The sequence below is a fragment of the Bufo gargarizans genome, chromosome 6 (assembly GCF_014858855.1).
Source record: "Bufo gargarizans isolate SCDJY-AF-19 chromosome 6, ASM1485885v1, whole genome shotgun sequence".
NCBI classification, from domain to species: domain Eukaryota; kingdom Metazoa; phylum Chordata; class Amphibia; order Anura; family Bufonidae; genus Bufo; species Bufo gargarizans.
Genome location: NC_058085.1, coordinates 134,249,097 through 134,321,185, shown reverse-complemented (window position 1 = coordinate 134,321,185; position 72,089 = coordinate 134,249,097). Strand labels below are relative to the sequence as shown.

At 44.3% G+C, this 72,089-nt stretch overlaps 1 protein-coding gene across 4 annotated transcripts; it reads right to left on the bottom strand.

The window, feature by feature from the left end:
* Nucleotides 1-20,125: 20,125 nt before the first annotated feature.
* On the bottom strand, nt 20,126-57,235 carry LOC122940230 (speckle type BTB/POZ protein). 4 transcript variants are annotated; one of them, XM_044296743.1, is made up of 11 exons: nt 57,064-57,235; nt 55,880-55,972; nt 53,624-53,754; nt 53,418-53,539; nt 51,564-51,715; nt 51,350-51,477; nt 49,859-50,036; nt 30,261-30,316; nt 27,321-27,443; nt 21,756-21,898; nt 20,126-21,172 (listed from the first exon to the last, which is right to left on the bottom strand). In XM_044296743.1, the coding sequence occupies exons 3-11, from the start codon at nt 53,699-53,701 to the stop codon at nt 21,028-21,030; spliced, it is 1,125 nt and encodes a 374-aa protein (XP_044152678.1). In that variant the 5' UTR covers nt 53,702-53,754; nt 55,880-55,972; nt 57,064-57,235; the 3' UTR covers nt 20,126-21,027. The 4 variants fall into 4 exon arrangements, with proteins under 4 accessions (XP_044152678.1, XP_044152681.1, XP_044152680.1 ...); XM_044296746.1 differs by having other exon boundaries at nt 53,418-53,492; nt 57,064-57,234; XM_044296745.1 differs by lacking the exons at nt 55,880-55,972; nt 57,064-57,235 and adding exons at nt 56,038-56,125; nt 56,523-56,830.
* Nucleotides 57,236-72,089: the final 14,854 nt, after the last annotated feature.

The window sequence follows — 72,089 nt, the reverse complement described above, 5'->3', positions numbered from 1 at the left end:
TGAGCTCCGTTTGAAGGAGCTCACGAGCGGACCCGAACGCAGCCGTCCAGCCCTGATGCAGTCTGAATGGAGGCGGATCCGCTCAGACTGCATCAGTCTGGCGGCGTTCAGCCTCCGCTCCGCTCGCCTCCGCACGGACAGGCGGACAGCTGAACGCTGCTTGCAGCGTTCGGGTGTCCGCCTGGCCGTTCGGAGGCGTGCGGATCCGTCCAGACTTTCAATGTAAGTCAATGGGGACGGATCCGTTTGAAGATGCCACAATGTGGCTCAATCTTCAAGCGGATCCGTCCCCCATTGACTTTACATTGAAAGTCTGGACGGATCCGTACTAGGCTATTTTCACACTTAGCTTTTTTTTGCTAAAATAATGCAGACGGATCCGTACTGAACGGAGCCTCCGTCTGCATTATTATGATCGGATCCGTTCAGAACGGATCCGATCGAACGCTAGCCGAACGCTAGTGTGAAAGTAGCCTAAGCCACTATGTTCGTGGTTTGTCTTCCATTCTTTTCCCAGCAGTGTGGAGGTTGTAAATCTTTCTTTTTTGGCACTATCAAGTCTAGAGATGTCCTCACTGGACAATAAAAATACATGTTCTTCTGCAAAAGACAATGTTGGACATTGCTCTTTTTTACTGCTGTCTCGAAGAGTCATCCTCTGCTTGTTGTGTTAAGTGGCAAAAAGCTATTAGCATAAGTGAACAGGTCTCCAGACAAATGGTAACTTAGCGAGAAACAAATGTACAATTAATCCTACACTGCCTCCCATCCAGTCATGAGGACATACAGGAAATCAAATTGCAAATGGAAACATAAGGCCCCTTTCACACGAACGAGTTTTCCTCGCGGGTGCAATGCGTGACGTGAACACATAGCTCCCGCACTGAATCCTGACCCATTCATTTCAATGGATCTGTGTACATGAGCGTTTATATTTCACGCATCAGTTCTGCGTTGCGTGAAAAATGCAGCATGTTCTATATTCTGCAATTTTCACAGAGCCCAGGCCCCATAGAAGTGAATGGGGCTTCAGTGAAAAACGCATTGCATCCGGAAGCAAGTGCGGATGCAATGCGTTTTTCACTGATGGTTGCTAAGGCCTCTTTCATGCGGGCGTTGCGGGAAAAGGTGCGGGTGCGAGTGCGTTGCGGGAACATGCGCAATTTTTCTGAGTGAGTGCAAAACATTGTAATGCGTTTTGCACGCGCGTGAGAAAAATCGGCATGTTTGGTTGTGTAGATTGTATTATTTTCCCTTATAACATGGTTATAAGGGAAAATAATAGCATTTTGAATACAGAATACTAAGTAAAATAGGGCTGGAGGGGTTAAAAAAAAAAAAAAAAAAAAAAAAAAAAAAAAATGTAACTCACCTTAATCCACTTGATCGCGCAGCCCGGCATCTCTTCTGTCATCACATGGTCCATCACATGATCTTTTACCATGGTGATGTATCATGTGATGACCGGAGTGACGTCACCACAGGTCCTTTTTGCTGCACACAGCACAGAAGACAGACAGAAGAGATGTCGGCTGCGCGATCAAGTGGATAAAGGCAAGTTAAATTATTTTTATTTTTTTTTAACCCCTCCAGCGCTATTGTACTATGCATTCTGTATTCAGAATTCTATTATTTTACCTTATAACCATGTTATAAGGGAAAATAATAATGATCGGGTCTCCATCCCGATCATCTCCTAGCAACCATGCGTGAAAATCGCACCGCATCCGCACTTGCTTGCGATTTTCACGCAGCCCCATTCACTTCTTTGGGGCCTGCGTTGCGTGGAAAACACACAATATAGAGCATGCTGCGATTTTCACGCAACGCACAAGTGATGCGTGAAAATCACCGCTCATGTGCACAGCCCCATAGAAATGAATGGGTCCTGATTCAGTGCGGGTGCAATGCGTTCAACTCACGCATCGTATCCGCGCGGAAATATCGCCCGTGTGAAAGGGGCCTTAGAGATGTTGTTTGTAAACCTTCAGTTTTTTATCACGAGCATGAAAAACACATCAAAACTCATTGCACCCGCGCAGAAAAAACTGAACAGAACAAAACTAACTGAACTTGCTTGCAAAATGGTGCGAGTTTCACTGAATGCACCCTGAACGCATCCAGAGCCAATCTGTCACGCTTGTGTGAAAGAGGCCTAAGGCCCCTTTCACACAGGCCAGTATTCCGCGCGGATGCGATGCGTGAGTTGAACGCATTACACCCGCACTGAATCTTGACCTATTCATTTCTATGGGGCTGTGCACACGAGCTGTGATTTTCACGCATCACTTGTGCATTGCGTGAAAATCGCAGCATGCTCCTCTTTGTGCGTTTTTCACGTAATGCAGGCCCCTAAATGGGGTTGCGTGAAAATCGCAAGCATCCGCAAGCATGGTTATGATTATAAGGGAAAATAATAGCATTCTGAATAGAGAATGCATAGTACCATAGCGCTGGATGGGTTAAATTTTTTTTTTAAATAATTAAACTCACCTTAATCCACTTGCTCGCGCAGCCGGCTTCTCTTCTGTCTTCTTTTTTGCTGTGTGCAGGAAAAGGACCTGTGGTGATGTCACTCCGGTCATCACATGGTGCGTCACATGATCTTTTACCATGGTGATGGATCATGTGATGGCCCATGTGATGACCGGAGTGACGTCACCACAGGTCCTTTTCCTGCACACAGCAAAAAAGAAGACAGAAGAGATGCCGGCTGCGCGAGCAAGTGGATTAAGGTGAGTTTAATAAAAAAAAAAAAATGTTAACCCCTCTAGCGCTATGATACTATGCATTCTGTATTCAGAATGCTATTATTTTCCCTTATAACCATGTTATAAAGGAAAATAATACAATCTACAGAACACTGATCCCAAGCCTGAACTTCTGTGAAGAAGTTCGGGTTTGGGTACCAAACATGCCTATTTTTTCTCACGCGCGTGCAAAACGCATTACAATGTTTTGCACTTGCGCGGAAAAATCGTGCATGTTCCCGTATTGCACCCGCACCTTTTCCCACAATGCCCGTGTGAAAGAGGCCTAAGAGTTAGTGAGCCTGGCAATACTGTTCCTCATGTGTAGACAATGGACTATGCGGTAACAAGGGACTCTACCATTGCTATGGGCAACTAAGCTAGTTTTACTTTGCACTAGTTTCATAAATCTCCCCAACTGTCTCTTAAAGCGGAGTATACTAGTCATAATGCGCCTGAACCAGAATGGAGCTAAGTAATACACCATCCACCCATCCAGACTAGGCTTCAATTCAATCTGTTCCACAAGTCCATTGGATGTGCTCATTTTTGTGTTTTTGTTTCTAGAAAATTGTCAATGTTCTGTCGAAATTAGGTTACTTTCACACCAGCGTTTTTGCTGGATCCGGCAGGGTTCAGCAAAAATGCTTCCCTTACTGATAATACAACCATCTGCATCGGACCTGGTTGTATTATCTTTAACATACTCAAGACGGATCCGTCATGAACTCCATTGAAAGTCAATGGGGGACGGATGAATTTTCTATTGTGTCAGAGTTAAACGGATCCCTCCCCATTGACTTGCATCCCATGACGGAAAGGAAACTGCTGCAGTTTGCTCTCTGGTATGAGAACGCAACCAAACGGAACGGAATGTATTTTGGAGCATTCCGTTCTGTTCAGTTACATTTTGTCCCCATTGACAATGAATGGGGACAAAACGGAAGCCTTTTTTCCGGCATTGAGACCCTATGACGAAGCTCAATACCGGAAAATAGAAACTCTAGTGTGATAGTAGCCTCAGCAAAGTTGGAACTTGCTTCCAGTTTAGCCCAACATTGTCTTTGGACAACACCTTACCTTGATGAGTCTCATTTGAGTTCCAACAAACAGAGGAGTCCACAAGGAATCACTAAAAATAACTTTATGTTAGAATGCACATATGTTGGCTTCTCCGGTACATCATGTGAAAACAATCTGAGCAAATCTGTATCTCTCTTTATAGGTTTTGAACTAAGATAATGCCCAATGAGCCAAGTAACTGAAAATAGATATATGATTATCCATCATATGGAAGATATAAAATCTTAAATAGATGTTACATAACTAAGAAATATGGTCGTGCATAAAACATGAGCTCATCTGTAATCAATGTGTAGGCAGATCCTACTAGCAGCATGTCAAGATTTAAGTGTATGAGACAACCTCTTTAAAAGCGTTTTCCCACCAGAGACATTGATGGCAGATTAGTGAAGACTCACTCAACCGGTGGCACCCCCACTGACTTTAAGAATAGACAGGGGAACATAGCCAAATTGGCGTGAGGCCCTCCATGGTGACACTGAGTCACTAGCTATGGTGTTGTGTGGTTTTCTCCCAGGTCCGTTGCTCTTTATTTCTTTCTAGATTCTTTTGACAGCCAATATTCCTTGGGTCAAGCATGTAATTGGAGAACATCATTGCTGTCCAGCAGCTGGGGAGAAGACTATTTTTCAAAAGTTTCAAGGATTGGATGAGCTCCTAGTTTCGGTAAGGTTCGTCAGCGCTGAGGATCCCAAAAAGCCCAGACACGGTCAGAGAAGCTACTGCAAAGTTAATACATTTGTATGGAGTATATTTATGAATAGTTATGAAAATGTATTGGTTTAGCGTTTTGGTAAACCCCTTAATAAAGACCTGCGGCCTAGTTTTATCCAAGTCAGTGGTCTATGTCTTTATTTAGTATTTGAGGACGGGTTGGAAATTGACGAATGTAACACCATGAAGGTACATTGGTCCCTGCATTTCTTCTTACAAAAATAGGCTAATTGACTAGTAAACAGGACCGCCGCAGTTAAGTCCCTGATACATTGCTGGCTGCGATGTATCAGCCGGGAGGGAGAATGGTCAGGAGGCGGCAACTCGCGGCGGGGCCTGTTGTGGTTCCTTTACAGGAGTGGTGTAGTTTTGAGAAAAAAAAATCAAAGGAATCTTTATGTTTTTCAGAAGTCATTTAACAGGGTGCAGAACTAAACTCTTTCCATGATATCAAAAACTTTTTTTTTTAAATGGCAGGTGGAAACTTTATGACAACTATCATTACTATAAAACTATATGATGTGTGGAATTTTCCCACATTTTGCAATTGCTTTTAGTTAAAGGGTCCCCTGCAAAAACGCGGATCACACTTTGGTCTCCTTCTGAGACCCGAGTGATCATCTTTTGGCCTGATGCACATGACAGTGATGTAAAAACAGCCTTTGAAAACAGCAAAAATGGTCCATTTTTCACAGATGCCTTTCTGAAAAGCAGCCTTTCAAAACAGCCCACTGAACGGTATGGGGCTGTTAAAAGTGACAAAATAGGACGCTAGGTCCTATTTTTTTTCATCGCTGGTAAAGTATGCTAAATAAAAAAAACAGACCTGTTCATACACCCATGGGCTGCCATTCTTCTCAAAACTGTCGTCACACGTCGTGAGCAGAAACTAGTGGTCGGTGAACAATTCTCCTGCAGCGCTACCACAGGGGAACTGAAGCATTACAGGATTCCTGGACATGCTGGGTCCTCCCTGAAATGTCTTTTCAGCCGCTCTCCTGAACGAGGGACTCCCTTCAATTTCAGAATGTTAGGGTACAACCACACAGCACTGTCGCCTGGCAATAGCAACGTGGCCACACTGCGTTCGAGTACCGCGTGGCTGCACCTTCAGTAACGCGCAGCCATTAACAATACATTTAGGTCTTATCAGTTTGATTAGAGCTCGCTACAGCCCAGACGGCTGCGTTGCAAGCCCACACGACCACGCCATGGGGTTTGCAGCCAGGTTCCGCCACAGCTTATGCTTTCAGGAACCTTTTAACAAAAAGGAACTGTGTAAGGTCAATGACCCCTTTAAAGATACTAATAAGGAACTGAAAGAAACTAAAGCCTATGCACTTCCTTCAAAGTAATAGCATTCCTTATATGTTGTCTCCATGCAGCTCTGCCAGAGATACTGGTGGTTACAGTCAAACCCTTGTTACCATGGTGCCAGGGGGTAGGTACACACGCCACAGATTATGTTCGGCTCTATTGACTTGCTAAGGTAACAATGAGAAAAGAAACTATTTTCACCAAGCAGGAATGCTGCTAAACCAATTAAAGTATTATGGGACAAAGCCACCGCTGCGGGCTGCCGACGAGCCTCACGTGTATAAAGTAGGATATTTAGGCTGCGTCCAATGAAGTCTGGGCACTTTTGCTTCCCAACTGCTATATTCTGATGGTTAGCTTCCTTCACTTGAATGATGATAAGCTGCAATGTCTGACAAGAGCCCATGCACAGGCGTGCCACCGATTCTGGGGGGGAAAGCAGATCCTTTTTTTTTTTTTTTTTTTTTTTTTATTAGGCCTCATGCACACAACACATGATCAAATTCCATAGGTCTATGCACACATCCGTATTTTTTGTGGATCCATGTAGCCGTTCTGAAAATTACAGAACATCTACTATTCTGGTCCGCATCGCAAACGAGAATAGCCATTTCTATTGATAGGAACGAGAAAAATACAACAGAAGGAGTCCGTATTATGCAAATCTGTGGTTTGTGGACTTAAATATGGACATGGTCACATGCATGATGCTTGAAAAGGGTTTTCTTCTCAGACCCCCCCAGCATGGCTGGACCTGCAGTGGTGAGCATATTTACCTGATCCTCAATGCCCTGTGGCGCCCAAAGGGGACTGATGGAACCGGAACCCAGCAACGGGGATCAGGTAACTATGATCACCACGGCAGGACCGGCCATGCTAAGGGGGTTTGAAGAAAAACATACCAAAAGGAGAACAGCCGCTTTAATCTTGGATAACTCCTTAAAATCAGACTTCCAGTGACTAAAACGAAATCACAGCATGACCATACAATGGCTCAACTTAGGACAGGAAGAAGATAAATGTTGTGCAAAAAAAAAAAAAAAAAAACAACTGCGGTCCAAACTACCTTTGGAAGAAACCTAAGCACAATAAACAGTAGCTTTACGCATTGAGTTTTCATGGAAAGACAGCCATACACAGGTCTAAGATCACCGTGAATATTTCCAGGCATTTAGACTGGAGTAAATATACCGTAATCTGACTTCAGAGCACTGGAAACCATCTGGCAGTCTTGTGGGTCAATGTGGGTTTCAGTGGTCCTAAGAGAACGGTTCTTGTCTCAATGCAGTAAAGCTTCTGTTCTGAGTGACCTGCATCCTCACAATACTAAAGCTTTGAGGACAAGAACTAATGGGCTGAGCCCCTTAATGCTATTGTGAAAGTAGCCTAATATTTTCCGGTATTGAGATCCATCATAGGGTCTCAATACCAGGAAAAAACGCTTCCATTTTGTTCCCATTCATTGTCAATGGGGAAAAACGTAACTGAGCAGAACGGAATGCTCCAAAATGCATTCCATTCCATTCTCATGCCGGAGAGCAAACCACAGCATGCTGCGGTTTGCTTTCCGTCCTGGGATGCGGAGCAAGACGGATCCATCATGACCCACAATGCAAGTCAATGGGAACGGATACGTTTTCTCTGACACAATCTGACAGAATAGAAAACGCATCCGTCCCCCATTGACCTTCAATGGAGTTCATGACGGATCAGTTTTGGCTATGTTAAAGATAATACAACCGGGTCCGTTCATAACGGATGTAGATGATTTGTATTATCAGTAACGGAAGCGTTTTTGCTGAACCCTGCTAAAAACACTAGTGTGAAAGTAGCCCTATTAGGGTATTTTGACTGAATAATGGGAGGAAGCCCTAAAATTTGGACATCAATGAAGTGGATAGAGGCTACAAAGAACATCTTTTTCTCTCTGGAGGTCCTGTGTGTTGTGGACATGACATGGAAAACCCACATATTTAAATCGGTAACCATGAAATATTTCATTTAACCTGTGGTGGCGCTGCAAGGGAATTGATCACAGTATTCACATTTGTAATCTGTGAGGGAACCTAGCAGCACATCCGTTTTGAAATACACTGTTATGACACTGTGAGCCTCTTTTGGAGGACTTCCATCAATTAGATGGAGAGCAGGTAAAAAGGACATCTCTGAAGGACCTGGCCGTACAAGCAAAGGCTATTGATTTTTATGGTCACCATGTAATACTTAATTTACCCTGTGGTGGCACTGCAGAGGACTTGATCACAAGCTGCCTGGTTCATTGGGGGTCCCAGCAGTAGAATACACTGTCAGCAGCTTTTCTTAGGAGGAACTTTCTAATCAAAATGAACTGTCCAAAATGGCACAAGGACTTTCAAGACTTTTTGAGTGCTTCCAGCTATAGTTGGGGGTGGGGGGCTGATTTCATAAATAAAGAGAATGTTTTATCAGGAAATGTCCTATTGATTAAATCAAGTTTTTATGAATCCACCATTCACAATAGGTGATGGTCAAGAGGTATATAGTCCTTTCTTGTACAATGACCTCTGGCCAGGTCACAGAGCATGCCTAGAAAACTCTCACATAGAAGTCATTGAGGTCTCCTCCTGACCACTGTGTCTATGGCCCATGGGGGCTGCTGTAAAGCATATTTCTAAATGCTGTTAACAACAGCTCACGCAAGATGGATGCCCCTATAATCATGTGCATGAAATGGAACAAAAAAAATGTAAAAAAAATCTGCAATCAGAAAATAAAAACAGATTGGGAAATGGATACAGGTCACTGTCTAACTAGCAGAAATGAGTGGCACATTAGTATGAAAGACCTTGACTGGACAGAGTCCTTACCTTTGACCACCTTTAGGATGACCTGGGATGGGATGAATGCAGGCCAGGCCTTATTTCCCAACCTAATGTTCTTGCGTCCTCTTACTTATGGCCATGCATAGTATCTGCAATGGACCAGCACGGAAGATGCCGTTAAAGTAAAGGAGATTCAGTCCCTAACACATGCCCCTATCTGTGCAAACATTAAATAAAAGAAGAGATCTGACATATTTCATCTCTAATCACTGCAGAAAAGCCGAGAGATAAAGAGAACGTTATAAATGAGCCAAAAAAATTTCCTGAAACAGCAAAAAATAATCCATCGACTTCACATAGCACACGAGAGCTGAGCTGGCATCTCATATGTTTGATGCAGGGAAGGATGCAGGCAGTTCATTCCAAACTGCTGTTATCCAGAGCAGATGGTGCGAACACGCGTATAGCAGCAGTGTGCGAAGAGTGGGGTGTACTGTTATGACAGACTGCAGCAGTCCTGGCCTCTGTTTCCTATCTACTTCCTGCAAGAACCTCACATTGCCAGGATACAAGCCAATAAGAGCTGCCTACTATTAAACTTTTAAGATTTTACCCAGGAGTCTTTACAGTTTAACACCAAACACAAGGATATTTGTGGATACTGAAAGCAAAATCTTTATTTATATATTAATATATATATTATATAATAATATATAGCCAGGAGTTACTCAGTTTAGGCTACTTTTATACTTGCGGCAGCAGGGTCCGGCAGGCTGTTCCGCCGGGGGAACAGCCTGCCGATCCATGCTAACGCTAACCCTCCGTGCCGTTGGAAGTCCGCTCTGGCCCTTTCCCCCATTATAGTGAACAGGACCGGTGCGGACTTCAAGCAGCACAGAGGGTTAGCATGGATCGGCAGGCTGTTCCCCCGGCGGAACAGCCTGCCGCAAGTGTGAATATAGCCTTAGAAAACCCATTATTACACACCTTAGTAGATACTTCTGAATTAAAGGGTTGTGCTACGAAAACAACTTGGGGCCCTCCCCAAGCACGAGACTGGGGATCCATTCTCCCCTGTCTCTGGCAGACCCATAGAGAAGAATGAAATGCATGCGTGACCACCACTCCAATTAAAAAACGGAGTGGTGGTCTTGCATGCATTTCATTCTTCTCTATGGGACTGCCAGACAGGGCCAGCTCCAGGTTCATGTGGGCCCTTGGGCGATAAATCTTAGTGAGCCCCCTTGTGGCACTTGTCAAATGTCACCACGGCATCTGAGAGTGTTAAAAAAAAAAAAAATGGAAGAGTGGGCTTCCTGCGCAGACGCGCCTTCCTCCAGTGGAGATCGGGGGAAAGACCCTGTTCTAAAAATGAGCCGCAGCCTGTACAAGGCTTTCAGACTCATTAGTATATCCCAGTACAGGCCACTAGGTGGCAGCACTAAACTGTGATATAGTGATTTCTATACAGAATAATGGAGCAATTTCCATTATTCTGTATAGGTTGCAATCTGATGAAAGTAATAAAAAAAAAAAGTTAAGAAATAATGTTTTGAAAATACCAAAAAAAAAAACTTAAAAAGTTAAAATCACCCCACTTTCCGCAAAATAAAAAAAAATGAACAACATTATGGGCATCGTTGCATGCGAAAACACCAATACTATTAAAATATATATATTTTTTAACGTTAGCCCATATGGTAAAGGATGTAACAGAAAAAAAAAAGGCTGAATTGCCATTTTTTCATCACTTTATCCTTCAAGAAAATTAATAAAAAGTGATAAAGTCATACACACCCCAAAATGGTATTGTCAAAAAAGACAGATTTCCCTCAAATGAACCCCCACACATCGCAGTAGACATAACTATAAAAAAAAGTTATGGAGGTGAGGAGGTCACCAGGGAGCAGGCGTTCTGTGAGGGTTGCCACCTTTCCCAACAAAAAATATTAGTTACACAAATTAAAAAGGTTGTTGTGTCTATGTAAGTTTTATTCAGCCTCTATTTTTTTAAAGGATTATGCTGGGATTTGAACTCACAGCCATCTACATTAAAGTCAAGAACCTTAACCACTGAGCCATAGAGCTTCATGTCAATGTGCTGCAACTATATTATGGCTAAAAACCTTAGTAATTGTTTCCCACATATTATGCATTCATTTATATCAGATGTATGAGATACAAATATATATATATATATATATATATATATATATATATATTTGTAATTACGCATTTATTTTGTGCCATACATTTTTTTACATTTACAAAAAAGAAAATACTTCTGCTGTATAGGAATATCTAATACATGAGAAACTACTATGAGGTTTTTCTGTCACAGCTTAGCATTGAGCTCAATAGTTTACTGGTGAAGGTTCTTGCCTTTAATGTAGAAGGTTGTGAGCTCAAATCCCAGCAGGAACATTTTACAAAGAGAGGGTAATTAGACTTAAATACACAGGGTGTCTTCTACTGACAATACTTGGGGATACCCCCTTCATGGTCATAGCACTGATTCCATATATGGAGTCAGAGCTGGGACTTCTAAGCCTGACTCTTGGGGATTCCCCACTGTTCAGCAATCTGCCACTAGACCTGAGTGGGCCCCGGCACTAGCCCTGCTTTGCCAGTGAGGTGAGCACTTGTACTTGGTGATCTGTGGCAGTCTCTGCGATCAGGTTCCCTGTTTTTATGATCAGCGGGGCCCTCATTGGATAGGGTATAAAGAAGTTGTCCCTTTAGGACAACTTCTTTAACAATATTAAGGTCCTTATCTCTTGGAAATTGCATATTTACTGCTGACTGGTGGGGGTCCAAGCAGGATTCTCTGCGAATGGCTTATTGGCAAGTGACACTTCTAACAAGTGGAAACCCCCTTTAAGAGACTTGCAACTTTGGCCCCCCTGCTTACAGAGCGTCCATGGTTTGTATATCTTGACTTTGTTAGGTAGCCCCTCAGATATAAGCTTATCACAAGAGTGTCAGCTACAGCTGTAATATGATTGGGAACCTGGCAGCAAGCACTTCTGCAACACCAAAAAATGGTGCTCATTGAAATCAGTGGGCTGTCCCTATAATGCAGAGAGAGAGAGAGATACATACATACTTTATGACTACTCTGCGATTGGGAATTGATGGAGCAGATGTGCTTGAAGAACTCCCTAGTTACAGTCATCAGCCAGGCTTTAGGAGAGGTCATCAATGTTTTAGTCACCTTTAACATTTGTTACCCCATTTGGTGGTTTAGGTACACAGTGATAGTGCATTAAAAAGGGCTTTCTCCACAATTGGGGTCTGCTGACATAGAACACATTTAATGTTCTAACAGCTGGGAGATTGGACCAGGGTTTTTCTAGTTCACATAGAAATGAATGGGAAAACTTAGTGCTTTCTTGTAAACGGCTTTCCACCGTTAACCAAAAAGAATACATTTTTGTAATTTGAAGATTCTGGCAGCCATTGACAACAACACTATGAGGGTGAAAAGGTTCTCCAGGCTTTTTAGGAAATCGGTCCTTTCTTCTGTCCTCTGGAAGAAAGACAGTTTAGATAGCACTGAACGCACGCAGGCTGCGGGCTGTTCTGCTTGGGTAGGGACTAGACTAGCCCTTTTCTTCCTGTTCAGATGCACAGATCCAGTCGGAACCCGAGTGAAAGAACCGGCAGCCTGTGTGAGGGCAGCAGAGACGGTGAAGTGACAGGGGGTAAGTACTAACTAAATTCTCTTCCACAAAACAGAAAAAAGGACTGATTTCCTAAAAAGCTCAGAGAACCCCTTTAAGACCTCGAAGAGGCCCATAATTGGAGAAGATGTCTCTGTTATTTAGTCACAAATTACTCCATTAGCCATAAAATGCAAAAACACAGACCAGTGATCAGCAATTTTAAGCAGGGAAGCAGTAACCAGCAGTCTCTGAAGCAATATTCATGAGATGGCAGCCTCTGTATTCACCAGCGACCATTAATATCAGTGCGACATTTTATGACTAATAATGATGAGATACTGGCTCCTCATAAATTGATAGGATGCAAGCTCGTGAAAATTGATTCAGATGAACGTTTGCCTCCACTCCTGGTAGATAAAACGCAAATCCTGGCATTATCTCGTGTAGAGGTAAACGTTCCAGCCACATCTGACTGATTATAGCAGAATCACTTGAGTCTTAAAGTCTGTTCTGGAATCTGTACAACCCACATTATGGGCACTGAAGGACTGATCAAGAATCCTATGGGCCAAGCACAAAGTTCTTTATGTGATGCTTGTAAAACACACATCACGAAAGTATCGTAAAGTGACACCAACACCAAGATATTTTTGTTGGTAGTGTTGAAGAGGTTGTCTGGGCTTTTTCTACTAATGACCTATCCTCAAGATAGGTCATCAATATCAGATTGGCAGGGGTCTGACACATAGCACACCCACCGATCAGCTGTTTGAGGAGACGGAACGCGCGCACAGTGCCGCCTCCCTTATCTTTTCTGCTGCTGCTGTCTCATAGACATACAGCAGAAGCAGGAAGAGAAAAGAGAGCTGGAACAAGCACACTGCATGCGCCGTCTCCTCATACAGCTGATCGGCGGGGCTGCCGGGTGTCAGACCCCCGCCGATCTGATATTGATGACCTATCCTGAGGATAGGTCATCAGTAGAAAAAGCCCGGACAACCTCTAACTAATGGACCTGACAGAAAAACAGATGTGCAGGTTGAAAGACACCTGGGAAATAGTGACCATAATATAATAAACTTTCAGTTGTCAAAACAGGCATTTTTACAGGGAGACATTTAACTTTCAAAAAAGCTAAATTTGATCAACTTAGAGAGTCCGTCAGCCTCACTAACTAGGACAATGTCCACAAAAATTGAAATACAGTGGAAAAAAATGAGATACTATACACTAACACTATACGGAAAAAAGAATATATGTAAAAGACAGATAAAAGGCAGGCAAGCTAGAGACAGAGAGGCTAATTGCCAAAGAGAGAAAAACTAACCATAAAATGTTCAGTTATATAAATGGTAAAAAAGATTAAACCTGAAAGGGTTGGCTCTTTTAAGAGTGATGAGGGAAAAGTTGTAGAGGGAAATAAGGATAAAGAGAATTTATTAAATATATTTTTTTCCAGTGTATGCACTGAGGTATATGAAATGTTAGAGAGTGCGACAAAGTAAACTCATTAACTGGCTTGCTTGACCCAGAAAGAAGTACAGCGGCGTCTTATAAATATTAAAATAGATGAATCACCGGGTCCAGATGTCATGCAGCCCTCTATTCTAAGAGAATTAAAAGTGTTTTCTGAGACTTCTATATTGATGACCTATCCCCTTAAGGCACCGGCACAGAGTTCTCCCTGCTCACCAAACACAGTGCTATACACTGTATAGCAGCTCATCCCCATTCATTTCAATGGGGCTGAGCTGCACCTAGGTCATGTGAACGGGATGTCACTTTGCCTAGGGAAAGCTGAGAGAAGGCCGCTGCAGTACTGCGAGTGCCAGTGCCTTTTCAAAAAGCTGATTGGCAGTGGTCCTGGGTGCCGCACCAGCACCAATCAGATATTGATGACCTATCCAGAGGACAGGTCATCAGTATATAAGTGTTGGAAAAACCCCTTTAAGTAATGTAATAGACAGACCCTGATTTCTAATATTTATGGACTCTATAATGACAGGGTCTATGCCGCAGGTTTGGCACTTTGGGCTACTCTCACACTAGCGTTAATATTTTCTGGTATTGAGATCTGTCATAGGATCTCAATACTGGAAAACTGTCCCAATTCATTGTCAATGGAGACAAACGTAACTGAACAGAACGGAATGCTCCAAAATGTATTCTGTTCCGTTCTCATACAAGAGAACAAACCTTGGCTTTCCGTACTGGGATGCGGAGCAAAACGGATCCTCTGACACAATAGAAAACTGATCCATCCCCCATTGACTTTCAATAGAGTTCATGACGGATCCGTCTTGGCAATGTTAAAGATAATACAACCGGATCCGTTCATGACGGATGCAGATGGTTGTATTATCAGTAACAGAAGCGTTTTTGCTGAACTCTGTCAGATCCAGCAAAAACGCTAGTGTGAAAGTAGCCTTAGCAAATGTGGTGCCAATATTCAAAAAGGGGTCAAACATCTGTTGTGAGTAAAATGAAAGTTTGCTACACTGGAGTAGCTCAATGAAAATAAGTGAATAACGCCTTTTCAGCACAGGTTGACAAGGGATCGTTACAGCTAAACTAATCTAATCAGTTTCTATGAGAAGGCAAGTTCTAGTCAGGTCTGGGTTAAGTCAACGAATGTCGTATAGCTGGACTTCTCCATAGCATTTGATACAGTACCACATGATAGGTTAGTATATATGTGCACCCAGGATAAAAGCTTATTGACTATTAGGGCAAACCCTTTCTTGGATTATTGCTTTAGATTTAAGGACACACAACTTACACTCTCTCAAATATATCGCAGACTTCGGGACTGTTTAGGGGAAATAATAACATTTAAAAGTGAGGGGGGCTGGGAAGCCGAATTGGGCAATGGGAATACCTTGGAATGGGGTATAGTATATCAAAATATAAAAAAGGTATCGATCTCTCAGAAATATAGATTGATTCAGTTCAAGATTGTGCATCGCCTATTCTACTCCCCCGCCTTCCTCGCCAAAATATATAAGGAAAAGAAGGACCTGTGTTGGAAATGCTCGTCAGATAAGGCGCTTGCTGTGGAGTTGTCCAGAAGTGAATGGCTTCTGGACTAGTATTTATGAAGAATTATATAAAAGATACAAGATTAGATTGAATCGTTGCTTCACGCAGGCAATATTGGGTATTTTTTTCCCCATCTGAGTTGACGCCCTACCAGTTATGAGTCTGTATGGAAGGCTTTATAGTCGCAAAGGCCTTAATCATCAAATACTGGGGTACAAAGAACAGCCCCAGCTTCCATGAATGGAGGGCCCGGGTAGATATTATCGATGCCTATAGAAGAATGGCAAGGAAACCGGAATGACGTTAGTTAGCAAGGGCGGGCTCTTCCTTTTGTTCCCAGAATCCCTTAGTGGAAATTCTGGGAACAGAATAGAAATTAAAACATGGTCGGATCATGCAGCAGTGAAGTGAATTATAAGGGGGGGGGGGGGGGTTAAAAGAATCATATATGTGAATTGGTGCAAAATTATTAGTCTTAAACTGTTTGTTATGTGTGTCCAGAAAACAATAAAGGATGTTTAATTAAAAAAAAAAAAAAAAAAAGAATGCTTGGACTGGGGGAAAATGTCTGTATGTGGGTAAGTAACTGGCTCAATGATTGTAAAAAGAGGGTGGTTATTAACGGTACACACTCAGATTGGGACACACTCACAAGTGGGGTAACACAGGGGTCAGTATTGGTGGGGTCACCGAAACCAGTGGGGTACCACAGGAGTCATAATTGACCCATATTTTCTTCACTATATTATAGATCTTGTAGAAGATATACATTTTAATGTTCTGGATAGATTGGAGGCTTAGGCAGAAAAGTGGCAGTTGAGGCTTAACACTGACAAATGTAAGGTTATGCACAAGGGAAAGAATAATAGATGCCCGTGATGACAACACAGTCCTGCCAATTTACAAATCATTAGTCAGACCACACATGGAGTATTGTGAACAATTCTAGCCTCCTGTGAACAAGACAGACATAGCAGAGCTGGAGAGGGTTCACAGAAGGGCATCTTAAGTAATAACTGGAATAAGTGGTCTATAGTATTATCAGATCCACCACGCAAAAAAAAAAACTGTCCTATACGAAATCAAGTGTGCGGATTACAAATCCGGTCAGAATTGTTGTAACGCGTCACAAAATTTTGCTATGCATAAAGTATGCCTAAATTAATTAAAAGGAACCTGTCACCGGGATTTTGTGATGACAGACGCATGATGACGCATCGATAATCGTTCGCACATGTGGACGTTACTCAAACTATTTAAATTGTTAGTTGTTCTTATATGTAAAGATGGTGGACAGATGCTTGGTCAAGAGGCTGGTCTTCAGGTGGAATGGTAGGTGTGACAAAGGAAAAGACCATGTAAATTTCAAAGACAGACCTACTGCCACGCCCAAAGCCATGTGTTAAATTGTTAGCGACTAGGCGACTCCATATTATACGAACGGATCTATTAACAAGGAACGCTAATTTAATAGCATGCTGAAAGATCGCAATGGGCGAGAAACTATAGATTTATCGCTCATTTTTTAATCGTTCATACTTATTACATCACACGATTGTCGCCCATTTTCCTTCACATGCATGAGAATCTGTACGATATTCACTCCGTGCAATAGGGCCTCAAAAGGGTTGTCCAGGTTCAGAGCTGAACCCAAACATACCCATAATTTCACCCAGGCAGCCCCCCCTGATGTTAGCATCGGAGCAGTTTATGCTCCGATGCTTTCCCTTACCCTGCACTGGATCGAGCAGGGCGAGGGCTCTTTTATTTACAACAACATACTGGCGGGCGGAGGCTTCCGTTCAGCAGTGTGTTTGGTCAAGTCACCGACTCTGATGGGCGGGCTTTAGCGCTGCCCTAGCCATTTTACAGGCTAGGGCAGTGCTAAAGCTCGCCCATCAGTGCAGGTGACGTCACTGGGCGCACTGCTGGGCAGAAGCCTCTGCCTAGCAGCCCTATGGAGAGCCCGATTCGTCACCAGAACTCCCAAAAATGCCTTTGCCCTGCGCGATTTAGAGCAGGGCACAGGATAGCATCGGAGCATGAACTGCTCCAATGCTCAAGTCAGGGGGGCTGCCTGGGTGACATTATGGGGTATGTCTGGGTTCAGCTCTGAACCCGAAAAACCCCTTTAACTAAAATATTGGAGGCTTTGAAAAAAGTGGACTGTAAACCACATAGAGCTCTGGATCACCTAGGAGAGCAGAAGGTCTTTCTATACAAAACCGAATGAGCTACACAGTTCAGAGACAAAGGTGGATATGGAAACAATTACTTTTCTAGTGTTCTCCTTGCTGCTGGATACAATTGCTCTCAGACTCAAAAGCAACAACACGTTACAGAATCGGAAGAGCCAGAAACCCTTCACAAATACAGTACATAGGTCCTTGGGTTTGTAGGCTAAAGATGCATTCTCGATGTAAAACACTGTGGAAGGGTCACCAACATTTCCTTAAAAATTTAATCTGAAGTAAATGTCCACTTTTAAATTCCATTTGTACATAGGTCTAAATGTATATGCTAATGAATACAACTGTAGAACAGTCAATGCTGCGTTTTTTTTTCTCCAAATGCTTTACACGGCCATAGAGTCAAATGATAAAATTCTGTCTTCCAGCACTAACCACTAGAGGGAGCTTGAGCGCTTACAGCATACAAATTTTATTATCGGGCTGTATAAGGCCCAATGGACACAAGCCTTTCTCATTTTTCGATCTGGGTAAAAAAGCAGATCAATGGATAGCTTCCATGTGCATTGTTTTTATTTTACTCTCATCAATAGAGATGGCCATTTTCAGCTACAAATACAGACAAGAATGAGACCAGATGCAAGATTTGCAGACTGGGCACACAGCTCCCAAAAAATGTACAGATGTATGCATTGCCTCAGACATGAATGGGTCAGTGCGCTTGCCGGGAAGAAAACCTGATAGCACTGTGAAAAAAAGCTCTGACCTGCCCCTAGTGGTGGCTACTGGCAGACAGAATTTTTGCCATTTAACTCTATGCATTTGAAATTATGTTTGGTGTAATTTGCACCTCTCTCATAAATTTGGTGCATCTTTACAAAGAACGCTTGTCTAGAAATGTCACTTTTCACCTGTTACGACATCCCCTACTGGAGAGAGAGAGTGTGGACTACTTACAACTTTTTTACAGTAGAAAACTGATGCAAATCAAATAAATTCTTTCGATGCCTGAAGGAAAGCAAAGAATTTCAGCTTGAAAAACACGAGTTCCGATCGATATGAAGATTTGCTATGAAATTGATTCACATATAATTTTCAATCTTTATGGATTAAAAAAAAAATAGTGATCCAGTGAAGACATTGACTGTAAGGTTAAATGAGTAGTATAAGAGTCAAAAAACATGACAGCTCTCTTCCAGAAGCACCTTCATGCCTGTCCACAGGTTGGATCTGATTCTGCAAGCTCACATCCTTTTAAAGGGGTTGTTCCATGAAAAATATTCTACAGTCTTCAAACCGTCACCTGGATCTGAATACCTTTGTATTTGCATCCAATTAAATCCATCTGTATAGCGCCACCTGCTGTTAGATTCTTCTAATGGCTCTGTCCTGCTCACTGAGATGGAAGCAAATGCTCAGTTCCATCCTTCAACTGCCACCAGATGCACCAGAAAGGACACATCCCCTGAGAAAGGACATGCCCCTAAGCTGACAGCTTGAAATAAATCCATACAGAACAACTAAAGCAATGAATGAGGAGATCTCTGGATCCATGTGAGGTACAGGACTGGTTCTAGCTTTGTTAGATAGATTGTCATGTACTAGATCATGTATGACTTTTTTTTTACATTATTTATGGCATAAACCTGTTAAAGGAGTTGTCTCACGTCAGCAAATGCTATTTTCATGTAGATAAATGTAATACAAGGCACTTACTAATTTATTGTGATTGTCCATATTGCCTCCTTTGCTGGCTTGATTCATTTTTTTCATCACATTATACATTGCTTGTTACGACCACCCTTCAATCCAGCAGTAGTGGCCATGCTTGCACATTATAGGAAAAAGCGCCAGCCTATCCAGTGGTCCAGGCCACCAGAGAGGCCTACTTTATCGAGAGTGTGCAATCACGGCCAATACTACTGGATCATCGGGTGGTCGTAACCATGGAAATGAGAAGTGTATAATGTGATGGAAAAATCAAGTTGGCAAAGGAGGCAATATGGACAATCACAATACACTAGTAAGTGCCTTGTATTAACTTTCATTTGCTGAAGTAAGACAACCCCTTTAAGTAAATGGGGCTAAACTGCAATACCACACATAACCTGTGAATAGGTGTGGCACTGTTTTTTGGAATTGGACAGCCATGTAGAACCTCTGTAACTTAAAATCCCTTTAAAATGTTGTGTGTGTGTGTTAAATATATGTAAAGCAAGCATGTAGACATTTCTACGCTTCAGCGGTTCAGCCATCACCTGCCTTCAACGAAAAGCCCAATCCTTAACCTCAATCCTCCCTTCAAGGTAGAAAGGTTTTGCTGCTGTAAGCAATCTAAGGGAAAACGCTCAACTCCCAAGATGCCAGCATGGTATTCATAACTGCAAATTCACAAGGAAGGCATTTTTTTTTGTTTTGCACATGAGAAGAAAAAGAATGAACAGACCATTTTTGAAGACATTGCCACAAGTTTTGCTGTCCCCATCCATCCTGTAGTGGGACTAGCCTAACAAAGGGCATATTTAGTTCACCGATGCTCTCATAAATGCGTTTAAAGGACCGTGATGAACAATAGAAAAGAGGAATTATTTTATGGTCTCCAAAAACAATAGAAATCTACTGGCTTTGAAGCATCAGTGGCTGAGCCTCACGACATAACACAGTAGCTCCTGCAGGTACAAGAGGACAAGGTCAAAGCAAAGATGGGAACAATACAGTCATATCAAAGGGTCCGTGGTTCTCACTGCTGGATTCGGCATCTCAATGCCAGACGCACTCTCAGAAAGGGCGGTAGAGCCCAAAAGTTTTTTTTTTGCTTCAGTCTTAATTAATCTTACCAATTATTGGCCAAAAAACTGCATATATATTCACCTAAGTTACGACCCAGCCAAACTAATATTCCTGTTTTGTAACATGGCATAAGCTGTGAGCGTACAAGAGGCGATGGGGGTAGTAGGAGTTCATGAAATGAGGACTCGAAGAGGAGGCACAACATCCCCACAGACTGAATACGGGAGATGCTCTAATGTTATGGAAAGATTTTAAAAGCTAAATTAAAAGGCTATTAAAAAAAAAAAAAAAGCAGCCCTCACAAAAAAACCTGGGGTCGGAGGGCAGCTGTGGAAAGCTCGCAGTCCCAGCCCTTGAACGTCTGAACTCCAACAGTCCTCCATGGAGATCGGGAACTTCTCTCCAGCCCTATAAATTAAGGTAAAATTCCAATAGGGAAACACATCCGCAGGGAGGGCAAGTCTGTTTATGCTCCCCGCTCCTCACAGGATACGGGAGACAGAAAGCTCAGTCTGGCCACGTGGCAAAGGAGAGTAGGGTGGCAACACACACAATGTCGGGGAGGTAAAGATAGAAACCTCCTCTCTCAGCCCCTCCCCCACCAGAGTCTCTCATGCGATGAGGAAGAGGCGAGAGCGGCTCCAGATCAAAAGTGGATTATCTGTACAAGAGCTGTGTTTTAGGATTGCTTCAGGCGCTTGCGAGGAGGGCCCAGGAACGGGCACTGAGCTGATGCCAAGGAACGGTATGCTTCTGCCACCAGGTGTGGATGGGAGACCACCATAGACTTCCATCCCGACGTCTCCATGACATCAGATGCATGGCTGCAGGAAAAGAAAAGGAGAAACACATGAGGCAGGTGGTATGGGAGAGTCACAAGACCTTGTAAAGTCCATAGGACGTGGCCAGGGCACCAACTTTCATGTCCACCTTTGAATACCATTTTGTCTGTAGGTCCATCATTTCATGCAGAGTAGTTTATTAATATATATTATTTAAAACTTCAAGTTCGCTGCATAGCAATAGAGGTAAATAATACAATTCTGGCTTCCTGCAGCCACCACTAGAGGGAGTACAATTCTATTACCGAGTTCAAAGTATAAATGGTATGCAATGAGCTCTGATCTTCCCCTAGTGGTGGGTGCAGGAACACAGAATTTTATCAAGAAAGGGAGAAACACATGAGATCGAGGTGGCCTATACATGGGATCTGCATGTGCATTAATGCTAATTCCCTGACCGCGCTAGTAATTGCCCTCTGAAACAATACCAACCAGGCGATGACCGCATGTGGATACTATGGCAGGGTCAACTTTTGGTGACAGAGGTCTCTAAATAGATATATATATACACACACACACACATATTTGTGAACTATGTACAGGGAGAAAAATAAAAATTGCTCACTAGTTGATAAAGTCCACGGCCTGAGTCTTGAGCTGGTCGGCGCTGTGCAAGTCGGCCAAAATCAGAATCTCGGCAGCGTTCTCCACAGACAGATTGCTGCACAGAGCTTCCTCGCACATCACCTTCAGACGTTCCAGAGCATACTAGGAGCAGAAGTCACAATTAGTTTAGAACCTTCTAACACCGCAAGGTTTAAAGTGAATGTTCACCTTTTATTACCATGTTGTTCCTAGGTCCAACATCTCTTTCAATTTGAGCTCCTTTACTCTGATACAGACCTCCCAAACTCCTGAATAAACCTTTAAAGTTTAAAGACTTTGGCTACCTGCAGTCACCACTGGAGGGAGCTTAGTGCATACAGAATGTTTTATAGGGTTCAATGTATAAAGAGTATGCAGCAAGCTCCCCCTAGTGGTGGCTGCAGAAGAAACTATAATGCCTGTAAAGGGGGAGTTCGAGCTGTGTATTAGTAAAATGAATCATGACGGCCATAAAGATTAAAAAACATTCAGCACAAAATTTTGGATCTCTTCAAGAGTGGACATTTCCTTTAAATGAGACAACACAGTTATCAAAGCAACATCTTACACCACATGTGGTTCAGCGTACATGTTATATTGCCACATATATCATCAGAACTGCTCCATTTCAAGCAGTGTCATTGTAATAAGGCAAGATCAGTAAATGGAAACATTCTGGTTCATAGCCAAAGATTTAAAAACCTCTGCACAGACCTAATACTTTGCACAGCTGAATGTTTGCTACAGTGTATTCAGTCTACACAATCCTTTCTTCTGGTCCGACAACCTGCTACAATGGACCAGTGCAGGTAAGACGTCTCAGCCTTGAGGCCAGGTTCTAGACTGGACACAACTGTAGAAAACCCTCAACTGTGAAAAGTATTAGGTCTGTACAGATTTTCATCCTCAAACAGTAAACAAGAAAGTTCCTGTTCACTGACAGCAAGCAGACATCCTGTAGAACAGAGATGCCCAACTTGTGTCCTCCAGCTGTTGCACAACTACAGCTCCCAGCATGCCCTGATAGCTGTAGGCTGTCTAGGCATGATGGAACTTGGAAAACCCCTTTAATTCTGTTGCTAGAGCAGTAAGCAGAAGCTGCTGTGTCTGCAGATGGGCCCACAAGGAAATGAGCACTTCCCCGATTCATTATGAGACTTGCAGGCTGATCCTAGAAGTATCTGAGGGAATTGCTATTTATGCAAAGTTAAGAAGCCATGGGCTTGGTGTCCCACCATTTACTCTTGTACACCACAGACCACTTTAGAGCTCTGGCTACGAGAAGGAAGGACTGTGGACTGTGCTGTCTGGAATCTGGATCTGATAATCCGGTCGGTCAATAAAGAGAAGGTATTGTTATACCAAGAAGAGAGCGAATAATGTTTTTCACTCATTCTTATTCATTATGTGGTGTGATACCAGCATCTCCTAGCACAGTTTGATCAAAGTGGACTGTGTCATGTTCCTTTCATCTTGTATATAGCTGGTTAAAGGGGCTATCCAAACCTGAAAAACCCACCCACAATGCCCAGGCTCCTTCCAGATCCCACCACGGCCATTGTTGCATCTCTCCGGCGTGCAGATGACGACATCTGTTGACGGGAAAGGGGGGGGGGGGGGGGTGCAGCCCTTAAGTCATGTGTGATGGATACTTTGATCTGCACGCTGGGGAGATGCAATGAAGGCAGTGGAGGGATCCGGCAGGACACAGGTGTGAAGGACCAGGTAAGTATTCTCTGTATGAGGGGCCCGGGCATTGTGGGTGGGTTTTTCAGATTTGAATAATCCCTTTAATGTGCTCCCTTTACTAGATTAGGGTTTGTTATATTAGATATAAGGAATTGTATTGGGTTACAATACAGAGGATCACTGTAGGGGGTGTACAGGGCACTGAGTGTATGAGGACACTACAGTAGATAAATGGGGGTGCACTGGATTTTTGTGGTGAGGGCTGCAATACAGTGGGTGCCCAGGGATGTACGGATAACAAAAAGTAGAGTGCAGTGGAAGTACTTTATGCTTGGTGCCATCATTGTTGGGGGATTGTTTTGTGGCACCAAGTAATGCATAAGGCACTATCTGTACACAACTATTTTACACACAATCCCCCGATGGACCGGTCACAACTCAGTACCGAGTAGATCAACACTGGACCTCTCTGAGGTAGTCTACACCTGGTTAGAGCGCTCTTCGTGCATTCACAGCTCATGTAAAAAGGTTTGTCTCAGACAGGCTGTCTCTTTATATATATAAAATATCGGTTTTACAGCGAGTGCGCGGCGTCCCTGTGGCTTTCTAAAGACGGCTGCAAGTCTTCTCCTCAAAGAGCTGTAATTACTACAACTTTGTTGCATTATTGACAAGGGCGCTGAAACCGTCTGTAGCTAAAATACATTCTCCTTTACGATCCCTCCTCTTATTTATAACCCTGTGGCATCAAAGACATAACGCCTCTCATTTTATTACTCTGTGCGCCAGGATCAATCACCTACGCACTAAGCGAGATACAAACACCGGGATCTTGTGGCGTGTTAATTCCGCCTGACAACTGTGAAGTATCAGCGTGCTGACAAGGTGAGACAGTCGGAGGTTTTCAACCCAGTTCCCGTGGATGGATTTGACTGTACGTCGAAACTTCTGTGTTCTCACTAAAGGACATACAGTTGTGTCCAGGAGATGACGCAGGAGCTGTGTTAGTGCTACCTGCAGTGGGTGTCAGCTGGAAGACGTAACCCGGATCTCGACCATTTGACCCTTAGATCAGGGATGGCAAACTTGTGGCCCACCAGCTATTGCAAAACTTCAACTTCCATCATGCCTGAACATCCTATAGCTATCAGGGCATGCTGAGAGTTGTAGTTTTGCAAAAGCTAGAGGCACCTCATCACACTCCGCCAATAGCAACCAATTAACGTGTTGCTGTGGCCGCCGGGAGCCTATAAATGTCTTAACAGATTGTCAGTTTTCCATCGACAGGCAGGTCACATTGTGAAGTCTCCTAGTGACTAAAATAATAATAAAAAGGGGTTTGTCCCCTTAAGACATTATATCTCCTGTCCAAAGGATAGGGCATAAGCATCAGATTGGCAGGGGCCTGACCGCTTGGACATGAGAACAGGGGTCCATGATCCCATGTTTGAATGGAGCAGCAGACACACATGCAGTTTTACTGCTCTATACAACTCTACGAGACTGCTGGACCTAGCCAAGCGGTTGTACTCGACCATTCACCACAGAGCTAAATAGAGCGGCAGATAAGCATGAACGTCTGCCGCTCCATTCATATGGGGAAACATAGTCCCCCGTTCACATGATCGTCAGGGCCCCAGCAGTCAAACCCGCACCAAACAGAAGCTTATCCCTTATATTGTGGATAGGGTATGAGTTGACATAATGGGACAACCATTTTAAAGCTCGTTTAAAAAAGTATTAAAAAAAAAAAAAAAAAAAGTCCCTCTAAATTGTTTTTTTTTATTCCCTCTAATAAAATAAAATTTAAATTAATAAGTTGTATTGTAACTTGTACCCCAATCTGGTGCCATTGAAAAAAATGCTAATTATCTCCGGCAAGACGCAAGCCCAGGCAGCTGTTTAGACAAAAAATAAATAAATAAAACTCCTGTGGTCCTGAATACCAAGCTAGGCCCAGTCCTCACTTATTTCCCAAAATGCACTGAAAATCCATCCAACAGAAGCCTCCATTGAACAGCACTGCGCACAGCAAGGAAAACCAGCGCATGCTCAGTGTTCACTGGAGGCCGCTGAGAGATCACGTCACATGACCCTCCTTCAGCGTCCATGTTGGGACCAGAATGCTGCACAGCCATGGACTAAGCAGTTGGGCGGCAGTTTTTGAAAACAGCGCAGATGTTCTCCATAGGTTATATTAGAAAGTTACTTTCACATTCTGGAATATAACGAAAGAGTGGCCAACCACTTGAGGGTTAATTGCCATGCATTTAAAAGGGCGGTTCTATCCCAAATTATTTAAACTGGGGTTGTCCCGATGAAACAACCCCTTTTAATGTAATTGTGAAAAAAGAACACACAACGCCAGAGGATTACTAAAACCTAGGGCTTATTCACGGAACAAATCCATTTTTGCACAAAACACAGATACCAGACACGTGACTTCCGCATTTTGCGGAACGGAACATCCTCCTCTATGATAGAAATGCCTATTCTTGTCTGCAAACACGCATGTTCTATCTTTTACGCGGCGCTCCAGAACGGACCTACAACATGATGTGCTGTCCGCATCTTTTGCAGCTCCATCGAAATGAATGGGTTTGCATCTGATCCGCAAAATTGCAGAACGAATGCGCAAAGAAATATACGGTCATGTGAATGGGCAACGGAAAAGTGTAGCATTTTTTTTCCGTACCAACCAATCAAATCCCAGAGCTCGTTTTTCAGAAGCCATTTTGAAAATGAAAGATGCAATACGATTGGCTGCTCTGGGCACTGCTTTTCCTTGGCACAAGTGATAATAAATCTCCCCAATGTCTTACGGTTAGGAAGTAGAGAGCCTGCTCTAATCAGCCCAGCTCTGCCGCCTTAGCTTTCAGAGGCTGGATAAATGAGAGGTCCATGTAGCAAATCAAACAATAACGCAGTGTCAGATATCACCGGTTATACCCCGGGGGCTGGTGGAGGAGCGGGCCCGGCTGTCTGTTATTCCCGACTGGTGAGATTGTGGAGGATTACGAGGACGGACAGGAAGAACATTTCTTCTGCTGTGCTTATAAAATGCTTACAAGGAGATGATTCACAAAATGGAAAAAAAAATAATAAAAATTGTACTTCTACTTGCGGTTGAAGCAGTGAAGATTTGTGCTTATAGGCTGGATTGTCACAGAGCGGGAGGATTCACGTTTATTCTGGCCAGGAGTTAACCATTTAATCATCCACAACCAGTGAAAACCAGTAAAGCTTGGACAATCTGTCCCTGACCTGGCATGTCACTATACAGACGCGGCTTACAAGGAACCACATGTGGAATGGGAGACATCTAATAGTATCCTTCTCCTGCAGGGAAATGTGCAGACCTATGTGACTGGTAGGGGGTTTCTGCTGCGACATTAGCTCACCAGCAGGGCCATTTAAATGGCACAATCCGCTAGGACCCCCCATATGCATGGTACCATCCATCAAGGCTGTCCACTCCTTTATACGCATTGTGCCACCGAGGATGTCCGCCTCCCCCCGATAAGCACTACGCCCATCCATGGTGTCCACCTCCTGCCTATATTCACTGAATGGAACATAAACCACACACAGCGCTATACTGGGTGTCACCTCCCCTTCCCACATTCCAGGGTACGTCAGACCGCCACCTCCTTCTGAAGCTCAGCGCCAAGGTACCCCACACACCCCAAGCACATAGTCATCCATAGTGCCTCCGCCCAGGCACTGTGCCCTCCAGAATGTCCCCCTTCCAACTAGAGTTCTTGTAACCTGGTGGGATACTAACACACTAATTTCTTTGGTTCCCTGTATAATTATACTTCATTAATAAATCTGCCAGAGTTGGTGATAATCATACCTTGTCTGCAGCAGCCAGGAGATCATCAGCCATCTTGTCAAGGTTGGATGCTTTCCCAGTGTATATAAAGCACATCATTTCCTTGAAGACATCTGGCTCCACATCTTTAATCTCCACACGATTCTAGGTTTGAAAAACACATGGTAAATATTCCAAATCTTATTCATGTAGGATCGTCCGTCATCCCACTCGTCATAGTCATCGCCAAGCGGATGAAAAAGAAAAAAAAACCTTATATCAACATGAATGACGGAAACCAGAAAGTCCACAGAGCTTGGCCAGTATTAATTACGCTTGGCAGGCAGCGCAGAGCTGTCGGGCTGGCCATATACTGTACCTAGGATAACGGCCGGCATAAATTAAACACTGCTAATCCCCTATTACAAGGAGCACTAAACCTCATACAACTGCTAATATCCACGGGTATTTATGTAGATTATTCGGAACTCTCCCTAGCAGGAGCCGGTAACAGGGAAGGATCGCTTACTTTACACGGCAATGAAAGCCAAGAAGCAATTCCAAGAAATCAAGACTTAGCGCAGGGGAGAAGCAGACATCTTGTTCTCATGTTACAGAACAGTGAGGAGGTCACAGGTGGCGGCAGAGGAAGGGAAGCGCCATTTATCGCAACCTGTACCGTGATAACGAGGGGTGAAGATCAACAGCACTGGCAGCAGACAGGCAAGGGGCCCCCTCAATAGTACGGGGCGGCAATGTCCATAAACATATATCCAGCTGCAAGACTAGACTTCACTTTAAAAAGGGCTGTCCGGGACGGACAAGCAATTTTCCTTGAAGAGGTAGCCACAGTCTTGGCAAATTAGCTGATGGCAAATCCTTAAAGGGGCTGATCTTCCCCCCACTGCTGCCGTTCCAACACTAACTGGGGTCTGCTGGTCTCTCTGCTTCCTGGTCACGAAAAGCAGGAAATGCCTGGGTATTCGTGCACAGCCAATCAAAATCTGGCTAAAGGGGGAAGGGGGGTAGTAACCGCTGTGGTCAGTGACTAAGGCCTCATGCACACCAACGTATTTTCATTCCGTGTCTGTCACTCAGTGTGCATTCCGTTTCCGTCTTTCCGTTCCGCAAAAAAATTGGACATGTCCTATTATTGTCCGCATTACAGACAAGAATAGTACTGTTCTATCACGGGCCAGCTGTTCCGTTCTGCAAAATACGGAATGCACACCGACGTCATCCGTATTTTTTGGGGATCCATTTTTTGCGGACCGAAAAATACATACGGTCGTGTGCATGAGGCCTGACTGAGAAGGCAGCTCCTGCCACTTCCTATGCATCGTCAGCAGCAGCGGGCAACCAGTGAGGCCAGTAATTTATTAATGTATTTTTAACCCATTTTGACCCGTATCTATAAAAATGCTATACCACTAGACAATGCTTTTAAATTGTCCACCATATGATCTTATCTCTTATCCATTGGACAGGGGATAAGTATATGATTGGTAGGGGTCTGACTGCTGGGATCCCCACTGATCTCAAAAACAAGGTTCCAGGGTCCCAGGAGTGAATGGGGTGGTAGTCAAGCATGCACACTGCTCATCCATCTAGAGAAGTAGAGTACAGCCCTTGGCTATCTCCGGCATGGTGGGACAATCCCATTAAGCGATAAAGTGCATGGACAAGCCACATCCTGTAGAAATAATGGTACTGTTGCAATAAGATAAAATATAGGGCTAAATGGACACTTCTATCAGAAAGTTAATATTCATAGGAAACATTTTTTAAAGAATATTTGGCTGTCTTTCTTGAAAATTGAATAAAAAATAAATAAAAAAAATGGTCCTATAGCAGCACAAAAAAAGCGAAAACTCCTAGATAGCTAATCCATTATTTAGTTCATTGCTACTTTGAGAGGAAGATGTTATCTGCCAGTATAATAGTAGATTGCAGAATTGGGAGGACAGCTCTTTTGTTTTTGGTTAGGCCTTGATAAAGATGTCCACAGGAGAATATTGCACTTATCAGTGCGATGTGTGATGCTCTAATTGAGTCACTCATCCCCCCTTCTCTCTGGCCGCAGGGATAGTCTGGGTGAAAAATGGACAGGAAGAAGAATACATGGAATGATTTCAAAAAACGATATCCAGAAAACTATTCACCAATTTATTTGTGAAAAAATAAAATAAAAATGTACTGTATTTTTTGCCCTGTAAGACGCACTGGGCAAAAATGGGGGGGGGGGGGGGGGAATACTAATGAGCACTTCCATTATGGAAGTGCTCATTAGTAAAGGAGGAGTGGGAAACAGTAAATGCAGCGCTCCCCCTGGCTCTGTACTCACTGTTTCCTGGTGTTTCTCAGCCGCTCGCTCCGCTGCGACTGTACACAGCATGAGGACGTCAGCACTCTGACCTCACGCTGTGTGCGTCGGGTCACAGCACAGCGCACAGCAGGAAGAACAAGAGCAGCGCTGGATGACAGGAGCAGCATCCGAGGCAGGAGGGTTAAGTGAATTCTTTTTTTTTTTTTTGTCTGCTCTGAGCATGGGTTGTCTTTTCACATGGGGGGGGGGAGAATCTGCTCGGTGGTCTGATCTGAGGTCTAGTGAAAAATAAATTAAAAAAATGTAGTCTTATAGGATGAAAAATACAGTACATAGAATATATGCAAAGAGGCTGTTAATATGAGAAAACATTTTTTTTTTTTTAAATTTATGATAGCGTTCCTCTACTTTACCAAATGGTGAAAACTGGTACCGCAAGCCAATGTAAACTGTGGATACTGAATTCACTCCAAAACTGCCTCCTCTTAAATGCGAAAAAATGTACCAAAAGAATATACTACAAAACAAAGCATTTTTTGCTCTTCTTCCAATTTAAATGACACCCAATTTCAGATGGACTTTATTGTGGCTTTCATAGACAGTGACGAGAACACAGCCTATAACTAAATAATGCTAAAGGTAAGTCAATACTGTACCTTCTTACTCTCTTCCATCTCGTGCTCGAACATGGCACTGAACACCGGAGAGCGGGCTACAGGAGGCAAAAAAAAAAAAAAGAGAGAAATGTACAAAATGATCTTCAGCTTATCATCATCCATTACACATTCAATACACTGACTAAGCTAATTAACATAGGTGCAGTTCTACTTGGCCAAGCATGTCTGTGTATATCTGTATTAAGAAACCAGAAGGCTGATGCTTTGCCGAAGCCAAATTGATGACTCTTATTAGTTGCCCGTGTGAAGCCAGACTGAAGATATTCTGTGGCGGCGATCCAAGGCAGCTGAATTATTGGTTCCCTCATTTAGAAGCCGCAGCCATATCCAGATAGCTGCCCACTCTCTCTTACATCCACACCCGCTTCAGAATTACGTCGCTTTCTGCATCATACAATTAAAGACTAAGGAGTGAATGTCGCATCAATGCTGATCATCCTCTGTAGATGTAAAGGAGCAGAGTGTGAAAAAAATAAAATAAAATCGCCATAAAATAAAGGTCAAGTGCCGTTACCTTTTACAACGTGCTTCCACCAATATGGGTAAAGGGGGTAGCTATGACCTATAAAATATCAATAGCATCTAATATTTAAAGGAAACCGGTCATCACTTTCTTAGCCTATTTATCCACTCACTTTTCAAAAAAATACTTATTAATAATGATATTAAAATCAATTCTGAACGAACTATCAGTTCAGAGAAAAACCTAAAATAAATGTTCCCGCCATATATGTAAATGCACCTTAGATGAGTCCGGTCTCCTCCATGCTTCAGAGATGAGTCCAGCCACGCCCACTGTGAAGGAGCACAGCACCGCCCCGCATCCTCCAAATCTCCTCTGTGCCCCCCAACATCACAGAGCTAGAGCACCGCAATCTCGCGAAGCGCGAGCTAGCGCATGCGCAGTTCGTTCTCCGAGGCTGATGCCAGCACAGGGAAGGAACACTATGCCGACACTGCGCATGCGCTAGCTTGCACATTGCAAGATTACGGGACTCTAGCTTTGTGACGTCGGGGAGCAAGGAGGAGATTTGGAGAATGCGGGGCGATGCTGGGCTCCTTCACAGTGGACGTGGCTGGGCTCCGGAAATGTTAGTAACAGCTCCTTGGGATTCTTACTTGCCTCATTTACATACATATACACTAATATATATATAATTGTTTTTTGACACAATAAAAGCACACAGAGCTATGGGGACTGGGTATTGCGGATGTGCTAGCAGCGATCTAGCAACCCATGTCCTCAGCTCTATACCCAAAATCCATGTGACAGGTTCCCTTTACAATGGAATATCTCCAGCGGGACAGCTCCCCAAGAAATCCAACATCTTCTTGCCACTGGGTCAAGTTCTGGCAGTGCATACTAATAGCCAGCACCAGGTGATCTCCCCGTATGTACCCTACAGCAGTGTTTCCCAACCAGAGTGCCTCCAGCTGCTGCAAAACTACAACTCCCAGCATGCTGAAAGTTGTAGTTTTGCAACAGCTGGAGGCACACTGGTTTCACTGCCCTACAGGACCCTTTGTAGTCACGGACTGGCTCCGGTACCTTTTGCTACGCTCTGGTGAATGCAGTGTAGAGTGACACTACCAATATCACAGGAGTGCCGAGACCTTATGTAGTCACTGATTGAGCGTGGTACCTGTTGCTAAGCAATGTTGTGAAACTAAAACTCACAGCGTGCATACTTCGCTGTTCTCAGAACATTTAGAGAAGTGAATGGAGCAAGCTGGGAGTTAGAGTTTCCCAAAAGGTGGACTGCAGGAGGTTGCTGACCCTTGGTGTAGGGGGTGACAATGCCAGTATCATGAGAGCATTGGGATCCAAGGAAGTCACTGATTGGTCTAAGGTTTCGCAGTAGCAGGAAATTCTTCCAGCTGCTGTTCCGACAGATGAATAGCTTGAAGGAAGACACCGTATCTGGCATACCCGGAAAAGGCTGGAGCTCCCCAGAGGTGGGACCCGCACCTACAAGGAGAACGGAGCTGGGGAGAGTTGTGGCAGGAGGACCCCGGATTTCCCAGGGTCCGTCCACCACCAGGCGCAGCTCCCCGACTCTCCCATTGAAGTGCCACAGTTCCCATTCATTTCTATGGGGCCGACGGAAATAGCCGAGCCAGCGCTCGGCTATTTTCGGCGGCTGCATAGAAATGAATGGAGGGCGGCTGGGCACGCCTCAAGTTTCTCATTTTCATTTTCCTTGTAGGTGCAGGTCCCAGGGGTAGGACCCGCACCTATCAGACAATGGGGGCATATCGTTGTCTAAGTTGGGATAACCCCTTTAAATTAGTGTTTGTGACCTGTCAGGGAACCAGTGATAAGGGCTACAAATCAAACTGTCAAAGTAGATCTCCCACAGAATTCAGAGAGAAGCTAAAAGTAACAGTCAGCAGCAGATGCAGGGAAATTAAAAGCTGCAGAACACATACTGTTGACAAATTTTAATATAGATCAACTGCAAAAAAAAATTTCAGCACAAAATAAGTAAAATGCAAAAAAAATTGCCCCCAAAATTGCCCATACCCTTTAAAAGAAGTTACCATACATGGTCAGGTTTCCCAACAATATTATTATTATTGGTGGTCTCTCAGACATATGGTTGCTCTAAATTCTCAGTCAAGGGAGAATATCCTTACATAAAACCGATATTAGCACATGTAGATACAAACTATGTATATACAGGTCCTTCTCAAAAAATTTGCATATTGTGATAAAGTTCATTATTTTCTGTAATGTACTGATAAACATTAGACTTTCATATATTTTAGATTCATTACACACCAACTGAAGTAGTTCAAGCCTTTTATTGTTTTAATATTGATGATTTTGGCATACAGCTCATGAAACCCAAAATTCCTATCTAAAAAAATTAGCATATCATGAAAAGGTTCTCTAAACGAGCTATTAACCTAATCATCTGAATCAACTAATTAACTAATTAACTCTAAACACCTGCAAAAGATTCCTGAGGCTTTTAAAAACTCCCAGCCTGGTTCATTACTCAAAACCGCAATCATGGGTAAGACTGCCGACCTGACTGCTGTCCAGAAGGCCATCATTGACACCCTCAAGCAAGAGGGTAAGACACAGAAAGAAATTTCTGAACGAATAGGCTGTTCCCAGAGTGCTGTATCAAGGCACCTCAGTGGGAAGTCTGTGGGAAGGAAAAAGTGTGGCAGAAAACGCTGCACAACGAGAAGAGGTGACCGGACCCTGAGGAAGATTGTGGAGAAGGACCGATTCCAGACCTTGGGGGACCTGCGGAAGCAGTGGACTGAGTCTGGAGTAGAAACATCCAGAGCCACCGTGTACAGGCGTGTGCAGGAAATGGGCTACAGGTGCCGCATTCCCCAGGTCAAGCCACTTTTGAACCAGAAACAGCGGCAGAAGCGCCTGACCTGGGCTACAGAGAAGCAGCACTGGACTGTTGCTCAGTGGTCCAAAGTACTTTTTTCGGATGAAAGCAAATTTTGCATGTCATTCGGAAATCAAGGTGCCAGAGTCTGGAGGAAGACTGGGGAGAGGGAAATGCCAAAATGCCTGAAGTCCAGTGTCAAGTACCCACAGTCAGCGATGGTCTGGGGTGCCATGTCAGCTGCTGGTGTTGGTCCACTGTGTTTTATCAAGGGCAGGGTCAATGCAGCTAGCTATCAGGAGATTTTGGAGCACTTCATGCTTCCATCTGCTGAAAAGCTTTATGGAGATGAAGATTTCATTTTTCAGCACGACCTGGCACCTGCTCACAGTGCCAACACCACTGGTAAATGGTTTACTGACCATGGTATTACTGTGCTCAATTGGCCTGCCAACTCTCCTGACCTGAACCCCATAGAGAATCTGTGGGATATTGGGAAGAGAAAGTTGAGAGACGCAAGACCCAACACTCTGGATGAGCTTAAGGCCGCTATCGAAGCATCCTGGGCCTCCATAACACCTCAGCAGTGCCACAGGCTGATTGCCTCCATGCCACGCCGCATTGAAGCAGTCATTTCTGCAAAAGGATTCCCGACCAAGTATTGAGTGCAGAACTGAACATAATTATTTGAAGGTTGACTTTTTTTCTATTAAAAACACTTTTCTTTTATTGGTCGGATGAAATTTGCCAATTTTTTTAGATAGGAAATTTGGGTTTTCATGAGCTGTATGCCAAAATCATCAATATTAAAACAATAAAAGGCTTGAACTACTTCAGTTGGTGTGTAATGAATCTAAAATATATGAAAGTCTAATGTTTATCAGTACATTACAGAAAATAATGAACTTTATCACAATATGCAATTTTTTTTTAGAAGGACCTGTATACCAGTTTGTGGTACTGCACTCCATTTCTGCAACTATACTACCATTCAGTTATATCAGGCATCCTCAAACTGCGGCCCTCCAGCTGTTGTAAAACTACAACTCCCACAATACCCTGCTGTAGGCTGCTACCTGTAGGCTGTTCAGGCATGCTGGGAGTTGTAGTTTTGCAACATCTGGAGGGCCGCAGTTTGAGGATGCCTGAGTTATATTGACCCTATTACAGAGATACCTTTAATGTATAATCTAGATCAATCAATCAATCATAAAAAGACATCAATGCATATAGAGATGTCTTTTCAAATTATACACAAGCCTAGAAATATTCACAGATCAGCAAAGCCACACTTCGGCCATGATCACAAAAGTGGGTTTTCCCATATGGATTTTGGCACATCGTTTTCCTCACCAAAATCCACACAGATTTCACCTCCTACTGAAACGGTTTTCAGTGGGAACCTGCACTGTAGTTCATCCTTATGACATACCCCATTCTCCCACTGTTCTACTGTACATAATTTAGGTTGCTGTACAACCCCATGATGATTAATTTCTGTTCCTAGATGTTATGGAAGCATTACAGCTTCCTCAAACCAGTCATACAATCAATTTCCCCACTAAATATACACAAAGAAAGTTGTTTCATCTGGTTTGGGGCGACTTAACTACCAGCATGCCTTTATACAGCTGGGGTTGAGGGTCCTAAACTTGCCCATAGCAAACCCATTCGCTTGAAGCTAGTAAGGGCAAGGGCACAGAGTCGCTGGACCCGTGTACGGTACACCTCGCCTTAACGCACATGTACTACACATTAAGCACATGAGTAGTGATGCAAGGTGTATTATCACTGGCTTCATTGGTGCATTGTGCATGCCTCGCTGGAGAAGAACCCTGGACTATTCTCACAGTAAGGCCTCATGCACATGGCCATTCCGTTTTTTTGCGGTCCGCAAAACACGGAAGCCACCTGTGTGCCTTCCGCAATTTGCGGAACGGAATAGACGGCCCATTGTAGAAATGCCTATTCTTGTCCGCAAAATGGACAAGAATAGGACATCTTATATTTTGCTGCGGGGCCACGGAATGGAGCAACGGATGCGGACAGCACACGGAGTGCTGTCCGCATCTTTTGCGGCCTCATTGAACAGAATTGGTCCATACCAAAGCTGCAAAAACTGCGTCTCGGATGCGGACCAGAACAACGGTAGTTTTTGGAGACAGATGGACATTTCTGGGATCCTAAAATCTAACTATAACAGCAGGCTGGTGGTTTAGTGTCCTTAAAAGGGTTTGCCGAGATACTGATAACCTATCCTCAGGATAGGTCATCAGTATATGATCAGTGGGGGTCCAACACCTGGGATCCCCACCAATCAGCTGTTTGAGAAGGCCCCGACGCTCCTGGGATAGCCACGGCCTTCTCGCAGCTTACCAAGTACAGCACCGTACACTGTATGGTGGCTGTGCTTGGTATCACGCTCAGCTCCTTCTCTTCATACAGCTGATAAGCAGAGATCCAGGGTGTTGGACCCCCACCGATAGGTCACCAGTATCAAAATATCTGAAAACCCCTTTAGCGTACCTGAGTAAAAAAATAAATAAAATAAAAAATAAAATCGCATAACGGCTGTGCTTCTAACAGTGAAGGAACAGTTATGTTTGGGCTTCCCTAAAGACTCTTTCAGCCATATTATTCCCTGTTTCAGCTGCACTGCCAGATGCATTTCTCTCAGAAGTAGGGGGCACATCCTTTCTGCCAGCCATATACTACTGTGGTGTCCTTTCCTTTACTTCCCACTATGTTTGTTTTCAGCTCCGGAACTTGCAAAACAGATAAGGAGTGGAGATCACACTTACAGAAAGGCAGGAGGTTCCTGTGAATTCAGAAGCTGTGTAGAAGCAGTTCTTTTATCAGGCTCACAAGCTCGGCTAGCTCTGACCCCCCCCCCCCCCCATTTTCTCTCAGCTGTCTTTGGTGTCTCTTATCAGCATGATAACTGGCAGTGGACTGAAACTTGGGTGAAAATGATACCCCTTAGAGGCCATGACTTTATAGCCTTTTTACAGGGGGATGCAGGCAGCTTTTTTAAATAAAGTGATATAGAAATTTGCTAGTTACACCATTATCTATTCAATGAGATTGTGCAAAAGTACAGTAACTCTAAACCAAGTGAAAGGTTCCCTTTAATAATCTCATACCACCATTTTTTAAACTGCGGCAGGATAAGCTGGGTGACAAAACATGAGAGCCCCCACTGCAGTTGTCATCCAGCTTGTCTTGGCTCTTGAAGGGTGAATGTGCCTTGTTATATAGTTATACAGGAGCTTTGCCATTCAGAAGCCTGAGAAAGCTGGATTATGACCACTACAGGTCATTCTGACCTGTGGAGCATACTAAAGCTCTTCCAAAACTTGACAACCATTGTAGGTAAGTCGATAAACTCAGAGCGACTTTCGCTCTACCTGTGAATCATTCCACTCTACATTTACAAGCTGCTCCAACCTCCACATTATTACTGCAGAAAGGAATAAACCACATTTTCTTGTGTTTGTCACAGAACATAAAGTGAAGGCTGGGATTATTTGTAGTTTTAAAGGCACAAGTTCGCTGTGACATTGAACTCTCAGTGGAGATCAATATTACAATGGTGTTCACAATGTCGTGCCGTTAACGCGTTTCAGGGTCCTTGGCAATACCCACAGCTCCAGCAGTGCACAGACAGAGAGAACTAACACGCTGATGGCCGACATCAGCTCTTATGATGACTCACTTGTAAAGTTTGTGAAACCACAAACTGGGATTAAAAAACAAGTTGGGAATTTCCTTAGAGCAGAAGTAACCAGACAACTTCACAGCAAAGCTAACAGCGAACTGCCGCCTGCTCATAATCTTAAAAGGGAATGCGTCCCCTACTAATAAAACCAGATAGTAACATTTTTTCTAAGCCGTTTTGATTTTCTGATTGCAGATATTTTTAAATCTATTTACTGAACAGGATTATGGGGGCGGCCATCTTGACTGAGCTGTTCTTAACAGCATTTAGAGTTATGCCACCATGGGCCATAGACAAGGGAGGGGCCTCACTGACTTTCATGGGAGAGTTTTCTAGGCATGCAGAGGTCAGGAGGGAGTAGATAAGCTGTCATATTCACCTATTGTGAATGGTGGAAGCTGAGTTATCTATATATAGGTGATATCTGTCATTGTTATCCCACCTGCCATAATGGGATGCCTGCTTAAAACTGATCTGTAAAGAGCAGGAAGTGGCGACAATTATTTTGGTTAGTGGCCAATGCAAAAATATGGCAGGATTTCAGGATAAAAAAAAAATATATATATATAAAATTGTAAAATATGAATATAGATATATTTTTTTAACAAAAAAAACCAACTCAAACAATAGGCCACTTTCTGGTCATCCACTTGTGGAGTAACCACATGGAGGGTGTAAAGCGAGTTTCCAGGATGGAGCCGTTTGTACTCCGCACATAGATTTTGGATGCAGTAGAGGTTGTCTGTGGTGGGACATTGCTGCATGGAGACAAGGATCAATAACCCTTCTTTTACAAAATATGCATACAGTGAAATTATGATCCCGAAAATCGGATCCAGAACAGAACCACATTAACAATCAGGACATTCCTCTGATTAAAACGACATTAGGAGGTAAAAATTTCAAGTCGGTTTTAGACAGTTTCTGTGATTCATAATACCCAATAACCATTCAATTACATGGGAGCAGCACTGCAGTAATCAGTCCTGGCCATTATACAATGGGCGGAGCTGTGCAATTCCAGTGCCAGGGCCACTGCAGAACAGCGCCGATAGTCAGCCCCCCCCCCCCCGCCAATCTAACACTGATGACCCATCCTAAGTATAGGCCTTTGCAAAACAAGGAGAGCAAGTTTGCCAGGACAGGGGCTGTGTGTACAGAGCTGCTAGCCATTTTGGCTCATAGAGGGGATCTGGAGTGGGTGAGCCCCCCCCCCCCCCTCCCCCTCTATGATATCTATAAGTCCTAATAAGTTATAAGGGCTGGGGTTGGCTTCATTAGACAACCACCTTTAAAGGAGTTTTCCACGACGTGTGCCTTCTCCTCATACAGCTGATCGTCAGGAGTGCCGGGTGCGAATCGGAAATTGATGACTTATCCTGAGGATAGGTCATCAATATTAATAGCCTGGAAAACCCCTTTAAAAGGCATATGCCGATAAATGCGAGTCTTACCACTGGAATCATTCCCCTCCTCCCCCAATAGAGAGATCGAAGAGACAACCGGAGACTAAAGAGGTGTCCAGGCCCGTATGTAGCTCTCAACATTCAAGCTCATAGGTCTAACACAAAAAGCTATGTGCCACCTTGCCAGGGGGTCTGGGACCCCTACCCATCATATTCATGTCATATCCCTTTAAACATCTTACAGGTATTAGATGGATCTTGAAATTCTAGACAATAAGCATATAATGCCCCACCACCACCTGTACTCAGGATATGCTAATCCCTCTCATGCCCACATTTCAAGACAATTCTCACCATAAAGCGATTAAAGCACCAGCTGCAAACTGCTACGATTCCAATGAAAATGATATTTTTATGGCCGATACACAGGTGCAACATTATACAGCTCCGGGACCAAGATTCAACAGGATTTTTTTCAGGCAAAAAATAAGATTTCTTTTAAAAATTCTTATTTGTACTGCATTCTTATGTGACAATGCTGATAGTTTGGTAAACAGTAACAGCGCCACTCCTGTCCACAGGCTGTGTCTGGTAATGCAGCTCAGACGTTTAGAGGGGTTGTTTCACAAAAAAGCTGACCTTGCTTAACGGAAAGATAGAGCAAGTCCTATTCTTGTCCGCGGACAAGAATAGTCTTTTTTTTTTTTTTATCATAGTGCCGACCATGTGCGGTCTGCAAAATGCGGAACGCACACGGCCGGTGTCAGTGTTTAGCGGATCCGCAATTTGCGGACTGCAAGACAGTACAGCCATCTGAATGAGCCTTGTAGAAGGGGGTCCAGAGTATGTGATGTCCATATGCCTTAACAGAATTTGTCTTCATACAATGCCTTTAACTTAAATGGTGATGAAATGTAATACCCAACACAGCCAAAAGACAAGAGTGGCGCTGTTTGTGAAACCCCCCCCCCCCCCCCCCCCCCCCCGCAAAAAAAAAACAAAAAAACAGCACACCTTGCTTTCTCATGCCATCCTTTAATAAAGGAATCTTTACCTTTAAGCGGAGGCAGGAGGTTAGACACAGGTGGTGAAACCACTTTGCCAAGACTCTCGCTATTCCCCTTGGATCGAAACCCAAGAGGAAGAGTGAGAAAACACTCTGAGCACAAACATTCAGTAAATTAAAAAAAAATCTCTTCTCCTATTACTAGGGCTGCAAGCTGGCAACAGAACTACGCGGTATCAAGAGGGTGGGGCATCACGGCGCAACCAGGCACGGCTGCCACCCTGGAGACTAGGAAAGCTGGGTGACTGCCTGGCTGCCATATTGATTATCACTCAGTTTCCAGAAAAACAGATTTAGATGACAGGGCCGGATTAAAACATTAGAAAACACAGATTTGACTCAGAGACATGAAAAGGAAAACCAAAAATGTGCTAATTCCAGTTGCACATAAAATCCCCTTCAGCGAGCCAAAAAAAACATTACTCTTGGATACAGAAGGTCGCGGTCTATAACAATGCCATTCTGGCACCTTGGAAAGACGGGCGACAACCCTTATCAGCATCTTTAATGCTGTCACTAGTGGGTGTCACTTTAGTCTGACATTCGACAATGCCCCGGCCCCCCCCCGCCAATATAAAATCCGCACCTCCTGATTATAAGCTTATAATTAATTACCTGCTATAAACAAAGGGCGACAAGCAGAACAAAGCGCAGGATCTGAGACCTCGCTGCCATCTAGCACTTATTTGTCTTAACAAACGTGGAATAATTTAGCACTGCGTAGAATTAATTGAAAGTAAATCAGACACCAAGCAATCCGATGCCAGGAACCCACACCGGGGGGGGACATTTGGGGACGTTTTCTCAAGGGAGCAGCACCGAAAGACTCTGCAGTCATGATGCTTCATCTGGGTCACACAGACCGTACTGTAAATCTCACCATGATATTAAAGGGACTGTCTACTTTAGTGGGCAAGTACCTTGAGATATAGCTCATGCTGAGGAGGGGGTCCCCTCAAACAACGAACACCAGAAAACATCACAAAATACAAGTAATGTTCTTTTGGGATTAGATCCATAGACGTCACAAATATCCGAAGGAACGCAACGATTGACAGGCCCTCTGACCAGAGGTCTTTGAAAACAGCGGAAATTAGCTAAACAGCAAAGGAACCCGATCAGTGCTGGAATATCAAATATTCTGGATTATCAGACAGTCACAGAGAGTACATGAAACACAGAGGACCTGCCAATAACTCAGTGTTTTGTGAATTTCCGAATAGCTGTTCCCTAAACCATTCACTGCAATCCCAAATCACATTGTATTGCTGATGGCGGTTTAAAGGAATGCTCCCAAAGCAGCTCTACAAAAACTAGGCTGAGCGTACTGATTTGCCTGTAATTTACTGTCTTTATGGTCATGTCATATGAAGCAGCAGGAACTTCCCCTGTAATGGGATGTGAATTTTCATTAGTCTACCTTGACATGGCTGCAAGGCAACTACCTGGTCTACCCAGGATCACACAAGTCTGCACAGGGAACACGGGGAAGGAGGAGTAAAACTCTTCTCTATTGACCTAAAAGAGACCGATCAGTTTACCTTTGATTGTGTGGGCAGAACTGCCAAGGGGGAACATCCCCTTGAATCTGTCAGAAGATTTGAGCCATCAGCGCTCTGTTTGATGGGAAGGGCAGTTTTAAGTATACATGGGGTGATGGTCATGAACATTGCATGACCAAAGGGATACAACTTTTAATCCACTGGCATTGCAATAGCAAATGACACTGCTTTAAATGATGGCTGTGGCACTCATCTGATTGGACACTACAGTTGTCACTAAGAGCAGAGGGGTGGGATCAGTGTAGAGAGTGGAAGGCACTGAACACAAAAGGACTGCCTCTATGCCACTCGAGTCAGTCAGTCAGTGAGAGTATACATGCACATGACTGTATGTGTTTTGCGGTCCGCAAAAATAAACGGATGACATCCGTATGCTATTCGTTTTTTGCGGATCCATTGTAACAATGCCTAAAACAGACAAGAATAGGACATGTTCTATTTTTTTTGCGGGGCTACGGAATGTACATACGGATGTTTTCTAAGGGTACTTTCGACCTCGCGTTTGGTGCGGATCAGTCATGGATATGCACAGACGGATCCATTCAGATAACACAACCGTCTGCATCTGTTAAGAACTGATCCGTTTGTATTCTCTTTAACATAGCTAAAACGGATCCGTCCTGAACACCAGTGAAAGTCAATGGAGGAAAGATCAGTTTTCTATTGTGCAAGATTGTGTCATAAAAAAATGGATCCGTCCCCATTGACTTACATTGTGTGTCAGAACGGATCTGTTGGGCTCAGTTTCATCAGACGGACACCAAAACGGAATGGAGACGGAACAGAGGCAAACAGATGCATTCTGAGCGGATCCTTTTCCATTCAGAATGCATTAGGGCAAAACTGATCCGTTTTGGACCGCTTGTGAGAGCCCTTAATGGATCTCACAAACGGAAAGCCAAAACGCCAGTGTGAAAGTAGCCTAAAGGTTATGTCGGAAAATAAACCTTCTCATCAACAATGCACCCCCCCAAGGTGAGGTCCACCCCTCAAGATCCAGTGCATCTCCAATCAATGACCAACCAAACCCCAAAATTTTCCCTTGGGCCCAAACAGACTAGTCCCCTCATCCGAAGGGAGAATTCCTCTCCTAGAAAACATTTCAGTTTACTCCACGCCCACTTCCACAAAAAACACCAGATTCTTCTCAACTCAAAACCCTGGGGAATTCCTTTCCCCACCACCTCACACCGTCAGGAATTCTTGTACCAGTCTTCCAACTGTCACAACCCAACCCGAGAACACTCAGACTCCACCCTCAATCTGTCCACCTACTCCTCCTCAACTAGTCTTTCAGAGACTTTTTTAGTCCTACCACCAAACCTGTCAGACAGTCCTTTTTTAGGAAAACTGTCACCCACTACCACTCCACAAAACCCCACACCCCCAACCAGAAAAATCCTGTCCAGTATCCAACTTCTCAGTCCCTTCTTCACAACAGGCTCACCATCAAAGAAATATCCCAATCAACAAAGTCTGAAAATCACACACTTCTTCACCCCTCTATCATCCTCACAAAAAAGAAAAAAAAAAGAAAAAAAAATCAACACAATGATCTAGAGGATGCAGAGGAGGGAGATCTAGACATGCCTAGAAAGAAAAAGAAAAAGAAAAAGAAAAAAAAAAAAAGAAAGAAAAGAAAAAACCCTAAAAAAGTAGAAACCGAGAGACACTTTCTGCCCCAATCATTACTTAACCAAATCATGTTTATAATAGGAATGATAAAATCTCTTCAAAAGATCCCACTGAGGAAGAAAAAAAAGGTATATTCAATTCTTCCAAATACAAGCTATCTCCTAATCACCAATGGGGCGATAGCAGGGAGGAGGAGGGGAGGAGCTGTGGCCACTGCGCCAATGAATGTAAAACATATTAATACAAGTATAGGCAGCGGTATCACAGACCCGGCGTCAATAACAGGGCATGCGATGCGCGGCAATTAACCCCTCAGGTGCCACATCTGAGGGGTTAATTGCCGCGGATTGTATGCCCTCTTATTGAGGCCGGGTGCCGGGTCTGTGATACCGCTGCCGACACTTGTATAAATGAGTTAAAGAGGACATTTCATGGGTCCAAAAAATATGAACTAAGTAGCAGGCTACATAGAGCGGTGTCCAGGGATCTAAGTGCACTTACTATTATTCCTAGGTGCCGCTCCATTCGCCCGCTGTGCCCCCCGGTATATTCAACATTCAGAGCAAGGAGGAGGAGACGCCAGTGTCTCTCCTTCTCCCTGACAGCCACGCTTTCCAATCGCAGCTCAAAGCCAGGTTTTTTTTCTCCCTGGCTCTGCGCTGCAATTGTGGACGCTGCTGCTTGGGCTCTGATCGGTTACCATGGCAGCCAGGACGCTACCGAAGCCCTGGCTGCCATGGTAATCTCCCTGCTGCTGTGTGTACTATGCACAGGAATTCCTAGTCACGCTAATACAGCTCTATCGGGTTGAATAGGACAAGGGATGAAAAGATCCAGGTTATAGCCCCTGAGGAGGGAAAATGGTTATTAAATAAAAAGTTTAAAAAATAAAAATAAAAAAATAAAGTTACAAAAAAACACCAAAATACTAAAAGTTTTAATCGCCCCCTTTCCCAATTTTACATATAAAATTTACAAAAACAATAAAAAATAAACATATCGCCACATCCGAAAAAGTGTGAGCTATTAAAATATTTTAAACACATTTCCGCTCTGGTGAAGGCCATAACAGAAAAAAAAATATATAAATAAATCAAAACCGCGCAATTCACCATTTTTAGTCACCTTGTCCCCCAAAAGATGTCACTGAATGCGGGAGGTATGTGGTGCTGTATTCTCCTATATGTAGTGCTGGCTCACTACTGTGACCTGCGTCTCATCTTCTACGTCAAGTACTTTTTAAAATGATATGCATTTTAAATTTGGCTCCAAAATGTTTTAGTTTAGGAGCCAATGGCTCCTGGTTATTTTTTTTTTTTGTCTGGAGCACTGACTAACGAACCTGATTCCTTTGAATTGTTTGTTTGTCGATCTGAACCAAGACATCCGTAAACTTACCCTAAAACGAAATTTCACCATAAAAGAACTAGCCCCTGCCAACCCACAGAAAGTAGGCACATCAACCTCACACATCAATAACGAGATGCCTAAGGCTACTTTCACACTATCAGCATGGACCTCCGGCCGGCTGTTCCAGCGGGTGAACAGCCTGTTGGATCCGTTCTGCTGCTAGGGACAGTGTGCCTCTGGACTGTAGCTCCGTCCCTATTGACTATAATGGGGGCAGGGGCGGAGTTCCGTCGAGGCACGGCAGCGCATGGAAAAAGGCTGCCGGAATAAAACTACGATTACCCCATCAGAAACTAAGGATGACCATGTTACCAGCACAACCCCTTCACTACACAACCCCACTCCTATACCATCCAATCTAAAAAATAAATTCACATTCTATCCCCTAGAGCGCAGAGGCCCCCCATCTTGAGAGTTACCCTAAAATAGTACTCGATTTTAGGACACTGCTCACTTCAGATTGTGGTAAAACTCTCTCTAAAAACTCAGCAACCTCAGTCCTTGTGAGAAAAAAAAAAAAACTTAAATACCCTTAAAAAACAATAAGGAAATAGTATAAAAAATGCTGATAAAGACTGTGGAATCGTCATTATGGACCACAACTATTATCTAGCCAAATCCAATAGGATTCTATCAGATCTTGAATACTACAGGGTCTTCGACAATGACCCTACAGGACCTGACTGAATTGGTAGAATTTGGTTTCACATTGGGCATCATCGACCAAAAAAAAAAAAAAAAAAAAAAAAAAAGATAAACAATTCCTCTCCACACTCCATCCATCCATCAATAGCACGCTTCTATTTTCTACCCAAAATTCTTAAATCCCTTGTCAATCCCCAAATTTGCCCCCTCGTATGCCAATCTCTTCATGGGATTGTTCGAAGAACATTATGGTTTACTCTCCCATTCGAATATAAAATTCTTTCACGGTTACATTGCTGACATCATCTTAATTTGGGAGGGTAATGTAGAAGAATTGATATCATTTACTGAAAACCTGAATACTAACAACTGGGGCCTGACCTTCAGCCTTAAGTATAACCCCAACAAAGCCATCTTCCTTGACATCCACCTGACCTCAGTATCTGACAAAATAACCACATAAACATTTTTTCAAAAGTTGACGCAAACTGTTATTTAGATTATAACAGCTGCCACCATTCAAAGTGGAAGAAAAACATCAGTTTAGTCAAATGAAAAGAATAAGAAGAAATTGCTCTGACAATAATACTATGAAGCAACAGCTCCACACTCTTCGAAACCGCTTTAGGGAAAAAGGCTACCCCAAAACACTTGTCAACGAGTCCATAAAATTAGAACAAAAAAAAAAAAAAAAAAAGGCACTAAAACCAAAATCAACTGAAATTGACAACAAAAAAGACCCTAAATTTAACCTCATTACCAGATATAAAATGTTAAACATGCAACAATCACCAACAGATTGATACAACTCTTTATATTACATAGGTGTTATCTTACCCCGACTAGGCTTTTTAAAATGGGTAGGAGGCCACACACTAGTTGCCACAGGTGCGCACCGCTGAGCGCGGATTTTTGGCACCTGATGTGGGACTGTAGTTACATTCAATCATTCCAGAGAGGAGTAGTGGATGTCATCTCTTCCCTGATCCCAGATTTCTTAGAAGTTTGCCCCAAGGCTTTCCTTCTGGGAATTATTGATGAAGGTTCAAGATCTCGCTATATCCTTACCTTTATCAGGGAGGTCCTTTTCCTAGCTAGGAAAGCTGTTGCTCTTAGATGGATGGCGGACAGGCCCCCTACAGTTAGTCAATGGGAAGTCCTTGTCAACAACAACATCCCCTTTGAGAAGATCATTTACTCTCGTAGAGGCTGCCCCCAGAAACACCAAAAGATATGGGGACCTTGGTGTGCTTCTCCTCTGACTGCCACAACAATTCATCTACATTCTATAACCTAGTCACATTGCTTTGTCCATTGCACAGTTCCGGGAGTTCAGATCAGTGTTCACTGGAAAGTATATAATACGAGGTATTATGTTAAAATGGAGGTTTATTGACGTGTTGTTCTATTGCATGTCTTGACTATTAACGATATGATGAAGAAAAATTATTTATTTTTGTCTTTTTCCCTATGTACTGTGATGCGTAATTCATTGTACTCATCTTTGATTGATTTATTGTATTTCTTGCTTGTCATTTTTCAATAAAGAGAGTAAAAAAAATAATAATAAAAAAAATGCAATAATCAGGCATAAACTAACAAAACACTGGGGGATACTTTTGAAAGATCCCATCCTGAAAAATACACTACCCCTTTCCCCATCCATAAACTTTAGAAGGGCACAAACCCTGAAAAACAAACAAACAAACATTCTCGCAACCTCTTGCCCTAAAGTTCGAAAAGACAACAAACTCTCCTGCATAAAAGCCGACAACCAAGACAAAAAAGGGGCTTTTAAATGCAGAGTAAAAAAGGTGCAAATGCTGCGATATGATTACCCATAACAGAAAAGACAAACATCCCCGCCTCTGACGAAAAATGTGTCCTCAAGCACACAATGAATTGTGGAACCAGAAATGTAATCTATTTACTACAGTGCCCATGTATGTTACAGTATGTAGGTAGGACCACCCAGACCCTCAGAGAGAGGATGAATGAACATCGTTCAGATATCAACTGCAAAACATTAACACATAGCATCCCGAGACATTTTCTAGAATATCATGAAAGCGACCCCTCTCTCCTCACAGTAAGTCCCCTAGAATGGGTTCCACATTCCTACCAAAAACTTTCCAGAAAAGAGATGTACTGGATATATCGACTCAATACCTTATCCCCCTTTATTATTAGTCCCAGTTCCCTACCATTGCAGATACAACATTTTCAAACATAACCTCCGCATCAAGAAAACCGGTTCGACCGGCTCCAACTTATCGCGTCACGAAATCACCTACATATGAATAATACCGCCTTACCTGGATAGGAGATGCGCGCCCCCTGCCCCCCCCCCCCCCCATTTTTTCTCCCAAGCCTAATGTATAAATATTTATCAGTACTGAATATTATTAGGAATCACTTTTTTTTCCCAGTTTCAGAGTTTTTTTATGCTTCTTTTACAATATATATTTATACATCTATATATTATTTATATATTCTACACCGTTATGTATATATCTTATCCCGTTTTTTGGGGTTTATATAGTATTTATTTACTTTCATACATTTATACCCGATATCTTAGTAACATTGATATTTTATTCATATATCATGTTTTTTGCATCTTATTCTAATACTACTACTAATATGTTATCCATATGCGTGACACATCTTTTTGTGCAATATAATTATATATATATATATATTTTTTTTTTTACACATATATTTTATATAATCACATATATACTATCTCTCCGGTTTCTTTTCTCACCAAGCCTGCCATGTCTTTCTCTCCCCACATAGGCGAAGCGGTTCACCTCCCACCCTGCAATTTTAGTTATATTATGTCTATATTGTTAAAACATTTACTGAAATACATTAAAGAACAAGTGCTTTCTACAGTGGAAGGCATCACATCCTGTACGACCGAAACTGGAAATGACACCATCTGTCACCCTTTAGGCGGTATTTGTCTATCTCTATATATACCATGTGTTGTTTGTCATGTATATATATCATTGCTTTATGACACCGAAACGTGTTGGACCAGACCTGTTTTTACCATTAAAAGGAATTAACAAGAAGCACCAATTGTGGAACTGCCGGCTCTTCTACGTTTCTACGAGCGATCCAGGCGAGGGAGGTCAGTTTTGTGGGTGTCTTGAGCTTTATCCCACAAAACACCTCCCTGGTGAAGTGAGTCTTGTTTGCCGCCATTATTGTTTCTAATACTTTTATCCTCCTCCATATGGATGTTGTGATGAATTTATAATATATTGCTCTATACTATTAAAAACATATCACTTACAGATATATAGGTGGGCAAAAAATAAGTAGTTGTTGTCCATCAGCTAGGCCTCACATTATTTCCATCATTACCCCTAACTGTTATAAATTACGACTAGGGGATTGGCGCCACCTCTGTGGTTATACACCCTTTTTATTCTCCTCTATGCCACTCGCCATTGCAGCATCAGGAGAATGAAAGTTGAACAGTCTGAAAATGGCAGCATTGATTGGAGAGAGTGAGTCTGTGCAGGTACACCCCCCCCCCCCAACTGGTTACCTCCCCTCTGTACCCTTACCAAAGGCTAATAATTCATTCATAACTTCTAGCAGTAAAAAAGTAACGGCACAACATAGAGCCATAATAATAGAGGCTCCAGAATTGTTATTACATGGGGAATGCATGGAGCTATTAAAATAGGAATGTAAGGAGTGGTGACAGGTCCTCCTAAAGCTCCAACAGCGTCACCTGTTTTTACCTTATTAGTTGTTAAGTGAAGTGTGATATTTTTACGGGCAAAGAGTTAAGTGACCAGCAGTCAGTCTCCACATACATGTGATTATTGTTTATGGCCAACTTAAAGGGGAAAATCATCCTCCAATAGGTCATACACACATATATAAGGAAATCACATTTCAGAATGAAAGACTCTACTGTCTCTTACACCTTTTAGGACTTGTATTATCAGATTTCCAATAGCAAATCTTTTACTCTAAAGCAGGCATCCTCAAACTGCGGCCCTCCGGCTGTTTTAAAACTACAACTCCCACAATGCCCTGCTGTAGGCTGATACCTGTAGACTGTTTGGGCATGCTGGGAGTTGTAGTTTCGCAACAGCTGGAGGGCAGTTTGAGGAAGCCTGCTCTAAAGCAAAGGTCCAATCAAATCAATTGCAATGTGTCAAGGTTTCCAGCAGTAGAAACCTCTGAGCAGCGGCAGAGGGGTACACGCTGTCTATACGGCCCTAAAATTATCCCTGTTCCTTTATCACAGATGAAAATTTGACATATCAGAACATCGTTTTTAGTGGAGTTTCCCTTTAAAGGGATTGTCCACTCCTTTACTATTGACGACCTATCCTCAGGATAGGTCATCCATATCTGATTTGCAGGGGTCTGAGACCCTGCACCCCCCCCAATCAGCTGTCTGAGAGTAGAACTACATAGCTCCATCCACTGTGTAGTGCGATTACTGCAGCGCTGTGTACGGAAGCAGCACTGCACTAACCAGTGGACGGAGCAGTGTAGTTCCAGGGACTGCTTCTAGTGCCGGAGCTACTCCCAAACATCTGACTGGTGGGCCTACGAGGTGTCGGCCCGTACAGACACTGGTGGTCTATCCTGAAAAGCGTGACCAACCCCTTTATGTTTGTCTTTATTAATAAAGATGGAAAGGCCCAAGAGGAACACAGAGATTTTCTGTAGAATGTGGCCATTCATTGTTGTAATAAGGAAAGACTACAGAGAGCAGGATCATTGCACTTTCATTTGACAAACCTGCAAGGATGGCTTTGTGCGCCTGAAATTCCTGACCGGCCACACACAAGCAGCAGTCTGTAAAGCGAGAGTTCTCCCATAACCCTCCGAGCTCATCAGCTAGGCGACATTCTGGTACTTTCACCATGTTCATCGTGTTCTGACCGGAGATATTTACAGAGTCCTGGACCACGCTGACCTACGGAGCATGACACACAGGTTATGGCGTTAATCCCATGAACTCCCCAGAGGTTAACTACAGTTTTAAAGGAGCCAATAAAGGTTTGTCCAGTCACACAACTTTCAAATCTACTTTACGTTTCACGTTCCACCATTTTCAAGAGAAAACACATTGCCAGCAGTGAATAGAACCATTCTAGGGAAAACTAGGACACGTCTCAGGGTACTTTCACACTTGCGGCAGAGTGATCAGGCAATCTGCATGCAAAACGGACAGCATTTGTAGACGGATCCGGATGAGGATCCGTCTCACAAATGCATCGCGAGAACGGATCCGTCTGTTTGTCATACAGACAAACGGATCCGTTTCTATTTTTTTTTTTTCTCACATTTTTACCTGTATTTTGAATGCCAGACCCGGCACTAATACAGTCCTGTGGAAAAAATTCAGGCAAGTGTTCCAGATTTTTGGCCGGAGATAAAACCATAGTCAAAAATGACTGAACTGAAGACATCCTGGATTGCTCTCCATTCACAATGCATGGGGATAAAACTGATCAGTTCTTTTCCGGTATAGAGCCCCTAGGACGGAACTCAGTGCTGGAAAAGAAAAACGCAAGTGTGAAAGTGCCCTCACTGGGGCAAGTACAACTGGAAGCAGCCTGGACCCCACTGACACTAACAAGCTATCGGCACAGAGGAGAGATTTTTCCTGCCGACTGGATTCAATTGTACCAAACTTTCAGGTATGAGAAGTATTAGGACTGTACCAGTTTTCAGACTTTTTAAAATAAAAAAATCCAGGAGACGTCTTGTAGAGGAAGTAGAACGCTACGGAATTTTGTCATATGATGATTAAACTTCATGGCCCAAAACTGAACAACCCTTAAAGGGATTCGCTGCTTTGGACAATCCCTTTTTTAATAAGGGTTCCCTGACAGTCGGTCCTGCTGTTGAGAACCCACCATACCTTCCAATCTTTAGAATAGGTCATGAATATCAGATTAGTGGTGGTCTGAACCCTGGCATCACTGCCAATCAACAGTTTGAAGGGGCTGCGGCCTCTTCATAGTAACCAAACACAGCGCCGTACTTTGTATAGTGGCTGTGCTTGGTATTGCAGCTCAATCCAATTCACTTGAATGGCACTGAGATGTAGATAGGCGATGTAACAGCCAATCGCTGGGGTGCTGGGAGTCAGACCCCCAACAACTAGTCCTGGACAATAGGCATTTTATTGGCTCGCATGAAAAAAAAAAAAACTTTATTATAGTCCATACCCCTCAAAGCAGACTCTATATAGAGGGGCTTGGGTTCAGTACAATTGCATACCTCACAAAACAGTGTCAACTTGTCATCCGGGAGCAAACCATTGGCCTCATCAAGCAGGAAATCCCTACGAATGAACTTCTTAAAACCCCAGTCCTTCCCCTGGACAAAGCGGTACGCCCGCTGACTCTCTGAAAGAGAACACATGAAAATACGATGACACTGAGACCAAGAGAAAATTACTGGAATTAGAACCGAGATAAACTAAACTACATACCCATCGCCTTAGTCTCTTCCCCCTTGGCATTGAGGATGGAAAATTTAAATTTGGCGCGCACCTCACTTTTTGGACAACTGACTAGCAGCAGATAAAGAGACAAATAGTCCTTACTTTCTTCATCCAAACCTTTAGGATTTACCCGTAGGCACCTGCAGTTAAAGGAGGAGAACGAGATATTATCATCCATCAGCAGATGCCTCTTCATCCTGCTGATCATGGGCCTATTCACCAAGTCAGACCTCCAATGATCACACATTGTTGGTGTAGGACAGGTCTTCAATGATAAAAGGCATCTTTCAGCAGATTTGAACCCATGAACCTGGCTGACCTGTTACATGTGCGCTTGGCAGCTGAAGACATCTGTGTTGGTCCCGTGTTCATATGTCCCCGCATTGCTGAGAAAAATGATGTTTTAATATATGCAAATGAGCCTCTAGGAGCAACGGGTGAGTTACCATTAGGGTCCATTCACATGTCTGTAGAACGGGTCCGCATCCGGTGCAGACCCATTCATTCTCAATAGGGACATAAAGGATGCAGACAGCACACACTGTACTGTCCGCATTTCCAGTCCGCGGCTCCCGGAAAAAAATAGAACATGTCCTATTATTGTCCGCAATAGCAGACAAGAATAGGCATTTCTATAGGGGTGTTGGCCCGGTGTATTACAGATCCGCAATACACTACGGATGTGTGAATGGACCCTTACACTTAGAGGCTCAGATTTCTCTGCAACTGCCGTACTCTGCACTTTGATTGAAAGGACCAGGCATGATGATGTTTTCACTGCCTAGGTCTCAGAAGTAAAGTGCAGGGGGTGCGGCAGTTGTAGAGAGAGCAGAGCATCTAGGTGTAACAGCAAGGCCCCCGTAGCTCCTAGAGGCTCATTTTCATATATTAAAAGCATATTTTTCTCAGCAATGTGAGCACATTTGAACATGGAACCAACACAGATCCCTTCAGTTGTGAGTGCACATGCAACAGGTTAGGGTACTTTCGCATCCGAAGCTGCCAGAGAATGCCAGAAATTAGCCCGACATATTTGCCAGGTAGCAGCTGGATCTCTGCTGTCCGCATCCGCATTTCCGGAGTGCGCCACCGATCTTCCGGTCCGCAGCTCCGGAAAAAAAATAGAACATGTCCTATTCTTGGAGAAGAATAGGCATTTTTATGGGGGTGCCAGCCGGGTGTACTGCGGATCCACAATACACCACGGATGTGTGAATGGACCCTAAGTCAGTTTCATAGGTACAAATCTGCTAACAGATGCACTTTAACAGGACTGTATAAGTCATATAAAAATTCAACAATCTTGAAACAAGAGGCTGGACTCAGACAGCCTCCTATTTGGAAATTTCAACAAAAGTATATCAGATTTTCATGGATAAGTGAGTTTTCTTCCTAAAATATACAACAAAAAGTCTAATGGGTGAGAACATTTAATAATCTATAACCTATCAGGTAAATAAAAATCCTATATACTAAGTATTAGAACAGCTCCCTGTGCTGTCCCACCAATAAAGTTTGCTGATGGTCCGACTCTCACTAATCAGACAATCATGGCATATCTAATCCATAGGTCATCCATATTTTTGGTAGGAAGCCTCGTTATGGTAGTCTGTACTCTGTAAATGGACCCCAGGCTGCCATAAAACAGCCTGTGTCTACTTAGGGCCGACACCAAAGCCATAAGAGGACTTTAAATCCATGAAGCTTTCTCATTGCACAATCAGAAAGCTTTTTGCCAACCTCTAGTGGGCAATTTAGATACTAAATTATAATTTCTAGACTATTTCTGCAGATCTCAAACGTGTGTCAGTGCGGGGAGGCTGCAGAGAGCCGTGCTCTTACCATTTCAGTTTATCATTGGCTCCTGATGAGAATGTAGAGCTTTTGATCACTTCGCCCATTTCCTCTCGGCAGAAGCTGAAATTATTGATTGTCCACATGTATGAAAACTTCACAACTTTTATCTGTGGTGAGAACAATTCCCATTCTCAGTTATGAAGAGGAGATGTCAACGGAACCTTTCTGTTATATGGTGGTTGGTAACTCACCTGAGTATAACACCAGCTTTCAGCCACGGGACCACTGGACATCTCAGCCGGGGGAGGGGGACTTGGAACTCGCGACATCGCCAGCTTGGAAACGTTTGTGGAGCGGAGAAAGGAGCCCAAAGGGCCTTCTCCTGATAGAAAAAAAAATATCAGACCTTTAGGACACTTGCACGTGCCATATTATAAATCTGCGTTTGACATATGTGTAATGACACCCAGAGAAAAATAAATAAAAAACATCTATGGCATATTTAATAGAACGTCATATTGTGAAGTGAAGTGGCTATGGCTCTGCAATACAGAAACCTTAAAGGGGTTTTCCGATCATCTGCTCCGTCCACTGTGCAGGGTAATGCAGCACCCCAAGTGAATGGGAGCTGAGCTGTAGTATACTGCTACCAGAAACTACACAGTGGACTGAGCCTTCTCCAGCCTGATCGGTGGGGTGCTCGGTACGGGACCCCAGCCAATCTAATATTAGTGATCCAAGTCCAAGAAAATGGGTATTCCCATCATATGAAGTGGAAATCCTTGGAATAAGCGTTGCGTCCCTTTCCCTGCAGAGCCCATCTGCTGCGGTTTCCTGTTCAGTCGGGTGCACCACTGTGCCGGTTAAACTTAGAAGTGGACATATTATTATACCAGTGCTGCTGATCCTTCATTCTCAGTATTGTGGAGGTTCTAGACATCAGATGCCACCAATCAGAACGTGGTGGCATGTCCTAGTGATACACTCTCACTTTATACGGTGAGAACACCAGTTTAAAGTGTATTTGAAGGTAGAAAGAGACCCTGACATGTCAGCGGGTTCTGTTCTGACACACGCTGTTATTTGTGGCTGTGACCACCATTAATGAAGGGGCTGCAATACTCTGCAGAACACTATAACTCTTCGGTTCTAGACACCTTCTAAAGGCAGAGGAGAAGAAAGGTTGTAGACTTGCATTACAGTATATGGCTTGTATTCACCTCTCAGATGAAAGAGTCAGGAACCAAAGGGCTACAGTGCTTTTCAAGGCACCACAGTCCTTACATTCGAGGTCATCAGTGGGTGACTATGCCTGGACCTCACAGCTAAGAGTTGAAGGGGTTGTCTCATCTCAGACAATGAGGGCATATTGTTAGTATATGCTCTAGGGGTGGGCGGTATAGGCGATATAGGATAGAAATTTGTGCCACGGTATGGATTTCGTGCATATCGCCGGACCGCGATATCACGGAGCGGCAGTTCCGATCGGAGTCCCAGCAGTGTAATGCTGGGGCTCCGATCGGTTACCATGGCAGCCAGGAGTCACGCTACTGAAGTCCTGGCTGCCACGATATGTCAGTGAGCAGCATTATACTCACGTGCGCCGTGGCCGCCGGGCGCCCCTTCTCATACCTATATTGAGAACGGAGCCCAGTAAAGTGGTGGCTGGAGGACTCCGGTCTGGCCACCACCAAGCGCTCTCCTCATAGAAGTGAATGGGAGCACACCACGTATGACTGGCCACCATTTACATTTACTTTTATGGGCCTGAAGGAAATAGCCGAGCCCCATAGAAATTAATTGAAGGAAGGAGGTTGCGCATGCGCAGTGCGCCCTCCTCGACTTTCGGAGTTCCGTTCTTGATATAGGTGCAGGTCCCAGTGGTGGGACCCGCACCTATCAGGCAATGGGGGCATACCCTAGCGATGTGCCCCCATTGTCTGAGATGAGACAACCCCTTTACCCATTATACATTTCATAATGTAGCAAGACATGAACTGTCTTGCTACATAAACAAGGGAATGCAATGAACAAAATCTTGGGGGACAAGACCCAGCTACTGTAACCAATTTGTGACGCGTTTTGGGTCTGGTCCTATAAGATTTTGCTTCCACGCAATCTGTGTACCAAGATGACTTCCGGGTTATCACTCCTTTCATTTCTATGTGTTCAACTCACATTAAAGGGGTTGTCCCATTCCACCGTTTCCACAGTGATCTAAGACTACGCGTCGGCCACACGGAAAAAATGCAGAGTGGACTAGCGCTCCCCTATTTCTGTAGCTCTCATTACAGTGAATGAAAGCTACATACAAAGCATAGCAGCACAAACTATGCTGCTTCTATAACTCCTGAGTTACAGATATTGCTATGCTATTTGCGTAGCTGTTCTTCAATGGGATCTACAAGAACAGTGGAGCGCAGGCCTGATCTATAGTTTCCGCGCAGCCAGCGCTTATTCTCATCTCACTGTGGAAACAGCAAGGTAGGACAACCCTTCCAACTTACCTTTCAATACCGTAGAAAGCTCAGAGCAGCCACTGTACAAGCAGTTGTCTCACAGACGATTAAATTCCAACCCAAGTTCTTAATGACAGTGACCTTTGGAAAAAAAATATAGAAAAAAAAAAATAGCGTTCATGAATGCACTGCGCGCTTTACATTACCTAGGGTATATCCTATTAAGTCCTCATCGCCGAGTGACAACGCCACAGCCGGTCGAGCCAGTCAGTCGCATGCCCCACATATTTTCCCCTGCATGTATGTGGTTTAGTGCATCAAATATAATCAAGCGATGATAAGGGAAACATAAAAAGATCTATAGTTATGAAGCGTAGATACCGCAGGGGGAACGAAGAGCAAATCTAATCCACTGTATATGGATGTCCAAAAAATAAAAATCACAGAAATCACAAAAAAGGGCAAAACAGAAGGATTGGAAAAATGCATAACACTGCCTGCGCTGTCCTGCTATGAAGATATACGACGAGGCGCCAGGTACAGCTGATCCTCTACACATGCGGCGATCATCTAGATTACGCTATACACCTTCCCCTAGAGGTCCGGCAGCCGATCATCACATCCTCTAAAGATATTATGTGAAACAATGTAACTAGTGACAGACACAGCACTACACACACAAGCACTATACCTCTGTATTGACAGTATTATTTCAGAATACTGATCACCCCACAAGCACAGGAAGTGTTCATTCCAAGTATTAATAAGCTGTCAGTTCTTGGTTCGTAGCCCCTCCCCCTCAGGTTCCCAGGGGCCCCAATTCACTCCCCTTCGAACTACGCAGTACCAATACCCGAGTAATCCACAGCACCCCCTGCTGACCACTGCCAAAGGTCCCCTAGAACCTCAACAGGCAGGGCGGCTCACAATGTGGCAGCATATGGGGACCAAGGAATGCTCACTATCTGGCAGGAGAGAAACCCTGCAGAGCTGCACGGCGCAGGCGTAAGCCGATAGGCGGTAGTGCGCTTGCGCAGACCCATTATCGCTGTTTCCTCCATATGGGGGAAATAGTAGACGCTACGCAAGCGCAGTTCAAGCTAAGGAGGAGGAGGGGGAAGCGCGCCTGCGCAGTACAAAGTCTGACGGAGCATGCGTAATACTATATGGAAAAAAAAAAAAAAAGGTAAACACGGCACATGCGCATTGCAAGTTTCTCATGGTATACCTACCGGTTGCCTTGTTGGGGTTTGACATCCTACTGTGTCAGTTAACGCGAGTGACCAGCAAAGGGTCCGGTTCGTAACCGCGGAAAGACAGGATTTCTGCGCTGCCGGTACTGGACGCCACACATACTAGAAGGGACGTGGATCGCCAGTGACGTCATCGCGCACCCTGGGCGAGCCCTCCATGAGAACTGCGCATGCGCTGTAACTTTCCCAATTTTTCCAAGAAGAAGGAAGAGTTTTCCAGTATGCCCTCATCACCTCATCCACAGGTCACATCTTTTTCAGCATGGTTAGTCACAGCTGGAAAACGGAGGAGTTAAAACCATATTAGCAATCAATACAAGCTGGCCAGATACAAGAATGGAGACTAACAGACAGATCGCTTACAGCCCTTTAAATACATTATCTAGAATGGGTTTAGGAGATGAAACCGGTTATAACAAAGACTTATTTGTACTACTTGTTTGTGTTATCAGAAAATTACCTATCGTTTACATTTTTTTATATGTTTAACATATTTAGAATTTTTGATATTTTTTACTTTCCATTTCAGTATCCATATTTAAACACAAACCATAAAATCCTGGCCACTAAGTCTAATAATAGGCGCCACGTCTTGGTCTGTTACGGATCACTTTAGTGAAGTTACCTGCTTATCTGTCATTCTAATCCAGCCTGTAATGGTATCACCTCTGTGTATAGATAAGACAGGATCCACCATTCACAATAGGTGATTGCTAAAGCTTATCTATCCTTTCCTTGTAGAATGACCTCTATACAGGTCATGCCTAGAAAACTGACCCATAGGAATCAGTAGGGTGCCCTCCAGACCATTGTGTCTATGGCCCATGGGGCTGCTGTAAAGCAATTTTATTTTCTTTTAACTATTAGATCGGTGGGTGTGCTACCACTGGGACCCCCCACCGATCACGAGAACAGGGGTCTCGTACCCTCTGCAGCCCGACCGGCTGCTATTCATTTCAGGGGGGCTGCAGAGGGTATGGGGCCCCCGTTCTCATGATCATGGTCGCACTGATCTAATAGATATACCATCTCCTGTGTATAGGAGATAACTACTTTCACACTTGCGTTCAGGGCTCCTCTTGTGAGCTCCGTTTGAAGGGGCACACAAGCGGCCCCGAACGGATCCGTCCAGCCCTAATGCATTCTGAGTGGATGCGGATCCGCTCAGAATGCCTCAGTCTGGCACCGTTTGTCCTCCTCTCTGCTCAGCAGGCGGACACCCGAACGCTGCTTGCAGCGTTCGGGTGTCCGCCTGGCCGTGCAGAGGCAAACGGATCCGTCCAGATTTACAATGTAAGTCAATGGGGACGGATCCGTTTGAAGTTGACACAGTATGGCTCAATTTTCAAACGGATCCGTCCCCCATTGACTTTCAATGTAAAGTCAAAACGGATCCGTTTGCACCATCATGAACAAAAAGAATAAAAAAATATATATATATATATATTTTTTTTGGTTCATGGTAATGCAAACGGATCCGTTTGCATTATAGGTGCGGATCCGTCTGTGCAGATACCAGACGGATCCGCACCTAAACGCAGGTGTGAAAGTAGCCTTAGAACAGCTCAGACAAGTTGGCCGCCACCATAAGCATGTTCAGGAAAAACAATACATCCGCAATCAAAAAATAAAAAAAGATTAGAAGAAAAGCATATGTGTTTCTCTAGAGGGAAGTAGGCCAATGCTCAGGGGGCCGCCTGAGCCCTCCTCATGGCCGCCAGCTGGGCTCTCAGCACTTAGTAATGCTCGGAGCATCAAGTACCTATGCAGCTGACCAGTGGCCACAGGGGTCCTCCTGAATTCAACTGTATCACCGTCCTCAGGGCAGTGATATAGATGAATACTGCAGCGGGTTTGGCAGTATATTGTGCTTCACTGTGATATTTGGTTCTGCTGGGACAGTGTATTATACAGTGGTTATCCAGGAATTAGATATTGAAGACCTGTCCTGGGGATTAGCCATTAAGGCTACTTTCACACTAGCGTTCGGGTGTCCGCTCGTGAGCTCCGTTTGAAGGGGCTCACGAGCGGACCCGAACGCAGCCGTCCAGCCCTGATGCAGTCTGAATGGAGCGGATCCGCTCAGACTGCATCAGTCTGGCGGCGTTCAGCCTCCGCTCCGCTCGCCTCCACACGGACAGGCGGACAGCTGAACGCTGCTTGCAGCGTTCGGGTGTCCGCCTGGCCGTGCGGAGGCGTGCGGATCCGTGCGGATCCGTCCAGACTTACAATGTAAGTCAATGGGGACGGATCCGTTTGAAGATGCCACAATGTGGCTCAATCTTCAAGCGGATCCGTCCCCCATTGACTTTACATTGAAAGTCTGGACGGATCCGTCCGAGGCTATTTTCACACTTAGCTTTTTTTTTGCCATTTTAATGCAGACGGATCCGTTCTGAACGGAGCCTCCGTCTGCATTATTATGAGCGGATCCGTTCAGAACGGATCCGCCCGAACGCTAGTGTGAAAGTAGCCTAATATCGAATTCCCGGGTAACCCCTTTAAGCAATCACTCATCATGCAAATCCATTTTAATCTATAATATTTCACTGATGATGGGATACTGGCTTCACTGACTTTATATTCGGTCATTGCTGTTATAGTGAGTCCCTCGTGCCCTATTAGTATTACTGATCCCTTCGTAAGGCCTCGTGCACTCGTCTGTATTCCGCATCCATGACCCATTCATTTCCATGGAGCCATGCGCACATCCGTGTGGCCGTTCTGCACATGTCCTGTTGCAGTATTGCTGTATGCGGAGTTACCTAATATTCCAGAAATGGTGATTCCTCACACCTGCAGATACTGGTCCGGAATCCCACCAAATGGGACAAAGCAGTAGATGAAGGGGTCACCGGAGCTCTGTTTTCTGCGCCAAGCCTGCTTCTCCTCCGCTTTCAGTCCCCTCTGGATGGGAAGTCTGATGTGCCGTCTAAGGCTAGGTTCAAATCTCTGGTGCATAGCCCCAGTAGTCTGTTCTAGCAGAGCAGCAGACTACCAGAGTAACCATATACGGCATAGCCAGATACCGCCGACCACCAGTGGATTCCCCATTAACTATAATGGAATCCAATGGGGATATGACTTTTGGCCAGACAAATACCAGTGCGTCCAGTCAAAAGTCCACATTTATGCTGAAAAGCTGCCGGATCTCCATCAGATCCCATTATAGTCAGTGGAGATCTGGCAGTGTGCAGCGGGATCCAGCTATGCCGGACATGGTATCTCTGGTAGGCTGTTCCTCTGCTGGAGATTTGAATGTAGCCTAACATGCATGTCACCATTGCTGGCCAATCAATGACGTGTGCAGGCCGGCACATCACTGCTGAGGCAACAGATTTTCTGGCTGCGGTGACGTGCACATTAGGGATCGACCGATTATCGGTTTTACCGATATAATCGGCTAATATTCAGGATTTTGAACGTTATCGGCATCTATTTGGCCCACATTCCGATAACAAATCGGGAACACGGATTGCGCTGCTGACAGCGCTCTCCGTGTTCCCCCAGCAGCACAGGGGAGAAGGAAGCAGTGTCTCCCTCCCCCTGTGCTGCCACCAATGAGAGGAGAGAGGACAAAAGGAGGGGAGGGGCTGTGGCCACTGCGCCACCAATGAAGATAACGCTCTCATTAATTCATATACAGGAGGCGGGAGCTGGCTGCAGAATCACATAGCCGGCTCCCGACCTCTATGAGCGGTAGCTGCGATCCGCAGCCGTTAACCCCTCAGTGCGCCCCCCCCAAACCCCAGTATTAATCATTGGTGGTGCAGTGTGCCCCCCCCCCCCCACCCAAGCCCCCCAGTATTAATCATTGGTGGCAGTGGCCACAGGGTCTTCTCCTCCTCAGTGGCAGTTCCGATCGGAGCCCCATCAGTGTAAGCCTGGGGCTCCGATCGGTTACCATGGCAGCCAGGATGCTACTGAAGCCCTGGCTGCCATAGTTAGCCCCCTTGCTTCTGTGTGCACAAAGCACAGATTAGCAGGGACAGTGTGAAGTCCTATTCACCCTGATAGAGATCTAGTTCTAGTCCCTAAGGGGGCTAATAGTTAGTAAAAAAAAAAAAAAAAAAACACCAAAATATTAATTATAAATGAAAAATAAAGATTTATTTTAAAAAAACTGCACGTTAAAAATAAACATTCATTTTCAGCAGATTTGTGTAGGAATTTTTTATTTTTTAATGAAAATTCACAGAATATCGGTAAAAATTATCGGCTATCGGCCTGAAAGTTCACAGATTATCGTATCGGCCCTAAAAAATCAATATCGGTCGATCCCTAGTGCACATACACGGCACATCAAACTTCTGATCAGTGGGGACTGGAAAAGGTCACATAAAAAGGGGTTCCACGTCTTGGAGAAGCCCTTTAATGCCTCATGGACAAGACTGTATCCATTTTGCAGTCCACAAACCACTGATCTGCAAAACACGGATACCGCTCATCTGCATGCCGCCATTTCTTTTTTTAACTCATGTGGAAAAGTCCTATCTGCAAAACGAACAAGAATAGGACATGTTCTGTCTTTTTTGCAGGACCACAGAATGGACCTTCGGATGCGGACATCTGTGAAAGAAATGGGAAAGTTTGTATAACTGTACGGTCTATTGTGTCTGCAAGCTGATGTTTAGCAGGGGCGTTAGACCCAGGCGGGGGCCCTGCAGGCCACACATCTCCTATCTTGATCAGAGCTCTGGATCTTTTGCAGCCACACTGAAACGATTGTGTCCTCATCCGATCCGCAAAAAATGTGCATCAGATGCAGCCCGAAAGTGCGGTTGTGTGCATGAGACCTAAACGAAAACATACATGAATGGGCTGACAGCCTTTTGCAGCCCTTAAAGGGGTTGTCTCACTTCAGAAAATGAAATTTAGCATTTAGAAAAAGTTAAAGGGGTTATCCGAGACTAGAAAATGCCCCCCATATGTCGGGCCCCTCACACTGAATATACTTGCCGCGCTCCCTGCGCCACTCCTGGTCCCCGCACCGCCGCTGCTGCTTCTCCGCGTGCGTAGATGAAAACATCCGGTGTGGGGGGGAGCAGCCAGGGACAGGGGGGAGCCTCCCTAGCATCAAACTCAAACATGGTTAAAAACATACCTTTGGTATCCTTCTGCGCATTTGTGATCGCAAGAATAGGATGTTTGTTCTATATACAAATAAGCCCCAGCAGGGCGTTTCCGAACTTCCAGAGAGCCCAAGCCCACCTATTCCGAGAGCCCATTACCTCACCCGTGTGCTCCTAACTCCCAGCAAAATCACACATGCCCGCTGCCAGTGACGTTGCCTCTCCGCTCTCTGCCTGGGCCTGCGCACCACAGTACATAGAGCACATGCCCAGTGGCAGATGCCCGCACTATGTACTGTGGTGTGCAGGCTCAGGCGGAGAGGCCACGTCTGTGACACAGGGAGAGGGCATTGGTGAGCTGGCATTGAGTTAGACCCCTTTCAGAAGAGGGCTTGTCACTCTGCGGACTCACAGTGCAGCACCCGGCCTGACCTCCCAGCACTGTCGAGGTCGCATAGCATTATATTGATTTATGATGCTATGTAACCCTTACAGTCCTGGAATGTATTGTATAACACTGACAGTATTATGTCAGTGTTATCCTGTACATTCCTGACCTCTAAGGGTTACATAGCATCATAAATCAATATAATGCTGTGTGACCCAGTCAGTGCTGGGAGGTCAGGCCGGGTGCTGCACTGTGAGTCCGCAGAGTGACAAGCCCTCTTCTGAAAGGGGTCTAACTCAATGCCAGCTCACCAATGCCCTCTCACTGTGTCGCAGGCGTTGCCTCCCACTGACACCCACTCGTCTAAAAGGGGCCTTAGGAGCCACGGGGGAGGTACTGGGGTCTGTAATAGGTGGGCTTTGGCTCTCTGGAAGGTTGGAAACGCCCTGCTGGGCTCTTTGTGGTTCATTTGCATATAGAGCATCATTTTCTGGGCACTTTGGGGGTCATTTACAAACAGATATACACCACATTTTCCCCTTTTCCGTTGCTCACACCTGGGTGGGCAGGTAGGCCTGTCTCTTTTATCATTTTCTATGCTATCTTTTAGGCACAGAAAATGGTCTAAATACACATTAGCAAGGGAACTGGTGTACATTTAGATAAGTGTAAAGGCCTCTACATAATTTAGGTGGTTGAACTGCCAGCGCAGGAGGGACAAAGACCAGCGATTCAAATGTCCCCCTTCGTATATAGAACAAATTACTTTGCATTTAGAAAAAACATAGTTTTCTTGCGATTACGCATGCATAAAATAAACCACGTTTGAGTGCACAACAGCACTGTAGCGTTCGCTACATAGGTCACATATTGCTGACAGATTCCCTTTAAAACAGTATTCCTTTGAATAGAACGACGATGCCATGAGCTGCAGTACCAGGCATGGCCACATGCAAATGTACGGTGCTGTATGTGCCAAACAATAAGAACACAGAGCTTGATCAAGTGCCGCCATCCCCCTCCCCATAGTCTAGAATAGATAATAGTATTCAGATGACATATTATCAGTCATCTCTCACAGAGATCAAAGCGCCGTTGCCCCTGGGGTCAATTACAGTCACCAGAAGCGGCATCAATATGCGGCAAGCGCAATGGTTAATGGAGATAAATAAAGATAAATGACCATGATCCTTAACGAACAGCGAGTCTTAATAAATACGTAACCGCGACTTCTCTTCTGTCTCGTATGTCATATTCCCAAGAGAGATGAGAACAATATTCCTGCCATTAGGTCACTTTGCTCTAGCTTAAAAGGAAACATTTAACAAGTTGCTGCCATTAGAGCACAGCGCTCCTTCGTCAGAGGCCTCATCATCCATTTAGCGGACCATTTCATCTGCACAGTGTGGTGCTCCAAAGCTGTCTACTTAAAGGGGTCGTCTGACCTAATACAAGTAACTTACCAGGATACTTTTATCTTACAATAAGGCCTCATGCACACGACCGTTGTTTCATTCCGTGTCCGTTGTTCCGTTGAAAACTCAGCTAATGTACCATTTGCCATCCGCGTCCGTGATCCGTGGTTCCAGTCCGTCAAAAAAATATGACCTGTCCTATTTTTTTCACGGTCAACGTTTTGCGGACCCATTCAAATCAATGGGTCCGCGAAAATCGCGGATACACAACCGTCTGTCATCCGCGTCCGTTTTATTAATCTTTACCACGGCAAAACTGTCAGCCAGATTTGAGCCAAATAAAAAAAATATCTGATAGCAGTTTGCTAGTGACCTGTGGTTTGTGTGGTGATTTGAGGAGAATTTTCGAATTTGAGTTTAAAATGCCTAGATGGAATGTGGAGAAATTGATAACTCTGGTTCAGGAGAGGCCAGAGTTATGGGACAGCAGGCTCAATGTCTACCAAGACCGAGTCCGCAAGGAGGTGTCATGGGAGAAAGTGGCCCGTTCCATGAGGCGTTTGGAATGGCAAAATGCCGATGCCAGAGGCCGGGCTGATTTAGGTAAGTGCCAGCAATGTCATTGCACTGTCCTGGCCCCTGTCTTGTCACTATTGAGCTAGCTATTAATTCCATGATGTCTTAATAACTGCATACGACCGTGGAACACGGAGGTGAGCGTTCCGCGGTATCCCAGCCTGGCATCCTCTTGTGTTGCTATGATGCGGTGCGCTTTGTGTCGACGCTGAAGTTCAGTCAGACACTGGTATAGATTATACGAGTGTATTACGGTACTGCAGTGGCGGCTCTAAGCGCACGGCGTCATAGCAACCAATGATGGCGTGAACTCCTGCTCTAAACAGGATGCTAGGCCGTGATACCGCGGAACGCTCAGCTCCGTGTTCATAAACTGTATATTTTAATGGCCTGTCTTATTTTATATAGGCCTATATATGGATTTTACAAAACAATCGTAAAATATATACCATACTCCTACCATTGGGTGTATTTTAAATGCCTGGCCCTAGCTATGATACTGTAAACTGTAGTAATGGATACTATGCATGTGCCCCTGCTAGTTGGTGGCACTTGTTCCTGTCGTAATTGAGAATACAATAGTTGGTACTTAACGCATAATGTGCATACATTTACATACCAATGGCTAGTACAATTAATCACTGGCTTCATGAACGTATTTCATTAGTATACCCACACCGGCACTACTGTAGCATGTGGTGTCTATTCGTGCATTTTTGGATATTTATCTTCAGGGGGCTGCTTGATTTTGGAGAAATGTCTGCTTTGCTCTTTTTTTGGCATATTTATTTAATAAATTTATAAGACTTTAATTGTTTAATTACTAAATAGTCAATCAGACGAAGACCTGGTGGAACAGTTGCGGACCGAGAAAAAAATACTGTCGTGTGCATGAGGCCTTATGCTCATCATTTTCCTTGTCTTTTTACACAGCTCGTCTCTAGGCAATACTCCAGCGGTGGCTGCGCTTGCGCTCAGATAGGAAATAAAGCTGGGCTATTCTCCTGCACATGCGCATTAGCTCCCGTCCCTGGCCCATATGTCGTATGGATCTGACACCGTGCTGAGACCAGGCTATAGTTCCACTGAGCCGAGCAAGGCTGCTATTGAATCAGTAGCAGCCTCAGGAATGCGCACAGGCAATTGCCAGTCATGTTAAAATGCACTGCCCCCCTAGAGCACCATGAGATCGGGCCTGTCACGCTGAAGACAGGAGGTGAGACAACCCCTTTAAAAGGGAACCGTCCCTATAAAATAAAGCTCCAAATTAAAGGATAAGGCCTCATGCACACGACCGTATTTTGTTTCCGTGTCCGATCTGTTTTTTTTGCGGATAGCATGCGTACCCATTTATTTCAATGGGTCATTAAAAAACGCGGACAGCACACCGTGTGCTATCCGCATCAGTATGTTCGTTCCGTTGCTCCGCAAAAAAAAATAGTGCATGTCCTATTTTTTTTCTAGTTTGTGGACAAGGCTAGGCATTATTACTATGGATCCGCAAAAAAACTGATGCAATACGGAACTTCATCCGTTTTTTTTGCGGACCGTAAAACACATATGGTTGTGTGCATGTAGCCTAAGGCCTCATGCACACGACCGTTGTTGTGTTCCGTTCCGCAAAATGGGGTTCCGTTGTTCCATGATCCATTTCCGTTTTTGTTTCCGTGTGTCTTCCTTTATTTTTGGAGGATCACCAGGACACGGGTGACAGTCTTGTGTGCCTATGTGTTTTTTCACGGACCCTTTGACTTGAATGGGTCTGCGAACCGTTTTCCGTGAAAAAAATAGGACAGGTTATATTTTTTTGACGGACTGGAACCACGGATCACTGACGCGGATGACAAACGGTGCATTAGCCGAGTTTTCAACTGACCCATTGAAAGTCAATGGGTCCGCAGAAAATCACGAAAAACTGAACAACGGACACGGAATGAAACAACGGTCGTGTGCATGAGGCCTAACTGTCATATTTTCACTAAAAATTCAATTTTCATACATGTTGTTGCTGCTGTGGTGATAATCCATAGTCACTAATTATTGTGTTCACATACCACTTGTTTAATAGGATTCCGTCCATAGCAACCGCTCCTCACAAGACTTCTTTCTGACTATCTTCTCAAGATGGCCGCCGATGCCCTTACCCTGAGGCTAAGACCTCCCTCCCTAACTACCCAGAATTCAATCGGCTCATTTCGGGAACGCGCAGCCTCACCCCAACCAATCGGCTTTCTCCAGACTTAAACACGCCCTCTTCCTCCTGAGTAATCACAAACTTTTATCACAAATATTCTAATTGCGAATTGTTATCCTGAATATCGGCACTATCCCAGTCCGACGGGAGCGCGCAGGCAGCGATCGGGACTGCCCACTACTACGTCCTCCGTCTTCTGTATATAGAAGATAGGAGACAGAGGACACCTAGGAACGCTGTTTTACCCCCACCTCACTGAAATGCCTGGGGGAGGAAAGAACATGCTGCAAATACTAGGTGATTCAATACCTATACAAAAGTATTAGCTAGGGAACTAAGGTAAACTTAGTCGGACCAATCCAATTACAGTTAAAAAAAAATGACAGTTAGGCCTCTTTGACACGAACGATACGGATTAGCTCCGGATGCGTTCAGTGAAATTCACACCATTTTGCAAAGTCAAAATGGTGTGAATTAGTAAGTCAGTTTTGTCTGCGTTCAGCTGTTCAGTTTTTTCCGCGCGGGTGCGTTTTTTTTATGCGTTTTTCACGAGCATGATAAAAAACTGAAGGTTTACAAACGACATCTCTTAGCAACCATCAGTGAAAAACGCATTGCACCCGCACTTGCTTGCAGATGTAATGCGTTTTTTCACTGAAGCCCCATTTACTTCTATGGGTCCAGGGCTGCATGAAAAACGCTGAATATAGAACATGCTGCATTTTTCACGCAACGCAGAACTGATGTTTGAAAAAAAAATCTCATGTACACAGACCCATGGAAATGAATGGGTCAGGATTCAGTGTGGGTGCTATGCGTTCACGTCACGCATTGCACCCGCGAGTAAAACTTGCTGATGTGAAAGGGGACTCACCCTTTAAAGATCTAGCCCATTTGGGCAACTCCTTTCTGCCACTTCATTGATACACTGATCTCAGTGGGTCCAGCTGCAGTATCCCCCAGTGATCCGCTAACCACACCTGAGGAAGGTGGGGATCCTCCCTAATGCAGGGGCCTCCACCACCCAAAGTGAGCAGGCTAGCCCTCACAAGCTAATTTTAGTCACCTTCATTCTATGTAGATAGGCTCAATCGATGATGTCCACCAGATACTTACGTGCGAACAGAGACAGGTAAATATAGTAATGGTGGTCTCCTAACCATAACATGATTGCCCCTTATACTAGGAGTGGCTGCTATAGAGGGACAGGTGAGGTTCAGTTCCCAGAGATGAGATGGGGCCTCCACTTAATTTATTGCCCAGGGGTCTTCAAAGAACATAACCAGCGGTCAATAGCAACCATGGCATCTAAGCAGTAAGAGGAAGGAGCTCCCTCTGATAACCTGTTGGCGAGCCTAAAAAATAAAAAAAGCCCTGGCTATGTCAATAGAAAAATAAAAATATTATGTATTTCAAACCTTAAGGGTGTCCTTAAGGGGTTAAAAAGCATTCTGACTTCAAAACATGATGTACTAAAGTGCTAGTTATGATACCTGTCTTGTGAGAATGAGTTGCGGCATTTCCAAGAAAAAATAAATAAAAGACTTTTTATCCAAATGGTCTTCAGTGCAATAAGGGGCAAGGTCAGCCCGGGAAAGCTGAGGAGCCCTGAGGGATAGGCCCTGCTCCTCAGTGCACTGAAGCCATCATTGGAATAAAGAATGAAAGTCTTTCTTTCTCAGGAACGCCACAATTAATTTTCGCATCATTTTAATCAGCAGGATCAACTATTCCAGACAGCATGCCTTGTTCAATAGGGTTGATCCTGCTGACAACTCACTAGAGCAGCAAAGTTCTTTTTATCCGGCATCAGTGGGACCTGATAGTTCCCAGATTATCAGAAAATTATGCAAAATTCTGAAGATGAAGGAAAGAAAATGTCAGCACAAAATCTGCTATTATCATTAAGTTTTTATTAAATATAATTAGGTTCTTTTCCTAATTGGTTCTCTCCGCTCAGTCTTCGGATCCTGCGAGATTCCACATGATATTGCAGTTCTGTCCTGGATTATCGGAATTTTCAGATTAGCAGAATTTTTGGATTATCAGATGGTGATTGCCCGGGAAGGACTATCGCTGTTAATTTCTCACCATCCCACGAGATCTTAACAGAAAAAGGCAATTCTATGTTTGACTATATTTCCATTTATTCGAGATTTACATGATCTGACACCCCGCCAGTACCGATCCCACCAGATTATTTGAGGATTTTATCTCAAGGCACGGCAGACCTGCCAAGCTGATTTCTTCGGATCCTGCGAGATTCCACATGATATTGCAGTTCTGTCCTGGATTATCGGAATTTTCAGATTAGCAGAATTTTTGGATTATCAGATGGTGATTGCCCGGGAAGGACTATCGCTGTTAATTTCTCACCATCCCACGAGATCTTCACAGAAAAAGGCAATTCTGTGTTTGACTATATTTCCATTTATTCGAGATTTACATGATCTGACACCCCGCCAGTGCCGATCCCACCAGATTATTTGAGGATTTTATCTCAAGGCACGGCAGACCTGCCAAGCTGATTTTTTCAGATCTGTGAGGATCAAGTTGGACCAGTTCTCTGTCAACCATTAATCCTGGAGGCTCCTGCACCGCGCGGCTTCAGCTCTGCGTTCGTTTTCTGTCTGCTCTCCTGACAGGTCTGTTTTAGTAAATGCTTGTATGTCCAAAGGAATAACAATGTTGGAATTCTGGTTTGTGTGTTCCTCTGCTACTCCTCCTGGAAATGCATAAACTGACAACTGGGCATGTATGAGTCCTCTGGTCGACAGCATCCAGTCAGTGCTGATAGTGGCAGACAGTGTAGGGGCACACCCTACCGACAAGTATAGTAACACTCAGATCTCAATTTACACTGGGGTTACAGGGCGGTATGAAGATCGCAATGTCGTATTGCTACATTGCATCTAATGATTGCCAACGGGGTCGCGATGCAACACACGGCATCCCGCAACTGCAATGTGTTTTGGTCACGAGTCGCAAACGACTTCTCCATCATAGACCACAATGCAAATGAAATACAACTATCACATTTCTGCAGTTTGGCTGCCGAAGCTCTAAAATAGTCCCGTGATGGCGACCCGTGTGTGGCGCACCTTTTTCTGAGCAACTCATTAAATTGTAGATCCAGCCTTAGGACTCATGCACACGACCGTATGTATTTTGCAGTCCCCAAAAAACAGATCCGCAAAAGATACGGATGACATCGCAGCAGCTGGCCCCTGATAGAACAGTACTATCCTTATCCGTAATGCGGACAATAATAGGACATGTTCTATTTTTTTGCGGAACAGAAATACGGAAACGGAATGCACACGGAGTAACTTCCATATTTTTTTTTTTATAAGATCCGCAAAAAAAAAAATGGAACGGACACGGAAAGAATTTACGTTCGTGTGCATCAGCCTTTATGCATGCATTTCCAGGAGGAATAACAGAGGAACAAAACAACAACTGCTTTAAGAAATGATGCTCCAGAATGTTTATGTCATGGAGAATACTCAAACAGACATGTCCATACTTACCAACGTTTCAGGTGGTAAAATCAGGGCACTAGCTCTGCCCATTTTTGACCCAGAACATTGCAAATTTGCCAGGACTGTCTCTGAAAATTAGCAACAGTCCTGCCAAATTCGGAACAGTTCGCAACTAGGCATGTCTCCAGAGCAGACAACACAAATAATAAAGTGCATTTCACATGCAAAAGTGACAACAGGAAGTGCGGCCACACTGATTATCGCCTTCTCTGAAGTGGATGGTAAACAGTCCGTTTGTCAGTGATAAAACCTGCTGACAGCTTCGCCTCAGTCTATCAGATGCTGATTCAAAGGTGACAACCAATATGGCTGCACTTCCCCTTGTCACTTTGTTGGCATGGGAGAGCCCAAATTTGCTGGCACTGTCTCTGAAAATAAGGGACAGCCCTGCCAAATTCAGGGCAATTGGTAACTATGCTGTTGCAAATATGGCCACCACACTTAAAGGGGTTATCCAAAGTCTCCAACTGCCTGCCATTGGCTTCTCCCCCCGTCCCCGGATGTTTTTATCCATGTGCAGGGAGAGGGGTAAGTATATTACCTGTGATGGGCCAAGCACATGGGGGGGGGGGGGGGGGCAGTTGGAGACATTGGATTACCCCTTTAAAGGGAATGTGTCATCAGAAAAAGACCTATTTTGTGTTACTTATATTTTTTAAGAATTTTTGCGGATTTTAAATTTTTAATTGTAGGGGTTATCTGACACTAACAAATGCTCCCCCATATGCCGGGCCCCCCACACTGATTCTACTTACCTGGCTCCCCACGCCGCTCCTGGTCCCCGCACTGCCGCAGCTGCTTCTCCCCGTGCGCGGATGAAAACATTCGATGTTGGGAGGGTGCAGCCAATGGCAGGAGATGACGAGCCTCCATAGCATCACCCGCGATGCTAGGTAGGCTCGTCCCTGTCACCACCTGCCATTGGCTGCCCCCTCCCTCCCCGACACCGGATGTTTTAATCCGCGCACGGAAAAAAGCAGCTTCGGCGGTGCGGGGACCAGGAGCGGTGTGGGGAGCCAGGCAAGTAGATTCACTGTGAGGGGCCCGGGCATATGGTGGAGCATTTGTTAGTCACGGATAACCCCTTTAATAGGCACCACTTCTTGGTCTGTACAAGTATGTTCTCAGGTCATCTCTTTATCATCACAGGCAGAATGACATTGACATATGTAGAGAAGTCATATACAGTAGGCGATTATAACAGCTTTTCTACTTCCTCCCTGCACAATGACCTCTGCACAGGTCACAGAGCATGCCTAGAAAACTCTCCCATTCAAGTCAATGGGCTCAGCTGCTGTCTATTGTGTCTATGGCCCACCCTCTTTGTCTATAGGATGTTAAGGGCCTTGTTTTAATAGTGCCAGAGCTTGGACCCATCGGAGGATCCTGTGGTGGGCCAGTCCCACTGTCATGGTCTTACCTTCTTACTGTTCTCCTTCGTTTGACATGTGCTGGTGGCCATCTTGGTTTCTAGGTTTCTTGTAGCCTCCCACCCTGCGGCTTCTCCTTCACACTGGGAGGAGCTGGATGCCTAGCTCATATATATAGGAGGTCTGTGGCTTCAGTTCCTTGCTTGGTCCTCCTGTGTTCACATGCTTCTAAGACTGCTGCTGCTTCTGGTTCCTGATCCTGGCCTCGTCTGACTACCCCGTTGGTTCCTGATCCTGGCTTCGTCTGACTACCCTGCTGGTTCCTGATCCAGGCTTCGTCTGACTACCCTTCTGGTTCCTGACCTCTGTCTACGCAAGACCCTGCTTCGGTTTAGCCATCCGTTTGGACTTTTGCTTACAGCTTGACTTTCAATAAAGCCTTCTTATT

What these genes read in the sequence shown, in the direction of transcription:
- LOC122940230 (XM_044296743.1), bottom strand. Translation starts at nt 53,701, where the DNA reads ATGTCGCGAGTTCCAAGTCCCCCTCCCCCGGCTGAGATGTCCAGTGGT. An exon ending in AAAGCTGGTGTTATACTCAG is followed by an intron (nt 53,540 to 53,623) that starts GTGAGTTACCAA and finishes TTCTCACCACAG; the next exon opens with ATAAAAGTTGTGAAGTTTTC. An exon ending in GCCAATGATAAACTGAAATG is followed by an intron (nt 51,716 to 53,417) that starts GTAAGAGCACGG and finishes CTTTAACTGCAG; the next exon opens with GTGCCTACGGGTAAATCCTA.